Raw genomic sequence first — 69,490 nt, forward strand, 5'->3', positions numbered from 1 at the left:
TCTTTGATCCTGTTCTGTTGTTTGCCAAAGAGAAAGCACAGATAATATTTGTAATTTACCAATTAAAATGGGGTGGGAATAGTTGAGCAGAGGAAGGATGGAAACATAACAGGACAAAGTAGAATTTCCAGCAGTTCAGTTGTGACAGCCATCTAACTGGTCTTTCTCCTTCAACTCTTCCCCCCCTTACACCCTATTGCCCATGCATCAGCCATACACACACACACACACACACACACACACACACATACACTGATAACTTAGATTGTGTGGTTTCTCTATTCAAAACTCTAATGGCATCCCATCATTTTCAGAGAAAAGTGACAATGTGGAGAATCTTCCATTTTCTGGCCCCTGGCTATCTCTGCAATCATATCAACTATCACTCTTACTCTCACGCCAATTCAGCCACTTCTGCCTCCTTGTTCTTCCTCAGTATGCCAAACATTTTTTTTTTTTTTGCGGTACGCGGGCCTCTCACTGTTGCGGCCTCTCCCGTTGCGGAGCACAGGCTCCGGACGCGCAGGCTCAGCGGCCACGGCTCACGGGCCCACCGCTCCGTGGCACGTGGGATCCTCCCAGACCGGGGCACTAACCCGTATCCCCTGCATCGGCAGGCGGACTCTCAACCACTGCGCCACCAGGGGAGCCCTGCCAAACGTATTTTTACCTCATCTGTGCATTTGCTTTTTCCTCTGCTGGAATGTTTTCCCCTCAGAGTCAGTCTCTTATTCCTTTACTTCATTAAGAGCTTATTCTTTTACTTCATTAAGAGCTCTGCTCAAATGTCATCTCATCAGAGAGGACTTCTCTAATCACCCTATCTAAATCGCACCCACTTACACTTGTTTATTTAAAGCACCCTGTCACATACATTTGTGCATCTTCTGCACCCTCCCCCACTAGAGTATAAGCTTGGTGAAAGCAGAGACTTTGTTTTGTTCACTGTTGTACCTCCAGCACTTAGACAATGCCTAGAACTAGAAAAAGGAAAAGAAGGTACAACGACTGTGAAGAAACAAAACAAAACAAAAAGAATATATAGTTATCTATGTAGAAAGCCCCAAAGAATACACAGACATAAGAATTAATGAGTCTTAGCAAGGTTGTTGAATATAAAAATCAGCTGAAAACAGAAAATGTAGCAACTAAAAACATACCATATAAAGTAGCATCCAAAAGTGTACAGTCCCTAAGAAATATTAACAAAAGAAAACGTTTATGGAGAAAATTATAAAACTTTATTGAAAGACATTTAGAAAGCCTAAATAAATGGAGAATTATACCATGTTCATGGATTGGAAGACTCAATATTATAATTAATCTATAAATTTAATACAAATCCAATAAAAATTCCACCTTTTGTTAGTTTGATTTGGAACTTGTCAATCTAATTCTAGAAGTTATATGGAAAAGCAGTTGGCTAAGAATATAGCCAAGATACTCCAACGAAGAAAAGTTTGGTGGTGATGTTAAAGGTGGAGGTGGTATTTGTCCTGAGATATCAAGACCTTTTTCTAAAGTTGTAGTACTCAGGATTGTATAGTATTGCCACAAGGTTAGACAAATTGACCAGTGAGTCAGAATCGAAACCATCAACAGACCTCTCCCAGCTCCCCCCCACCCCGCCCCGTGCAAAAGAAACTTGATTTATGAAAAAAGCCACTATTACAGATCAGTGGGGAAAGGATGAACTTTTCAGAAAAGTTGGGACAACCAAGTGGTTGGGACAACCACTTACCATATGGAAAAAATATTATATTGAATTACTATCTCATATTTTTGCAAAAATCAGTTCAGGGAAGACTAAAGACAAATGTGAAAAGCAAAACTATAAAACTTTTACAAGGCAGTAAAGGATATCTTTATGACTTGGAGTAGGAAATGATCCCTCCCCTCCCATGAAGCCAACTTGTATCCAGCTTTATAAGATACTTTTCAAAAATAGTTACTTCCAGCAGGACATGGGTGACAATCCGTAACATCTTACAGCTTTCAAACTCCCCTCTCCAAAAAGTCAACAAAGTCTGTTGCTGCAATGAACAGGAAAAGTTTTCAGAAAGGGTGAATATTTCACAAGAGGCATATAAGAGCTTTTCACAGGTCACCTCTGACATGGAGGAAAGGAACTAAAAACTCCAGGACTATTAATGAGATGATCCACAAACTACAAACAGGAATCCTGGCTCTTTTGAGCAATACCATCTTGATGTCATCACTAGAGATCCTGAGTATTGTTACCTGACGCAGCTGATTCTAGGGGTGCCAAGGCCGCATCATGACTCTTGGTTTCAGGAAGTCAAGGATGCGTTTTCGATGGCATCAGGAAAGGAGAAGACACGAAGTTTTGCTTCCCCACACGATAAGGCTTCTGAGCCATAGTGGCTGTCATGTGTGAATGTCGGAGAATCTCTCCTGGGAACCAAGAATAATCTTCAAATACGATAGAAAATTCTGTTTTCCCCCATTTCAATCCAGCTTCTGAAACATTCTACTAGTGGTTATTTTGCCCTTTCCACAAAAGATAACAACGAAGCGTCTTGTGTGCTAACAACATAACTTAAAAAAAAAAAATCTACGTTTTTACAAAATTTGATTTAAAAAAAATAGTATTTCAAACAGTAGAGTCACTAGAAGTACAGAGCTATCAAAAACGTATACTTCACTTGGCATCCCCGGTGCCTTCTGCTTTCTGTGACTGGACTGTGGAGGCGTCTCGGTTTTTTGCAGGGTTGTTCCCATCTTTGTTGCCTTCTGCTTTCCCCTTTCTCCCTTTGGCCAGCTTCTCTCCCTTCTTTGCAGGGGCCTTTTTTGCCCTGGGCTCTGGTTTTGGAGGGGCAGGTTTAGCAGACAACCGTGCCGATCTCCTCTGTGGCTCATCCTTCACCTTTGCTTTGTCACCTTTAGCATCTCCTTTTGCCTTTCTCTTGGGCATGGTGGCAGTAGTGCCTGGCAGATGGCTTTACCAGCCCAAGTGGTTCTTCTGTCTTCCTCACTGCTCCTAGAAAGATTTCTTTAACAAGACACAAAAAGTGTAAACCGTAAAGGAAAAGTCTGACAAATTTAACTACATTAAAATTCAAATTTGACTATATTAAAATTAGTGATTTTTATATAGCAAAAAAAAAGATGCATAAAAAGAAGATAAATTACAAGCTGGGGAAAAGATATTCATAACACATATAACTGACAAAGGATTAGAGTCCAAAATATGTAAAGAATTCCTACAGATCTATGAGAAAAGGACAAAATGAAAATTTAAAAACAATGGGCAAAAGTGTTAATACGTACTTCTTAGAAAAAGCATGAATGGTGAATAAGCAAAAAAAAAAAAAAGGTCAACTTCATTAGTAATATGGGAATGAATATAAAAATCACAGGATATAACATTTCACATCCATCAAATTGGTGAAAACTATATTGTCTGACAATATTAAGGGCTCAGCAGATGTGGAACAATTAAAACACATACACTGCTAGGGTGTGTGTTTATATGTGTGTAAATTAGTGTGTGGCATTATTTAAAGCAATTTCACTTCTAGGTGTTTACCTGGAGGAATTCTTGGGGCTGTGCACAGGAGACCCCTACAAGAATGTTTCTAGCAACCCTGTAATTTCAAAAACCTGGAAACCATTCAGTGTCCTGCAATAGAATAGATAAATACATTTTGGCAATATCTATGCAAGGGAATACTATGCAGCAGCAGAAATGAATAGATTACAGCTATATGCAAAACCATGGACGAATCTCAAGAACATAATGTTGAGCAAAAAAGAGCGAGTTACAAGATGGATCTACAGTATGGATCCATTTATAAGTGTAAAACTAAATGACTTGTTTAGGCTGCAAGTAGGTAGTCAAAAAAGCAAGAGATAAATTTAAAAATCAGGACAGTAGTCACCTCAGGGAGTTAAAAAAAGGATGGTGGTTGGACAGGGCATGGGAGTTCTCTTCCTTAAACTGGAGGCGGGTAGGGAACAACACAGGGGTAATACACCATTATTCTCTATATTTTACAGACAGTGATTTTATGTGTCTGCTCAAGAATAAAAGCCACTTTAAGAAGGTGCGCAGCCCCGAGCACAGATTCAAGGCCACACAAATGGACGTGATTTATTTCGATTTTGGGCAATTAGGACCCAGGTCCATGGCTGGCATTCAAACACTGTGGGACTTTTTTAAAGCTCTGGGACGAAACTAGCCACCCACACCTTCTGCCCCACCCCTGAAAATGTTTCCTAGGGAATTCTGTAACCCTATGCCCTGCCCTACTCCACAATGTTTTATTTTAAGAAAAAAAAATTACTATCTTTTCTCTAAATCGCTCCAGAGTTTTGTTTTGTGTTTTTGCTCGACCTCACCATCTAGATAGAATGGGCAAACATGGTCCTTGAGCAAACTTAGATTTTTTTTTTTTGAGCAAACTTAGATTTGATTTTTATGTTCTTTGGATAACAAAGGCAACCACCTGTAAATGGTGCGAAAACATCAAATTATCACTTGGTAATTTGATTATATGATAATTTCGTTATCTCTTTTTCTATTTTCTATCTACTTTCATTATCTATTCTTCCCCCATTTTTCCACTATGACTAGAATTTCTGGAAATTTTGCAGTTTTCCTTTCTTCTCATGGAACATAGGGAGATGTGAGAGTTAGTATAAAGAAGAGGGAAGAAGCCAAAGTGGGAGTGCGCCTTGAATCAGTCATTATTTCCCTTGGTACCTTGCAAGGAACTTTGGGAACAGAGATTAAAAATTGAGAGGAGAAACAGTTCTAATCTCATGTTGAACAGCAGTTCACTGAAAAGCTAATAAGGAATTAGCTGGGCCCTTCTCTTCCCTTACTGTGTTCTTGCCTTGCCTCTAAATATTCTAAATTACTGGTGGGTCCAAAAGTCCCGGTTGCCACAGAGACACCCTGCAATTCTGCTGACCCAGCCAGACCCAACCTGCTCGCTCCCAAGGACATCTTTCCCTAAACATCACATGAATTTATGCCTAGTTTACTTTCTCCCAAATGCACCACTAAAGAAATGTTTGGACAATTCTTAAAGAACAAAAGTGTTGTGTTGTTGTTGTTGTTGTTGTTGTTTTATCCAAAATCGAACACAATGAAGAAAAAAATGTGCAAAGAAAATAATTGAGAAGGATGCCAGAGATCACAAAGGTCAACTCTGGGTATGGTAATGGTGTGCCCAGAAAGGAACAGGGAGGAGAAGACAGCTGTTCTTACCATGAAGAAAGCAATATTGAGAGATTTTTTACGGCATGAAAATCATTTGGTCTAATATTGGGTGACTTGTTTTGCGCCTGTTGCCCTAGTATATTATTAATAATGCTCCCTTTTACTCTCAAAAGTGTGCCAACTTGGACAATAAATAAGGTCACCCTAAATACTCTGCATATATTCTTAAAGGTCTTTTTGTTACCAGAGAATGAGAGAGGAAACCAAAGTGAGAGCTTCTGTTCTACGACACACCTCCCTAAACAATGGACACTCCATACCATTCTCCTTCCATCTCACTCCAAAATTGTGTTTCTTAGCCCATGTCCTGTCCTGGGAATGCTCACAGTCTGTCTCCTAGGCTCAGTCTTCATGTTGGATCCCTTGCAGTCCATCCCAAGCAGGGGAACCACGATCGGCACGTGTCAAAGGCCCAAACACAGCAGGTGACAATAAAGATAAACTCAAGGAAAAGAGGCCACTAGCTGGATTCTGGATCTGAGTATATGAATATAGATTAGTTCCTTGAAACTCACATTTAGGAAGCTTATCAGGAGAACAGGTGGCTGACCTTACAAATATAGGAGACAGATGCACAAATAATGAAAAAGGGCTGGTGGGATAAAAGGTTATTTCATTTTCATGAAGGCCAAGGAGGTCGGGGAGGGAGAGGCTCTCACCACACAGTGGTGTTAATTAAAAGAAATTATTTGAGATGGAGAACAGGGAAGATTTTTAGGGCAATGAAATTATTCTGTATGCTACTGACTGTAATGGTGGATACATGACATTACGCACTGGACAAAATCCATAGAACTGTATACAAAGCATGGAACCCTAATGTAAATAATCATAAGAATTAGTTAACAATAATAATTTGTTAATAATAATGTATAAATATTGGCTCATCTATTGTAACAAAACTACCACACCAATGCAAGTAGTTAATAATGGAGAAAATGAGGTAGAGGGAGGAGAAATATATGAGAACTCTGTACTTTCTGCTCAATTTTTCTGTAAACCTGAAACTGTTCTAAAAAAATAAAGTCTACTAACTAAAAACAAATAAATACATTTTAAGAATTAAAAAAAGAAAAAATAATTTGTTAGGTAATAAAATATATAAGTCATAGGATTACAAATATTCCATCATGCATGTGAATGAAAAGAAAAATTATTAACTGGCAGATAAATCTTTTTTTTAAAGACTTTTTTTTACTTTAAAAATTTTATAGTTTTTTAAATTGAAATATAGTTGATGTGCAATATTATTTTAGTTTCAGGAGTGGCAGATAAATCTTTTAAGTAATATAACTTTTGGGAATACAGAGATTTATCAATGAGGCAAGAAATTATCAAGACAGATACTGAGGTTATTTTCCCAAGACATGGCAACAATTTTAAAAGTTGTAGGAATCTAACAATTCCCTTTTGTTAAAATAACACTTTCCAGGGCAAAATTATATTAACAGACAACAGAACAAGTTAGTGAAATTTTTGAATAACATGTCTTCATATTGTAAAGAACTGGACTGAAATTCTTGTGAAAGTCTCAGTTTAACTCTTCATTTAATGAACTTGCTGGTTTTAGGATGTGGAAAGGTATCCCTCTTAACAGCCTCAAGGGGAAAGGAAACATCCATTTCTTAAAGTCCTTTTCTTACCTATGAAGACTTGAATTTTTTTAATTTTAGAAAAAGACCTATATATTTAAATGTACTGACAGAAATAGCCTAAAAAAAAGACTAATAGAGAAATAAAAAGCAAATGATGTATTTCTTCTGCAATAAAAATATGCAAATGATTAGTAAGATGAGGAGATGCAGGTATGCTAAAATCTTCTGCAAAGTTAACTTCTGGGAATTCCCCAAATTGTTTCAATAATATACAAAACACACCAATCTCTGTTCCCAGAAATGGGCTGAATTTGTGTCCGTGCCTGCCCCACCCCCCACAAATTCATAAGTTTAAGTCCTAACCCTCAGTACCTCAGACTGTGACTGTACTGGGAGATGGGGCCTTTAAAGAGGTGATTAAGGTAAAATGAAGTCTTATGGGTAGGTCTTAATCCAATATGACTAATGTCATACTGGAGATTAGGACACAGACAACACAAAGAGAGAGAGGACCATGTAAGGATACAGCAAGAAAACCAAACCTGCCACCACCTTGATCTTGGACTTCCAGCCTCCAGGACTGTGAGAATATAAATTTCTGTTATTTATGATATTCAGTCTGTGACATTTTGTTATGGCCGTCCTAGCAAACTAATACAGAAGGAAAGAGTATAAAGATCTCAATGACCTATGACGCATCTCGGATTAGATTAATTTTGATGTTTTGCCCAGCTCTCAGAATATTTTTTCCATGTTTTTTTTTTCTCTTTCATCATGAGTCTCTCTCCAGTATCCAAGGACCAAATCCCACCTCATCCAATACACACTCCCATGCCATCCCCAGCAGAGGCACATTTTAGCAACGTCCTTTCGCTCCCTTGACCGTTACTGAACTGGGTACCAAGAAGTTTGTTCTAACTTGGGGTCTAGTCTCAATCCCACCCCAAAGCCAGAAGGCCACCCTCTTCTCTCTGCCTCTTATTTATGGCAAGATAGTGCCTTGGGGCTGGAGAGAAGACTTGGAAGAAGATTACAACACCAAGCTTAGGAAGGAGAGAATAGAGGATATAGTAAAAAAAAACAAACAAATAAAAGACCCTATTCAAGGTGCAGCGCTATACAGGAGCAAGAGGTCACACAGTGTCAGCCACTCCCCAGGGCCTATTTGTTCTCCACCTTTCAAAGGAAATATCAGACAAGGTGAGCAGCCCGGAGCTTCCATTTGAGGTTAAATGAGGGAGACTGGGGGAGGAAGGGAGGGATAGTGGGAGAAGGTGAGAAAGGGCAGAGTGTCTAAAATGGTAGGGCTGCTGCTTCATCTTGCCAGAACACACCTGGTTTAAAGAGAAGGAGAGAGCCATAAGCTTCAAACAGTCACCCATCTGCAACAGGTTGGCGTGGGGCACACTCAGCTTCCCAGCTAAAGTATTCCTGCCCCTTGGCATCATAGAAAGATGGAGAGGACAAATCCCCATCACCTCCTAGGCCCAAGACCCTTGCTCCTCGCAGGGCACCACATTAACTCACCTGTATTTCTGAGTGGTATAGAGGGAATTTTATTATTTTTAAAAAAATTTTTAACATCTTTATTGGAGTATAATTGCTTTACAATGGTGTGTTAGTTTCTGCTTTATAACAAAGTGAATCAGCTAGACATATACATATGTCTCCATATCTCCTCCCTCTTGCGTCTCCCTATAGAGGGAATTTTAAATGAAAATGTATTAGACAAATTTGCACTGAGCACCTGCCAAACTTATTGTCTTGCTAACAAGGGAAACTACAAGATGATAAAAGCATGGGTCTTTCAGAGAAGGTATGAAAATGGAGGAATAATAGGGCTGGGGAAGGGATGCCTATACAAGTTGCCTGTAAAAAAAAAAAAAAAGAAGGCAGGGAGGGAGGGAGAAAGAGTAAACAGTTTATTCTTGTCTTATGGCCATAAAAACATCACATTCCTGTCAGTCATTTGAGGGAATCTGGAGCAATGCGATCTGAGACACTAGGCCTTGGCTAGCTCTTAGAAACAGTAATAATAATAATAATAATAATAATACATCTAAGAAAAAGATCCTGAGAATATACCTGAGGCTGTTTGGTGTTATATCAAGAGTTCTTTCCCAGAAAACCATTTGATAGATCCAATTAACATGGAAGCAGGCCATGTCAGAAACAGCGGCCAGACACCAGGGCACAAATCTTGATTTTAAACAAGTGCTGCCAGTGACCTTTCTCAAGCTTCAAGGCAATACGCAAAATCCACAGTTGCCCCATTTCTTAACTTTGGGATCTTTTTTTTCTTTTTGACAGGAAGAGCAGAAGGCCAAAGCGGAGGAAGACTCGGCCCTTCGGTGTCCCCTCGGGAGGGGGCACCTCCTAAGCTGGGGAGGGGAGGCGAGAAAGAACCCAGGCCAGGGCAGCCCAGCCCACCCGCCACGACCTCTTCCAGGCCACGGCCCTGCTGGCCCAAAGCTTTCAAATCCCCTCCTCGCCTCCCTTTTTTCTGCGCTAGAGTCTCTGTGGGGACTTATCCCAGAAGGGCCTGCGATCTTCACCTCCCGGCTTCCGCTTTTCCCAGAGATTCACACTCGAAGCCCAGGAGAGCCACTGCAGCTGTTCTGGAGAGTGGAAAGCAAGGTGGAAATGTCGGGGGCCCGAGGTCACCTAATCACGACGAGGGCCAGATTGCAGGAGGGTCCCAAATCTATGGAGGGCGGCGGGACTACCCCCATTTCCCGGAGACGCACGCTAAGGCCCCCAAGGTACTCACCCGAGTCTCGCGGCCGTGTGAGGGGCGCGACTCTGCCAGCTGCGGGCCTGCCGCGCAGGTGCTCTCGGCTGGGGCAGGGCCGGCGCGGACAGTGGGCCAGCGCAGAGACGCCCGGAGCCGGGCGCTGCCGGGAACAGGAAGGCAAGGCGAGGATGCGCTTCCGGGGCTGCGGGCGTCGGGCCGCCTTGCAGAGCCGGGGACAGCCCGGTTCTCCCCCTCGCGATGCTTGTGTCCGCCTCCGGGGCCGCGGGCTCCGGACCCACCTTGAGCAGCGTCGCTTCAGCACCACAGCCTGGGGCAAGAGAGACAAGAAAAGGCGGCGTGAAGAGTTTTTAAATAAATGGAGTTTTAAAGGAAATCCACACAGGTGGGGGGGGGGGGAAAAACAACAACGCTGTTTCCGCCCGGTTTCGAACCGGGGACCTTTCGCGTGTGAGGCGAACGTGATAACCACTACACTACGGAAACTCGGTGGAAACTGCTCACCCCTGCTGATAGTTCTCCCGACAGAGCACGCCCCTCCCTCCCTCCCACTTCCTCACTTCCTCCCCCCCGCCGCCCCCCCCGGCCGCTTCGTCCCAGCAAATATGCGTGGTTAATATGCGCGTGCGTCTTGTACCACTCTTCCAAATCAGAGAGGCCAATTAGATGCGCAAACCAAGCCCCCGCAGCGTACAGATCTGAAGCGAAATTCTTAATAATTTATTCTGGAAATGACCGGATGGGGCAGAACAAAAGAGACTTCAATCCCTTCACTATTACTTCTCAGTCTGAACTTCTGGATCTTAATTTCTTCCTCATTGCTTACCAGGTTACCTCAAACCCATCCTCCAGCAGGAATGAGCTGGTGGGGCTGGGCGTGACACGGGGCCCACGCACATTTCTCAGTCTGGCTTTGGCTAGTGCCACCGCATGGCCGGACGCGGAATTTGCTCTGCAAAGGAATGATGACCCTGGCTGTGGTCAAAAGCGGGGCCTTCTCGCTCCTGAGACTTCCAGGCAAACTTCACCTTGTAATGGATTTTCTAACTCCATTAGGTTCCTCAGTGGTCGGCAGAAGAAAGAAGTAAAACGGTGATGTGTACTCCGAGCCAGCCAGGAGTCGAACCTGGAATCTTCTGATCCGTAGTCAGACGCGTTATCCATTGCGCCACTGGCCCTTCACCTAAGGAGCTCGCAGGCGGGCATGCCTTCATCAGAAACTAGGCGGCGGCAACCGGTCCACCTTGTGTGGTCTGCGCCTGGCCCTGAAAGCCCCTTCCTCCTAGCTAATTCAGACTGCAGCGCGTGGCCTCCCCAGGCGGCCAGTTCGCCTGCACGGGCCCTAGCGTCTGTGCTGCTTTCTCAGTCTGTCTGTACAGACCCTGGCATTCTCTGCCCCAGTACCATCTCTTCGTTCATGCATTCATTCATTCAACCAATATGGCACCGGAAATACAACTGTGAAGAAAACAGAGGTGATCCTTGCTCTCAAGAAGATTGCATGGACGTAGCGAAGACGATAATAAAGCACTAAATAAAATAATGGTGATAAGCACTTAGAGGAAAAAAGACCAACGGGAAAGAGAATGGAAAAGCCCAGCAGGAAAGGTTATGAACAATAAATACGGGTATCAGGGAAAAGAGCGACCTGGAACTGGGGAAATCTCCAGGGCAAAGGCATGGAGGTGGGAGCGTGCATGGGATGTTCCAGCAATGTCGAGAAGGCCAGTGCTGAGCGGAAAGGGCTAGGAGACCTCCGGGAGATGACCTCTGGCCTTGTACACCCTTGTATGGGCTTTGGCTATTACTGTGTAGGAAATTGGAAGCCGTTGTAGGGTGACAATATATCTGACATTCTTTCTTGTCTCTCCTTGGGTCGTTGAAAACATTTTATTTCCAATATTTACTTAAGCAAGACTCTATGCTAAGCACCCTCACCGCATGCTGCTCCTACCTCAGGACATACATTTCAGAATTTGACACCTTTAAAAGGAGCATTTGTTTGCTTTCTCAGGAAGCGTCTCTTATATATGCCTTTCAGCCTGTCTATATTTCTGAGAAGGAATCATTATCTCCATGCCTGGTGAGCATCGTAAATAAGTTGAGGGCTGGGGACACACAGTTTTGAGAGCATTAACCCTCTGTGGCCCGCTTTGCCTGGTAAAGCAATAAAGCTATTCATTTCTACTTCACCCCCCCAAAAAAAGAACTAAGTTGAGGGCTACTAAACAGAGTAAAACTGCCTGACATTGAGAATGTACACACTGTGTTTAGAAAATCTTTGTTTTCAGTTCATAAGGTTGCAACAGCCCTTAAGAAAATGTACATGTTCCTGTTTCTGCATAAACATTAAGGTAGATCTAGTTAGGGATTTCTCCCTAGATAGTAAATAGGGGTCTTCTGACCAGATTTGGTATTATGTACCCCTAGGAACTTTGGTGGTTATAGACTCCATCACAGAATAATACTTTTAAATATAAATTAAAAAGATAAATACATAAGATTTCAAGGGGAAAACAATTATATTGAAATATGTTATCAAACTATTAAAAATTTATATTATAATATTTATGCTCCTTTATTAATGCACCAAATGATAATATCCAGCAGGAGTTCTAATAAATACTATAATTTCAAAGCAGTAATGAGCATAAATAATATTTTAAGAAATTTGCAACAATTGTAATTTTCTGTGAAAATATTTGTGATTGCCAATAGTGATAAAGTCAAAAGGACTGAAATATACTGTGCTTTGTTGCCTACATTCATAATGGAAGAAAATACAAAATTTCAGTAAGAAGTTAGTCAAAAATAAAAATTTATTTTCCCATCCGAGCTTACAGACTATCCCCTCCCCATCAGAAGAAAAAGAGATTTCTGTTCTAAAGAGGAGTTTGGAAACATGAACAATTGCGCCTGAATTTTCAGAAATGAAGCTGTATGATTAGGCAACTCAAGCTGGCTGTTCTCTGCTCTCTGTACATCCCCTGCTCTACCAGTGCCTGCTTCACCTACACCCTACTTGCATGACTGACCTTCCCTCTTAATTGTAGAGCCAAATCAGTAAATGCCTACATACTCACCCGGGGCCCCAGCTACTGATTGTTCTAATCTTTAGATCAGAACATCTCCACCAAGATAGCTTATCAAAGGGGTGGTGAGGGGTATGCTCCTCAGCTGGTTTCCCTGGTAACCGATGAGCCAACCCGATGTCAATTCTCCATATAACTGGTAACCTCCCTCTTCCCCTGGGAGCGAAGGCTACTGCCAAATACCGAACACGGTGGGGTGTCACTCCAGGACCTGGCTTCAGATGTGTAAGTTCCCCCATCCATTAAACCACTGATGTCTCTGTAGCTGACTCTGAGCTCTTTCTTCCGGTCTTGAGGTGGGGCAAGTACAGGGCTTGCAGGCCTGTGGGGTGCAGCTCAACAGAAGCAAACTGAGGTACCTCTTGATTCTATTTTATCCTCATCACATACCCAGGATGGGAAGGCCAGATTCCAGGGCATCCCTGGAAGTCACAGGTCCCATCTTGCACCTCTAAAATGGGTTTCAACCCAGCTAGCTGGAGGCCATGCTCACATCTGCTCTCCTCATGTCTGCAAAGACCTCCCTTTGTTTTGAAGGTTTTTTTTTGTTTTTGTTTTGCCTTGAAGGTTTTGAAAGCTTCTTTTGGCTGCCTCAGATTTCTCTGCTCATGCTCTGACATGAGCTGAGGCATGCTTTCATTTTGTTTTTAGATATCTTTCTACTGGGACTTCTTTTCTGAGAGTTCCAGTTTCCAGCTTCCAGTCTTTTCTTCAGTAGTTGTTCCAGTCAGAGAAAGAGAAATAGAGTCCAGAAAAAACAGAACCAGTAGGAAAATACACATGTATTTCTAGGAGTTGGCTTACGTGATTGTGGGGCCTGGGAAGTCTGAAATCTGTAGTGTAGGCTGGCAGTCTAGAAAATCTCAGGCAGGAGCTGATGCTACAGTCTTGAGACAGAATTTCTTCTTTCTTAGGAAAACCTCCATTTTGCTCTTAAAGTCTTTAACTTGTTGGATAAGGCCCACCCACATTACTGAGGATAATCTCTTTTACTTATAGCCAACTAATTGTAGAAGTTAACCACACAAAAATACCTTCACAGCAACATCTAGATTAATGTTTAATTGAATAACTGGGCTCTATAGACTAGCCAAGTTGACTTGTAAAACCAGCCATTACTGCGGTGGACTCTCCTCCTCCTCTGGGTCACAGTGCACTATTCTTCCAGTTTCTCTCCCAAGCATTTGGAAAATAGTAGCACTGCCAGCCATTTCCACTGTCAGCAGTCTATGACACCACGATCTGCACCTTCTCCAATTTCAGTTGTGTGGAACAGAGCCATTGTGAGGGGCCTTTCCATGGTCTTTGCAGGTCACACCCAGATTTCTGGAAGTGATTGCTCTGAGTCTTAATTTTTCTCCCAAGACTTGTCTCTGGCTTGTTAAAAAACTCCTTTGACTTCCCAGAATTTCTGTGCAAATTTTGACAGCTGCCAGTCTAAGGAAAAACCCAGACCAAATATTGTTGGCTCTGTTGTCTTTCTGAATGTCTACCACAGTTTGGTCAAAGTCACGTTAGGTGTGACTCTGCTGTTTATGATTATCTTGGCTCCAAGCACATTAATAATACAATGGTTAATCTTATACTATTAAAGAAATCGGTGCTTATTTCATGGAGTGAATCAGACTGTGTGTTGAGTTCATAGACTTTCAATCGTTTTATGAAAAAGAAATCTAGCAGAGTCATGGGCTTTTTAACCTCTCCCCCAAATCATGTTTGTAGGCAGAGATTAGTGCCAATGGCTGGTTTAAAGTGAGACAGAGAAATCCTTCAATATTGATACAGTTCAGAAATACTGAAATGTTAATTTCAACATTTTCATAACGGCAACAGATTTCAAGCAAGCAGCCAATCATAATTACGGGTTTCATTTGGGAAGTTACTTTCACAGATATGGCAACAACTTGTAAACTCTTCCGAATTCCACTAAAGCCCTTTGCCTAAGGACGGATCTATTTCACAGAGAAGAGGATGAATTTGGAACAGTTACAAATACACAAGTCCCCATGAAAATATAGAAATTTTTGTGAATGCTTTCAATTTGACAGCTTGTCAAGCAGATCCTTTGGACAAGTTTTCGGACAAGAAAGCGTCTCTCTTCCTCTAGCTGCAGAGGAGAGGAGACTGCTCCTTTATCTCTTTCCAAACAAGGTTTTAATGATGAAGTCTTGAATTTTTTAAAGATGCAACTTAGTTAAGCAAGAAGCAGGCGGTGGAACCCAATTTTACGGAAACAAATGGGGTAAGGAAGAGCTGGAATTTTAATTAAAATCCGTGAAATAAAGAACACATAGCTTGCTTCCTGCAGGGACCAGTTCTTGATGTTGGAAGTGTTCTGGTCTAACTGTGGCCAATTTCCTCTCCTCCAGGGGCCCCAGGTCATAATTCACCCAAGGAAGCTGCAGCTGCTGAACTCTTGCCCTTCCTGGCAGTTCCGGGAAGACTCCTCTGGCGCCGCCTGAGGGTTCAGGCTCGCGCCAGAGTTTCCCTCACCCCACCCCCGCGCGGAGGGTCTCAGTTTTCCTATGGCTGCGCGGTCTTTTAGGTCTTTGGGGGCGAAGCAGAGGTTCATCTTTAGGGTCTGAGAGACCATCTTGGGGGGCTCGTGAACCTCAATAACGAAGAAACAGATGCTCAGAACAAAAGCTAAGATCATTCCTTTTCTATGTCTATTTGCAACGGCGCGGACGTGTTGGCTCCGTGGCTTAGCTGGTTAAAGCGCCTGTCTAGTAAACAGGAGATCCTGGGTTCGAATCCCAGCGGGGCCTTTTGTGGTTTTCCTGCCTTGGAAAAGGGTATGGGGGATTAAAATGTAATCAATCTTAAGGGTAAATTTTCCCTACGGAGTTTCACGGAACTGTGTTATATGAGTCTGAGGGTGGGGACAGTTTTATCGTTTACAAAAAAGAAAAAGAAGAGACAAAGATGAATTTGTTTTTCTTTCAGAAGAATTTCTATCTTTCTTGACGTTCTTGCATTTTTATGTAGTGTTTTTTCAACAAGCAAAAAGGGAAACAGGGAAAGCAGAAGGCAAAGTCGCCAGATTTAAACTATAAGCAACATCATAATCTCTGGTCATTCGATTATTTTTCCTGGGGAAATCCCAAATGGATGCACTTTCATAATCTACAGGCATTATTTTTTAGCAGGATCAGCCTCTGGAATGACTGATAAATACGTTGTTGAGAAGGTTGCAGCATCTCAATTCATAGCAGCCACTAAAATCCAACTATACAATGCAAGTTGTAAATAACTATTTTAAAAGGTGGTCTTGTGGTCAGAGTTTTTTGGAAAGGAAAATCAAAGAGAAAAATATTTGTCCCCGTGATTTCAGAAAAGAAGCTGTGAGGGAGAAGCATCCTTTTGATTGCATATCCACGGAGTGGATAGCCCACTAGAACACACAGACCTGAAGCTGTTAGCATGCAGGCTGACTTGAAGAAGCAGTCCAGGAAGGGCTGAGGTGCCTTCTTCCAAACTCTCTGTAAGAGAGAGGAAGGAAACATGAGAGGTGGAAGAGAAGTCTGGAGTTTTAATCATTACTGGGCCCCTTTACATAGAAACTCAAGACAAGGGAAATGAAGTTCACTGTAACTGTTACCCTCTTACTCATCTCCCAAGACCAAGCTCCCCTCCACCTGGCCCAGAAAGTCCCACCAACCTGGCTTTTACCTTCAGAGCACATTATTTTATGTAGATGGTCAAGGGTTGAAATGTGATCTCCTGTTCTGTCTGCAGAAACACAATGTCCCAACACTTTGAAGAATAGTTCAGGAAACAATTCTACTTTTATGGAGACTTTCTCCACTCACTCTGAAGCTTGATTCCCCATTTTTCTTTATAGGCATCACACAGCAATGGAGAGTACCAATGAAAATTCAATTAATAATCAAGCTGAGAAGAAAAAAAAGCGGATTTTATTTGAGCTAAACTGAGGATTATAACCAGGAAACAGATTCTCAGAAAGCTCTGAGAAATGTTCCACCTGTTCGAAGTCGAATGCACAGTCATATACATTTTCGAGACAAAGGATAGTACATCAAAAGGTACGGATGTGTTTGCTGACATTTTACATAAAGTTCACCAAGGCTATACATAGTCCATGTAAGCATGTACAAAGGGAGCAGCAAGTCACCATGACCCCCTACAAATTTGGTAAAGAACGCTATTCTTTTAAGAAGTTACATTGCTAGCATCAGCAGAAAGGGGGAAAATATGATCTTTATGGTGGAGCAGTCACTCCCATCTTTGAAGTGCTCTGTTTAACGTGTAATGCAAATGCACACTGCACATGAGGGAGGAGGTCCAAACAAACATAGAGAGAGAATATTATGTTTAATTTTTCTTGCCCTGCCTTAAAATATAAATTTTATTTCATCAAAAGACAGACCCTCTTTTTCACATTCTCCTATCTTCTGCTCAAAAAAGTCTTTTTCCCAGGCCCAGATTACACACCTCCCTCAAATGGTGAGGCCAGCTGCGTCCCAGTATAGATGTCAACACTAGACCACTCCTTCATCCTGTCACCAAACCTGCCTTAACCTTTACCCTCTACTCCATCAGGCTCTAGGAATACCTTTACAAGGATGCTTCCAGCCAAGTGGCCCTCAATAGATTGCCTGATCTGTACCAGTGAGGTAGTGTTGCTGGCTACTGAAGTTATAGAATATTCCAGGTGAGGAATCTAACCATCTCTCCCAAAAACCTAAAAATCTTCCGAAGTCTCCATGTATCAATCGTGAAAATGATTTATGTGTACAAGTGGAAATGGTTTACAATCAAATGCTTGTTTATCCACCCAGTGCCTATCATGTGGCAGGCACCATGCTAATCTCACGTGGCTCATGGGTTCCGTTCTAAAGAGGTTGGTGGGAGGATGATCAAACAGTTCAATAGCAATTACAGTAGAGTGGGATATAACGCCATTGGGAGTGGAGGGTACTGTAGGCCACGCTTTGATACTTAACTCAGACTGGGTGGAGATAGAAGGAGGTGGGGAAGACGTCATGGAAGAAGTGACACCCAAACTGAGCATGGAGGAGATGTAGGCAAGATCGAGGCAAGAGAGTGGGCTGGAGAGAGACGTGGAAGAGGTGCTCCAAGCAAAGGGAACAGTGTGTGCCTAGAGGTGAGAAAGAGGACGCTCAGTTCAGGTAAGCGGAAGCAACTAGAGAATGAGGTGTACAGATCTTGAAATTCTTCTTTGTCTGGCGATGACCATAGGCCCATAGGCATCCTCATAATTTGTGGCAGGGGTCCCCAACCCCCGGGCCACGGACCAGTACCGGTCGTGGCCTGTTAGGAACTGGGCTGCACAGCAAGAGGTGAGTGGCGGGCGAACAAGTAAAGCTTCATCTGTATTTACAGCCGCTCCCCATCGCTCACATTACTGCCTGAGCTCCGCCTCCTGTCAGATCAGCAGCGGCATTAGATTCTCATAGGAGCGCGAACCCTACTGTGAACTGCACAAGTGAGGGATCTAGGTTGGGCACTCCTTACGAGAATCTAACGCCTGTTGGTCTGAGGAGGAGCTGAGGCGGTGATGCCAGCGCTGGGGAACGGCTGCAAATACAGATCATCATTAGCAGAGAGGTCTGACTGCACAGACATCATAATAAGTCAATTGCTTGCAGACTCATATCAAAACCCTATCAGTGAGTGACAAGTGAAAACAAGCTCAGGGCTCCCACTGATTCTGCATTATGGTGAGTTGTATCATTATTTCATTATATATTACAATGTAATAATAATAGAAATAAAGTGCATAATAATGGTAATGCACTCGAATCATCCCGAAAACATCTCGCGCCCCCCTCCTTGGAAAAACTGTCTTCCACGAAACCAGTCCCTGGTGCCAAAAAGGTTGGGAATTGCTGATTTATGGCATCAAGAAAACCACAGCTGGACTTGGTTTGACAGTTGATAAGTCTCAAGTGTTTCATGTTTTCTTTTGAAAAGACCATACATTACCAAAGCAGTATGGATGGAACTTGAATTTACAAGTTGTGGATTAAGTGGGACCTCTAGCTGGGCTGCTGAGATTCTCCTATGGAGATGTACAGCTAAAAGGGTCTTTATTTCCCATTTCCTCCTGGGTAGCAACACTCATCTACTTGCTCCATACCTGTTTTTGCTGCCGACATGTCTATTCCTCGGGGTAGGAGCTGCACCTGTCCTGTTCACAGGCGTTGGCAAACAGTGGGTGCTCAATTACAACAACAAAAAGATTTGTTAGGCATTTATGCCTGGGATTTATCAGGCCTTTATTATTTGCCAAGCACTTTGTATATACCAAATCATGCAATCTCACAGCATACATATGGGGTAAGTTTCAGTTATTTCCTCCATTTTAAAGAGGAAGTCACCAAGGCAAGGGATACAAAGTCATTTGCCTGGAAGGTCATACAGCTCGTAAGTGGCAGAGCCCAGGTAGCCTGAATAGCGTTGGACCCACCTAGTGACCCTCCAGGCACTTCTGAGTGCTTCTCCTATTACCCTAGGAGTTGTGCCTATTTGCTGTTTCCTCCTTTCTCATGTTTCCAGGGCCCACGTGGGGACCCTAAATGGGCAGAAATGGACAATATGTGGTCACCTAGGCAATAAAGGGAAACTTCATTTGTTTGTTCTTTTCTAGCCTTGCTAATGACCATCTTTCTAAGACATACCAATTCACTTTTCTTTCAGTGTATGTATGAACCTTTCTGTGAGTTCTGAGGAATTTAGAGGAGAGAAGGCAGAACAATTCTAAATATCAATAATCATAAGAGATTCACCCTATTTTCTGCCTTTGTAACCTGTTATTAGATTAGATTTCTTTTTCAAAAAAGGAACGGAGAGGAGAAAATTCCAGTCACCTGAGGTTTTTGATTTTGGGGGGCTTTGCAATAAATTATGTAAAAATAATATTCACTATCCAAGTTCTGAGTTCAGAATAGAAACACTGTAGGTTAATATTTGTAACTGTAGTATTAATGCTCAAAATAAGCGGGCTGGACGTCAGGAAAACTGAATTTGAGGGATGTTTCTGGAGATGTCACTAAACATGAATTTGTGTGTGTCTAAATCTCCCTTCCTGGGTCCTGGGTCCTGGGTGCTGTTCTGAACTGCAAAATTTGTAAACTGTCAGACCCTCATGACCTGCAAGTCAATCCTGCAGAAAATCTTACACAGCTTCATAATGTAATACATAGGAAGATGTTCATTGATAGCACCCTTATTTGTGGTGGGAGGGCGTTGGACCTAATCTGGGAGTCATCCCTGGGTGAGGACACACACTGCAGACCTCTGTGCAATAATTAAAAATAATAGTTCTAGATGGGGTCTAGAGGTACGCACAGCAACACAGATTGAAAAACTGGCACACACACACACACAAAACTGTGGCATGAAAGGGACAAAGTAAAAATAGAATGAGATATATGACACAGTGTCATTTATGTAAATTAAAAACGCATGTACCGAAACCAAAAATACATGTTCTACAAAAACATATAGCAAGAAAGAAAAGGATGATCTTTCCAGTGATTTCTTATGGGGGTGGGAGACGAAAAATGAAATTGAAAGGCAATTAAAAAGGAATCCATAAATAAATAAAACAAATGAAGGGCCCTGTGGACATCAGTGATAAATAATTGAGGAGTAACATTCATTCGACTCCTTGAATGTGAAGGAGAGAGAGAGGGACAGACAACTAGAGACAGTGAAAGGAGATGAGATTACAATGACTAGATCTTAAATTGTGTTCTGGGTACAGAGTGCTTTTATTCTTTTTTTAAAATATTTTAATTTTTTTATTTCGGATAATTTATTTAAAAAAAAAAGGATGAATCCACGAGGTGAACATGGAAGAATGTGATACACATACAATCGTTGAATAGTTTGAAAAGCGAACTGTCAGGAGTGGGATTCGAACCCACGCCTCCAGGGGAGACTGCGACCTGAACGCAGCGCCTTAGACCGCTCGGCCATCCTGACTCGCTGTTCGCGCTCGGATTTCATTTCCGTGTCTACCTCAACTCTAGTCAACTTTTTTTTTTTTTTTCCCCTGAGGATGTGGAAATTCTTCGGTTAAAAAGCGAAACCACAAGTTTGCGAACGGACCCGGACGCCGACCCTGGGTGGAAGCGCAGGATAAGTGCCGGGTTGCCGGGGCCGCCGGGGGGCGTCTTCTGCATGAAAGCGGATTCGATTCCAGGCTGCCGCGGGCGTGGCGGCGCGGGCCTGGGTACCCAAGAGTAAGGGAACTTTTTCTCCATTCTCGACAGAATTCTTGTTCAAATAATGGCACCCACGTTGCTGAAGTTGCCTTACTTAAATTGACACCTGCTCCCAGGAGGTTTTAGGCTATTTATTCAGTTTGGTGCTCGCCGAGGCCCAGCCCTCTCGGGCGCTCGCTCATTCCTCCCTCCTGTCCTTTCTGTTGTAAATCTCCCCGCTGGGGTTACCCTGGGGACCGGTGTAAGGGTGTCCGGGTGTCTTGCTTCTTGTTCCGAGTTATCTAGCTGTACACTGAGGATTTGTGGACTTTTCTGTATGGATGTTATACTGTTCTCAAAAGGAGGCCTCAAACTGAGACCAGTTCTGCCTTTCACTTTCTACAAGTGTATCGCTTTATCTTCCATTAATTCTTATGGCTTTCCTAAATCTCTGTTTATGTCCAGCAAAGCTACCAGATCTGTACCACAAAGAGTTTCTAATTGGTATGGAACACTCCTCAAAGAGAATTTAGTTTAGGTCTTTGGAACTAAACATGGAGATATAGTTTTTTGGTTTTTTTTTTTTTTAAGGAGAGGATAAACCCAAATTTTGACATTGGTTATATTTGAGTGATGAGATTTTGATCATTTTTATTTTTTAAATGAACTTCCATATGTATTCAAGGAAAAAGGCTATTTCCATTTTAAATTTTAAAATGAGAGTAAATGTGCATGTGGTTGGGAGTGGACTCAGAGGTTTTGAGAAGGAATTTTGAGGAGACCTGAGTGGGTCTGGAGGCAGAAGGGACAGATAGATAAATTGGGATATGCAGAGAGATGGCGCGGAACAGTTGTTGTTGATAAGGGATGATAGAAGTTGTACAGTTATTTTTCTCTTAATTTGAATGTCTGAGCTCAACTATCTCACTGAATCTCTGTTAAAGAGAGGCAGGCCCTTTCAAACATGTGATGACCAGAGTTGGCATTTGGTGTGTGAAATGAAGTCTATCACTATCATTTCAGTAGCATTTGCGTTTTGGGGCTGATCTTTAGCTGTGGGGTGAGAGGTTTTTGTTTCTGGTTAAAAAAGAAAATCAGGCCTTGGAAATACTACAATTATTTGCAGTGGTGGAAGAGACGCCTTTTTGGTGCTTCTAAAATCACAGTATCACCGATTCTGCTTCAGGTGATTAAGACGGGCTTTGGCAAAGCATCAGCAAGGCCACCTTTCTTCTCTTTTGGAAGGTTTGAAAATAAAGCCAGAACGACCAAGACTGTTCATTTCTTCCAGGCACTGGTAGCTGGTGCCAGCTGGAAAGAAAGCCTCAGGGCTCATCAGATAAGTGCCTCATGTGAAGAGGCTAAACCTGGGAGGGGGGTGGACACAGATGTTTCCTAAGAATCTACTACCAGCTCAGTACTGTGTTTGGTAACCATTTTCCTTGAAGATCATGAGGAAATAGGAAGGGGAGAGAAGTCGCAGAAGTAATTAAAACCTATGACGAGTTCTCTTTCTACTGTCAGAGAGGGGTTCCTGTGGCAGTCCCATCTATTCGGAGTGAGATTTTACATATACGTTTCAGGATACACATTGTACATTAAACTAGCAAAACAACTGCTTGAGGTTCTCAAGTATTTTTAAAGAACTTCGGACTTTGTTTCTTGAACTTGTTTCTTTGTTTTTTGAACTTTTTTACTTTCTAAAAGTACAATTTGAACACAAATGAATACTTTTTTTTCTTTCCGGTGTGTGGGCCTCTCACTGTTATTAGCCTTTCCCGTTGCGGAGCACAGGCTCGTATGCGCAGGCTCAGCGGCCATGGCTCACAAGCCCAGCCGCTCGGCGGGATGTGGGATCTTCCCGGACCGGGGCACGAACCCGTGTCCCCTGCATAGGTTGGCGGACTCTCAACCAGTGCACCACCAGGGAAGCCCGTAAACTGCTTGATTTGCATTAAGGTCAGACCCTCTGTGAGGGGGACTATTCCTGATCCTTGCTTGGGGCAAATAGGGAAAAGTGGGCATCTCACTGAACTATCAGGGCCTTCAGAGTAGGAATCCAAAGGGCCTTTCCTCTGGAACGGTGGTTTAAAGATCACCCAAGTTTGTTTGTTTTTCCAATTATGAGGCACCACCACTAAAATTTCGCAAACATTTCCTCCAGAGGCTAAGGGCGGGTAGCCATTGGCACTGTGGCCTTATTGTAAATAGCTGGACAGTCCTGGGACAATAGCCCCTTCCCTGGTGAGCCCACGGCCATCAGGTCTGGGGATGGGTCTTGGATAAACAGAACCACACTGCTTTGGCTCACTGCATTCCCACGCAGGTTTCTTTCCTCTGTTTTTGTTTCAGTTCCACTTGTTGGGATAAAGAAAGGAAGGTGCAGATGCTGTTTTCAGCAATCAGACAGACTTATTTATTAGGTTAAGACCACGGGCGACATCTATCCTGGAAACTGGAAAACCCAGTGGAAATGGAAGGTTGGAGCCTGGGTAAATGTGCAGTCTATTGGGAAGACAAGACACACATAAATAGGAAAATGCAAATACAGACAACTGCGATCAATCCAGCTGTGCTGACACAATGATGCAGCCTTCAGGGAACCCTGAGGAGAAGCAGCGTGTAGGAAAGCTGGGTGGGGAGAGAGCGATTGGTGGTGCAGTGTGGAAGTGGGTGGTGGTCGAAGCTAATTAAAGGTATGGTGGAGGGTCTAAACCAAATGTTGGGTTGAGGCTGAGACAATGGCTGATAAAGTGGTGATCTTACTGAACGATGATGCCTGGAAATGCCTCTGAAATGGAGAGATTCTAGATCAAAAAGAAGAAGAGAACCTGAGACTTGTGGAGTCAACAAAGTGAGTTTGAGATGAGCCCCAGGCAAGGGAGAAACACGGGTGCAGAGAGGGGAACAGGGCCGAGGCATGGCTGTGAACACAACCTTTGAATTTTATCTAAAATTCTCCCCTCTATCAAACGTTCTGTCTGATCGCTTAGCCCTGCTCATTTCATCTCTTCTTTACTCTCCTTGCCAATTGCTCAGATCCACCCCAGGGGATATGACTTAAAAAATTTGACATATAGGCCCTAAAACTCTAGGGGCAGGCCAGATGTCCATCAATGGCCTGGGTTCACCTCACTTTCTTCTATCATGACTTCCCCCGCAAGTTCCTTTATGGGATTTCGGCCTCGGATCTTCCCTTCCCAGGATCCTTTGGGTTTTCTGCTTGCCTAAAACCTGTTCCTGTACATATTCCTATTCTGGACACCAAGATGTTTCTGTCACAACCCTCGGCCAGCCTAAGCCCATCTTGATCCCTGAGCTTCAAGTGCCTTCCTATAGGCTTTGGCCTCAAGGGCCAGGAGAACGCGAGGAGCAGTTGGAGTCCCCTCTCCGCCCCCTGAATATTGAAACAGAAACGGAAACAGATTAGGAAGGTCCTACACCCCACACTCTATCAGCAGCAACACAACCTTCTCAAGATTAATTAATCCCTACCCAACAGGAAGAAACAGGGGCTGGGTACAGCTGGCAGATGAAGCCCCAGGGGGTGATAGAGAAGGGGGTAAGAGCGAAGGGAAGCGGTTGAGCTGGGGTATTCCTTAAGGTACCCGTTGGCTGGGCTGGGGAGGGATCAGTTTAGAATGGAGGGTGTCTGTATCCCCAGAGGCAGAGTCCTGCCCTGTGGGCGAGAGTGGGATGTCCTTAGAAAGGTCCTTGGGATCAGCAACTACTGTGACTCCCTCAAGCCCATTAGTGATTGGGCAGATGGTCAGGGGCTTTTTACCACAGGACCACAGGCAGAAGAAGGGCCGGAGGGGGCCTGAGAAAGAGGCATTAGAGAAAGTATAGATATGGGATCCATCGGTCATGTTGTAGAAGCAGATGTCTCCTGACTCACAGTCCAGGAAGATCCCAACTCGGCGGGGGGGTCCCGCCAATGGGAGAGGGGTCCGCAGGGGGGTGAGAGCCCAGTACCCGTTTCCATACAACTCCACAGCCCAGAACCCATTCTCGGGAGTCATGGGGTCAAATCCTTTCTTCATCACGTTCTCCCTACACACCCCGATTGCCCAGTCAGTCCTGTCTCCCACCTCCACCTCCCAGTAATGTCTCCCCGAGGTGAAGGCCTCACGACCCAACACACAAGGCCAGGAGTCAAATCTCTCTGGCTTCTCAGGCAGTTTCTGACGTGAATCTTCCAGTCGGACAGATTTTGAATCCTCATACAGAAAGAGGTGGGGGTGGGCGGTATCTGGATCCAGAGTCACATCAACTAGAGACAGAGAGAAAGTGAGTCTGAATATCAGTGAATGTTAACGGTTGAAAGAACGATCCTTTCTTCTCCAAAGAAGTGGGACACTGCTCTAGCAGTTGACAGGTCTCCTCCGGAAGAGAGCTGCCTGGCCTGCTCAGCTGTCTCTAGTCCCCTCTTCCATCCACAGCCACAGGGTGATGTATGAACTGACTGTCCCCAGTGCCCCATGGGACCCTGTCAGAGGGGACTTGTCTTCTAGCCATCTTCCAAGGACCCTCTGTGTGCCTCAAGGAAAACGTTGAGGCCATTTGCCATCGTCTGTCCCCTCTATATCCCCATCACTAAAATATGTTAGTGGTTTTTATTTCCAAGTACTGTAGGACTTTGAATCCCTGAAAGGTAGCTCCTCGGAGCCCTTGAGATATTTAGAGTCACTGACCTGCATGCAATGTAGCCTTTTTCCATTCTGCAAGGGGGGAGGGGGGAAAGAGTGTTATTGACATGTTTTATAATAAGAGAGAGAAAACCTTGTGGATGAAATAATTAGAAGAAGATAGAACTTACTGAGCTCTTCCAGGAGTTTCTCTGGAAAACAAACAGAAATACCTTAGTGACCTTCTAGAGTGGGCATGAGGGAGGGGACAAAACAGGTGTAAGAAACACACAAAGGAGTAACTGTTTACTTCGTGACTACCTGATTGTTGAAGCATTATCAATAAATGAAGAACAGGGATTATGTTTTGTTTTCTAAGAAATATGCAGGAAGTTCCTACTGGCTTGGGATCAGATCTTTAGTTGTTACTGGGAAACCAAGTTAAAAGTAAGGATAGAGTCTGAAGGTGAGTAGTGAATAAACATCAGGTCTATTCTCTCAGAACTGGTTTTGACTCGTCTTGTACCCCAAACCTCTGTTATTCTTCATATTGGGTGCCACTGACTTCAGGAGCCTTATAATCCCCTCTGACTTTCAGAATTCTAGAATCAATTATCTTCCCATTGGCAGTCATCCTAAAGGACTTGGATCCAACCCCACTTGGAAACATTCCCAAAAAGAAGACTGGGATTCTATGACTTACCTTTAGAGCTGAATTCATGCCTCTTCTGTCTGGATCTTTCCTTGTATAGTCTCCAAGTGAAAAATATGGACCCAGTTGTGAGAAGTCCTAGGACCATCAAGACCACAGCCACAGCCACCATCCAGGGAGTCAGCCTTGGGAAGAAGGGAGCTAAAACAAAATCCCCAAGAAGGACATTTGTTGAGAAGCTCAGAGCAAGTCCAGCTCCTCTCCTGACTCCAAAAGGGGGTGGAAGAGAGGATGACCTGGACCTCTCACATTCCTCCCATGGCAAAATAGTCCCTCCAATGCCACTCTGAGCTTTTCAGATAAATTTTGATCTTAGGTAACAGAGAGCAGAGAAAGAGAAGAATGAAGATGAACAAGAGTCATTTGGGGACAGGACCTGTGAGATAAAGAATATAATGGACCAATTCCTGTTTTCATGGAAATTTCTCCTTAGCTATCAATGCAGGATGGGAGCCAAGGGGTTGAGGGAAGTAAATAAGGAAGGGGAAATGTCACATCTGAGTGCAACAGAATGGGACTCAATGACCAAAGAATAAGGAAAAGTTCCTGCCTGAACCAGAGATAGTGTGTAAGGAATAGTGAGAAGATTTGCTTCCCTGAGGACCCTGGAAACTTAGACAGAGCTCTAGCATGGAATGGGGAGGAAGGCAAGGCAAGGGTGGAAACAGGAGAACTAATTTAGTTAGATCCAGAAGACCCCCCCCAGAGACAAAGCTTCTCTACCAAGATATATCTCCCAAGATAGAAAATCTGGAATTTGTATGAGATCTAGGTAAAATTTATGCCTTCAGAATCCCTACTCTTCTAGTGAGGCTGGTGGGGCTTGGTGGGCAAGAGTTTAGGTGGGGGAAAGCTTAAGGTGAGGAAAATAGACAAGTCTGCCATGAGGTTACAGCTGGGCAGGTGTCCCATGTGATGTGGCCCTGAAGCTGTGTCAAAAAGGAACCCAGCACTGGTTTCACTGACCTGGTATAGAAATCTCTACTTCCTTCTCTTGGCCGAGAAGGAGGTTCCGGATACAGCAGGACACATTCTTCATGGAGGTGTCCCTGATGATCACTGAAGCTGCCACGGTGAACAGACCTTCTTCATCAGGGTTCCTGGACTCTGACACGGATGGAAACTCCTCTCCCTCGGGAGTTCGCCACTGTACCCGGGGCTCTGGGTACCATCCCACTGAGGTACACTCCAGCCAGATCTCTCCACTCTCTTGAACTTCCATGTGGATGTTAGGATCAGAGCCCAGAGCTATGGAGAAAGGAGACAACTTACTCCTTTAGCGGACATCCTTCTGGGAGGCTTATAACCACAGGACTACGTAGTTTGAGAAAGAGAAACCCAAGGGAACTGGGCATGAGGGGGACTCATCTCCATAGTTTATTACACAAGGAAACAGAGGTATCAATAAAAGAAGACATCTTATCAGAGAGGGGTGCTGTGTTGGGATTTAGTGTTGGAATTGTGGGCAGGAGATGGTGGACAGACAAGGGGTCCGGTCAGCGGGAACAGCAAGCCCAGTGGCTTAGGGGTGGGTTAGTGAGTCTAGGCTGGGAGCTCCAGAGATGGGAGAGAGCTCTGTGGTTGGAAGTATCATGAGAAGGCTTTGGGTAGGAAAAGGGCTAGGATTGAGAATGTAAGGATAAACAGAGAAGGAGTATCCTTGAGGAGAAGGGGGATTGGAGGTTCTTTGCACTGAGATTGTAGTTGACAATTTAAGTTTCACTTACCTGTGATACTGATTCAGGAATTTTCTTGAATGATTTCAACCTCATCTACCCCCACCCCCCAATTAAATTGACGTAAATCAACAGGAAGCTGTTTTTCCTTTCTGTTCAGCCTAATTATTTTCTTACAATTCCACAAAGTACAGAAAAACAGCTAGCTTCAGAGAAGAGTTCTTAAACACATATCCACAACTATTGGTTTAAATCCATATACCAAGTTGTGCGTGTACGTGAAAATGTGTATTCTTTTCATGAAAAGGGCCACCACCCTCAGCAGATTCTCAAAGGTGTCTATCACTCAGAAAAGGTAACAATGACAGTTTATGCTATCAAATCTCTAGGGCTTTATAACCAACCTTTAAGATACTTCCCTAAAACGGAAATATGAGTTATATATGATGCTGCCACGTGGGGCACTCTGTTATGAGGCAGGGACCCAGATTTCACCCAGGTATTTTTCAAACTTTATATTTATTTGACTACATACATGAAAAGCAATATAGTTGTATATTATACATTGTAGGGCAGTCGAGGCACAGTAATAATATCTTACAAGTACATAATGCTTTTAGAATTGACCAAGCAGTTTCTCATATATTGTCTCATTTCATTTCATTTCTGCAAAACCTTGCTTGAGAGGTGGTGCTTTCCCAGTTTTACAGTAGGAAATATAGCTCAGAAAGAGATCTGTTTGATGCCAAGTGGGAAAGTCAGACCTCAATGTATACTTTCCTCCTGAGTGTTTACCATTTTCCTTGTTGTTTTACTCTGAAATTTGGCTTGAAAGGAAAAAGGAAACAAAAACAAAAACTTTTGTAGGTAGATCAAGACCCTTAACAAGCAGCCATGCTCCATGATTTTAGGAAATTGTTCTTTGGGTACTAATCCATAAAGCGGCGTCAAAGTATGCATTGGGGTTGCTCACCACAGCCTTAATGCAATGGTGAAAAATAGACACAACTGAAATGGTTAATTCTGGGCTTTGATCAAGCAAATTATGGTCTATTAATAGAAGAGAATGTTATACAGTCATTGCATCTTACACTTATTTAATTAATAACATGGGGAAATGCTTATGCTATAATTGAGAGAGAAAGGCAGGACATCATTGAAATAAAGCTCCGCCCAGAAAGGTAATTCCGCTGCTCCCTTTCCACTCTCAACTCAAACCCCCTTCCTACTCATCTCCTACCCTAGGCCTGCCAACCTCTTCCAGACTAAAAGGGATTTGGGGAATGAATGTGATGGCTTCCAAAGTAACAGATCCATAGGAAAATATATCCCTCATGGAGTCACCGGAGAAAGTCAAAACCGGTCTACTCACCAGCCACCTTCAGAGGCACGGTGGCCTCTTCGTAGTTTTCGTCCTGCCTGAAAAAGCATCGGTACTCCCCATCATCAGAGGCCTTGACGTCCTGTATCCTCACAGCGACGCGCCCCTCCGCGATGCGGTCCTCCACCAGCGTCACTCTCCCCCGGTACTCGGCCATCTGCTCTCCGGGCTGCTCTCGCCCTTCCCGGCGCACGAACACCGCGGGAGAGACCTTCTCTCGGAACCACCGCAACTCCATGCGCTCGGCGCTCACGTTGGGGGAGAGGTGACAGGGCAACTCGGCATCTTCACCCACCACCGCCAGGATGGGCCCCGGGGGTCCAATCACGTCAAAGGGAGCTGCCAAAAAACCAGGAGGGTCAGACAGAATGTGGAGGTGGGAGATGAGGACTGATACAGACCAGGATCCCGCCGAAGGGCGGAGACTCTCCCACCATTTCTCTTATTCCTACGACAGCCCAAGGGAGTCCATCTCGACCCTTATGGAAGTCGCTAAGGAGAACCAAATGGGATTGTTTACAATTACTGAGAAATTTCAACCTTGTAGGCCAGAGAGAGAGAGAGAGAGAGAGAGAGAGAGAGAGGGAGACAGGGGAGACCTACCAGAATCCAGCTCGGGCACCTGGAGGAGAATGAAGACGAGCAGACACCCAGGGAGACAGGAGTTTGGGAAGACTGCCATCTCCAGCCTTTGTGGGCAGCAAGATGCTGGTGGACTGGAGTTTGTCAGGAGCTTCAACCTAGGAGACAGATGAACGGATAGGAGATAGCTATGGGTTGTTGAGACACTGTTCTCCCAGCGTCCTCCCAGCACTTCTTTCCAACTTGGAAAGAGTCATTTGCACCTGAAGCTTCCTCCTTACCTCCCCCCACAGGGCAGACTTTCAGTCCAGGCGGCCCTCAGCACGCTCTCACCGACCACCCCAAGTCTGGTCAATCTTGTCTGTATAAAACAACAAAATGGGCCCTGAATCCCCAAGAGAGACTTAGGTTAAGGGAATTGTGAGGCATAGTACCCATTAATGGGTTTCATATAAATAGAAGAACCTTGGAACCACTGCCCTAAAAAAACCTCTTCTTTCAAATACAATAATTTGGCATTTGCTTTTAGCAATGATAGTAAAGATACAGTGATGGAGGTAGAGATGGAGACCAGGGGAATAAGTTGGAGGAGAAAGGAAGAAAGATTGGGAGCAGATAGAACAAGAAAGGGGAGCTGAAGAGAGCTAAAGGGCTTGAAGAGTAGAGGGCCTAGGACTAGGGAGGAAGGAGCCAGGGGGAGAGAAAATGCCTCCTGGTTGCTGGCTCTCTCAAGGGGTGAGAGTAATCCCAGATACTGACCTCTGATGTTGGAGGAAAAGGCACCAACAAGCTTCTGCTACCAAATGAGAAAGTTGGTTGTGGCCCCAGGGGCAAAAGTTAAAGGAGGAGGAAGGGGGAAGTGCTCTCAGGAAAGCCTGCCCCCAGGTCCCTGATGTATTTACTTTGGGGGGAAAAAAAAAGTTTTCTAGAGAGGAAAAGGTCTGTGGATTTGTGGTCTTCAGCTGAGAAATCAGGATATGCATTGATGACCTGGGCTAAACAGAAGGGGACAGGGCAAAAAAGAAAGAGTATTCAAGAAAACACTAAAAGAAAATGTAAAGCCTTGGGCCGTTAATTCACCTCTCCAAGCTTCAGTTCTTTTATCTCTAAAATGGGAGTATTGTTAATAATACCTTCTTTGGAGTGGTGTTGCAAGGATTACATGAGATTAAGCATGTTAAGTGCTTAGCATATAATAGGGATTTAGAAGAGAGAAAGTTGTTATTCTATTATTATTTATGTGAGTTGAAAATTAAAGATAGGCTAGGAATACATTTGTGTGTTTCAGTTTTCAGGGCCCCAAAGTTGTCTCTCTGCCAAAGCTACTTCCCTAAAAGCAATTCATGAGGCCTGCAATTTCTTGTTTTGGGTTAAACCCCTTATCGTTATGGAAAATTTAAAAATATGTATATTTTTGAAAGTAGAAATCACTCATAATGTCAGCAAATAATGACAGCCTCTGGCAGAATTGTTGATACTTTTGTAAATATAATTTGAAACATTGTTAATAGCTACATAATATCATATTGAAGGTTCCTATAATTCCCAAGATTGTGGGACATCTTGAGTTTTTTGCCTACTATAAATAGTGTGCTTTATACACAAGTCTTTGTCCACATCTTTGATAGTTTCCTGATAAACTTTCTGATGAATTCCCAGAAATATTGTCATCAGGTCAAACGGTATGAACATATTGTCAAAGTTTCTTCCTGAAATGTCAAGCCTATCACACCATCAACCAAGATGTCCTTCTCACCTAATTCCTGCCAGCATTGAGGGCTATTATTCCTCATCATCACTAATGGAATGGATGATGTTGACCAAATTATTACTTCACAATGCGTTTATATAATGAGGCTGGTCATTTTTCATGTTTATATATTTTAATATATTCCGGAAGCGAATTTTTCGAGCTAATTGCCTTTTTTTTTCTAGATAGATTCTGGAGATTTTTTTTTTTCTTTTTTAATCAAAATGTATGAACTTTTTAGAAATTAAAGACATCAACCCTGTATTATATGTGTGGCAAAAACCCTTCACCACCCGTTTGTTCTTTGCCTTTTAATTGGGACTATGATTAAGACCAACAAAAAATAATTCCTCCAGTGGACCCACCTGAGTGCTAGGAGAATGAATTTTCTCAAAGACAAATCTGATCTTGTCACTTTTTGCTTAAAAATCCCTACATGTCTCCTTAGTGACCCCAACACCCAGTTCAGGCACCTTAATCTGGTCAAGAAAATGCTGTAAGATCTAGTGGCCTCCCTCTTTCCTTCCTCTCAGCCTCTTCTCACCAGAGCCTCTCAGTCTGTCCAACTCACATGAGAAACACTTTTGAAGTCTTTGGTCTTATCTATAATGTTTAAAGTAAATTAAACATTTTGCTGCATTACACATGAAATTTAAAAAAAATATGACTCTGGCTAGACTTTGCCCCCTCCAAGTGAAATCAGCTCTCCAGGAAGATGGGCCAGGTTTGTCCTGTGACATGGACAACTTCCTGGTCCCTCTTTGCTGGCACAAATCTGACCTGAATCCTACCGTGTGATGCAGATATATTTATTTTTGTCTTTTGTTTCCAAGTCTTTCTTCCCCTCCTAAACTGAGCTCTTTGAGGTCTCTGACCTCTTATCAGCACACAGACCGAAGTAGAATTTGCAGCTTCAATCACACGCACCAGTCCTTGGTTTCCTAGTTTGAAATGTGCCTGCCTCATTCTCAGCTCCCATCTGTGCTTAACTTTCAAAAATATCACCGATAATGAGTTTCCTCTCCTCAACCCATTCTGATTAGACTTCTATCCCTCGCTCTACATTGTCAAAATATCTTAGAGGAAAATTTGGGGCAGGAGGAAGAGCTTTTACTTGCACCCAAGAGAGCTAGACTGAAAGAAAGGAGCTGGGGAAATAGAGAGCAAATGGTATTCAAGGTATTATGTGGCAGCCAAGGTTCTGATGGATAATATCTGAGTCATTTTGACAGAAACTAGCAGTTTTGGACAATCAGTGGCAGGATCTCTGAATTGTCCAGGCTCAATCAGGGAACAGACATTCTAGATGCCCCCGGTTTTCATGGCTCGCATTGTTTTTTAGGTGCCTTTGTGATGTGGGGCTACTATGAGCAAGTTCCTGTTATTCTGGGGTCCTAGAAACATAAACTGTTTCCTCTTAGACATGAAACCATTTGGGCTGAGGAGTGTGATGTGCTCCTCCGATGACAAGATGTCAGGGCTTCTCCCCCTACACTCCCCTTTTCACCACACATGATTCAAATTTCCTAATATTATAAATTAGTCAGATCCAATGATTATTCTCTTCCTCGTTTTACTTGACATCCAACAGCATTTGACTGAGGCAACCACTTACTCCTTTTCTTTAAGAAGTAGTTTTTATTCTGTCCAAGTAATTCATGCAAAGCATTTTTATTTTTTTTGCGGTACGCGGGCCTCACTGTTGTGACCTCTCCCGCTGTGGAGCACAGGCTCCGGACGCACAGGCTCAGCGGCCATGGCCCACGGGCCACGGGCCACGGGCCCAGCCGCTCCGCGGCATGTGGGATCTTCCCGGACCGGGGCACGAACCCATGTCCCCTGCATCGGCAGGCAGACTCTCAACCACTGCGCCACCAGGGAAACCCTCTTGCTAGTCCTTGATGAATCCATTTTTAGATATTACTTTTCGATGCTCTATCATGAGCAGTGATGATTTCGTTTTTGTGGTGGCTGAGTTTATGTGTCAACTTGACTGGGCTAAGGACTACCCAGGTAACTGGGAAAAGGTCATTTCTGGGTGTGTTTGTGAGGCTGTTTCCAGAAGAGAGAAGCATTTGAATCCGTAAGTGAAGAGACCGTCCTCACCAATGCAGGTGGGAATCATCCAATCCTTTGAGGGCCTGAATAGAATAAAAAGATGCAGGGAGGGCGAATTTGCTCTGTGCTTGAGCTGGGACTTCCAGCTCCTGCCCTCAGACATTAGCACTTCTTGTTCTCTGGCATTTGGACTCTGACCTGGACTTACATCATCGGCTCCCCTGGTTCACAGTTCTTCGAGTTTGGACTGGAACTACACCACCAGTTTTCCTGGGGCCTCCAGGTTACAGAGGGCAGATTGTGGGATTTCTTTGCCTCTATAATCACGTGCGCCTATCCCTCATAATAAATCTCTTTCTATATATCTGTATACCGTATAGCCTATTGGTCCTGTCTCTCTGGAGAACTCTGACTAATACCATTCTTTTATATCACCAATAGAAATATATAATTTTTGTTCAGTGTTTCCAATACCATGGTTTTGTGGCTATATTTTTATGGAGCTGAGGATCACATATGATTACATTTACTTTCCTGAACATCTTTTTTGTGTTTGAGGGGGATGGGGGAGGGAGGGAGTTAAATGATTCACCTTATTTCCTTTGTTTAGTTTTCTGTGTTCCCATCACAGATTTTTCCCAGCCCTTAACAGTCTCTAAGTACAGTCTCCGTAGTCAAACATCTCAGGTAATTTATTAGTGCTATTACAATCCCTCCCTAGCCCCATTCCCATCCCTCCCAGAGCAGCACTTCTCTAACTTAAATGAGCATATGCTTCACTGGAGGGTCTTATTAAAAATACGTTCTGATTTAGGTCTGGACTGCTACCAGGATTCTCCCTGCTGGCTGCTGCCGGTCCACAGGAGCTTTTTCCTCTTCCTTATTCAGAATCCGCAGCTGAAGAGGCAGCTGCTGGCTCTACACGAATTGCGGAGATGACCCTGGGGGATGGTTCTGGCTGAGTCTCGGGCTTATTTCTTTTGCACGTGGCTAAACCGAGCTAAGACAAAGGGCTGGGTGAGAATGGGCACATCCTGTGACTTGTAGTGAGCTTTGTGGTCAGCTGCTGTGTCTCAGGGCACACACTATCGGCATACTGGTAATAACTAGATGTGACCTCATGATATGTTGACATTATAATACTGACATAACCCCCCTATTTACCAAGCCTGTATTAAATTTATGTGCATCGTGTAGCGATCGCTTTGTAATGTATAGAGATATTGAATCACTGTGTTGTGCAGCATGGACTAACATAGTGCTGTAGGTCAATTATACTTCAAAACAAACAAACACACAAACTCATAGAAAAAGAGATCAGATTTGTGGTTATCAGAAGTGGAGGGTGGGGAGAGGGGGAATTGGATGAAGGCGGTCAAAATGTACAAACTTCCAGTTATAAGATAAATAAGTACTAGGGATGTAATGTACAACATGATAAATATAATTAACACTTGTATAATATATATGAAAGTTGTTAAGAGAATAAATCCTGAGTTCTCCACACAAGGAAAAAATTTTTCTTTTCTTTTGTATCTATATACGATGGTGGGTGTTCACTAAACTTATCGTGGTAATCATCTTACGATATACATAAGTGAAATCATTATGCTGTACACCTTAAACGTATACAGTGCTGTATGTGAATTATGTCTTAATAAAACTGGAAGAAAAGAAATTATGCGCATTGTAGCCCAACAGAGTGTTCCCTGGGAGCAAGAGGCTGAGGTCTGGTTGAGTGGTGACATCTTGAGTCATATTCCGGGAAACGCTTTTGAAATGGAGAGTTCCTAGAACAAAGAAGAGGGTCAGGAAAGGAACGTATGGGAGTCAATAAAATGAGTTTGGATTGTGCAAGGGAAAAATTAGAAGATTTAGGGAAGGGAGCAGTTGTATGGACCACTCTGAGTTCTTCTTAGAATCTACCCCATTGCCCCCTCTCTTCCCATTACCTGGTGGGGCAAATTCCTCCAAAGCAGGGCTCTATCCACCCTCTGGAGGACAGGCTATAGAAAACATGAAAATACAGAGTTTAGTATTTTAGAAGCAGGCCATGAATTCATTATTGGTCTGACTTCACCTTGTTTTCCTCTTATCACAGATGTCACTCCATGTTCCCTGATCAGACCTTGTCTTAGTTTGAATTCTCCCTGAAACAGGCCCTCAGACACAGATATGGATGCAAGTAATTTATTTGGGAGGTGATCCTAGAAAACATGGTGGGGAAGGGAAGAAATGAGACAGGGAAGAGCTAATAAAGAGTGTGATAACACCCGGATTACTGTTATGGGTCCCTGGGACTCAATCTTGCTAGGGACTCTCTGAGAGATTGTGTGGAACTGGAAACTACCCAATTCAGAGTTGTCACCGAGGGATGAGAAAGCAGAAGGATTTATCCATAATCCAGCCCCTCATTGGCTGAGGATTTTCTAGGTGAACACCAGTAGGAAGGGTATGCCGGTGACCACCAAGGGGAGAGAGAGAGACAGACAGACAGAGGGGAGACTGAGAATCAGTGAATGTGAGAGATTCAGGGGGCATCTCTTTCTCTCCAAAGAAATGAGACACCGTGGTAGGAATTGTCAGGTATCCCCAGGAGACATTTTTCCGCCTGGCCCCTGGTCTCCATTCCCAGCCTTCCCCGCCCCAGCCCCACACCAACTTCTTTCCTGATTATCAACTACCGATTAGTGTGCCTGAACTTCAAGTTTCTTGGGTTAGCTAATCTTCTGGTCATATTCCAAGGGATCTGTATGTCTCCTAAGGAGAATGTTGAGGTAATTTACCACTATCTCTGTTCTCTCCACCCTCATCAGTGAAATGCTGTCAGTATTTTTCATTTTGTGTGCCCTGAGGCTTTGAATCCCTTGGAGATATGAGCTCTGAGTCCCAGAGAAATGAAGAGCCATTGACCTGCACACGATTGTACTTTTTTCTATTCTGTAGTAACAGAGAGGTTTTATAAGAGATACAAAGCCTCTTTATAGAACAATGGAGGGAACACCAGAATTTTCTAAGCTCTTTTATGAGTTTCTTTGGAAAATAAACAGAACTAAACCAGTTAAGATTTGAGTTAAAGGTGGGGGAAGGAGGATGGAATGTGAGCATGAAACACACACTGGAGTGACTGTTCCCTTCTGTGAATACTTGATTATTGAAAAATTATCAATAAATCATGAACAAAGAATACTTTTTGTTTCAATTTTTGTTCTGAGAAATCTGCAGGAAGTTCCTCTTGGCTTTAGATACTGAGAGATTTTGCTGTATCTGGAGAACTGAAAGTCTGGGGCCAAATTTGGGGTGGATGGGAGTGAACACTGGAGGCTGATAGTGGGGTTCTGCTTGCCTATGACCATGTTGAAGGCCACCAGCCAAAGCCCAACTGCAGTTGAATGAAATTGGATTTGTCGCTACTTGTTACAACAGCGTGGATTCAACACACCATGGGGGCTTGGGGGGGTGTGTCTCAGTGAGAGGGTGTGGGAGAACTTAACAGGATTTAGGTTTGTGTTGGGTGATTTGGGGGAGGTTCAAAGAATGAAGGGTTTGCTCTGGATGACTGCTGTAAGAAAGCAGCGGACTGATGTATGATTGAATATTCCAATTTTTATTAGGAAGTGGAGGAAAAGAGTGGGCTGGAATTTCCTGGTGGTCCAATGGTTATGACTCCATGCTTCCACTGCAGGGGGCGGGGTTCAATCCCTGGTCGGGGAAATAAGATCCCACAAGCCGCAGGGCACGGCCAAAAAAAAAAAAAAAGATTTAAGTGGTAAACAAACAGCAATTACTGCAGTGAGCCGAGAGAGAGAGGTGTATGGTCATTTTTGTAGCTTGCACGGTGTTCTTGTTTTTTGGTCTGTGCTCTGACATGACTGCAGAGTGGATTTGTTTTTGTCTCACTCCATCACAATCACAGAAGGGTGAAATGTTTAAGTGGAGAACGCTGGAGCCACTGCCAGGCTTGTTTCTTTCTTCCTCAGTCAGAGGCTGCCTTTTCCTTCAGATCTAAAGGTATTTGGGGCTTTATAACCTTTAGAGTCCCTTCCAACTTTGAAAAATCTAGAATCATATTTCTAAATTTCTAAACTAGGATGACTTTTGAGTGGAAGTCATCTCAGAGGGTATGGCATCCCAGCACATGTCTACAGATGGGAGGAGTCCTGTGGATGGAAATACTAAGAGAAGGCTTTGAGGAGGACATAGAAATTTGGTTACATCTTAATATGATCTTGAACAATGGTGTGAAAGATTGAATTACTGAATTGCTATCATATTAAAAAACAACCTTCTAGGGGAGAGGAGCAATATAGAGGTTGGGGTATGCTGTTAGGTATAAAATGAACTACAAGGATATATTGTACAACATGAGGGATATAGCCAATGTTTTATAATAACTATAAATGGAGTATAACCTTCAAAAGTTGTGAATCACTATATTGTACACCTGTAACTTATATAATATTGTACAGCAACTATACTTCAACAAAAAATTTTTTTAATAAAAAATAAAAAAACAACCCTCTGAGGGTCTTTGGCTGGGTGTGAAAATTAAACTGATAAAGACAGATGAACAGGAGAAAAGCATCCACATTTTATTGAATTTTTACATGTACATGAGAGCCCTCACAAGAGGATGAAGACCTGAAGAAATGACCAGAGCAGGAAGCTTTAATACATTTTAGGCAAAGAAACAATAAATTTGTGAAAAATTGACATGGCAAAGGGGCTTGGGCCAGGGGTAGTAAATGGTGAAGAAGTAGCAAGGTTTGTTTATATAGCCTTCTCTCTGGTGATAAGGATATCTCCCTTCCTCCTGGTACAGGGAGGGTACCTTTCATATGCGAGATTTATTTCCTGCTTTCAGGGAAAAAAGGCGAGAGCGGGAAGCCTTTCTCCTGCAGTTTTCTCAGACTTTTTGGAGGAGCGTGCCCAATACCAGCTTCTAGAGGCTACCCATTTCTCCAACTTCAAGTCTAGTGGCATAGCATCTTCAGATCTTTCTATCTCTATCCTCTGCTTCTGTTGTTCTGTCTCCTCTGACTCTCTCTTAGAAGGAAATCATTAGGTGTTTTTTTGTTTTGTTTTGTTTTCTTGTTTCGGGCTGCGGCACAACCAGGAATTGAACCCGCTCCCTCGGCAGTGAAAGCGCGGAGTTCTAACCACTGGACCGCCAGGGAATTACCGGAAATCATTATGTTTATTCCTTGTTTAAAATCATACAGTGGCTTCCCATTATATTTAAAAGAAAACACAAACTTCTTTCGCTGCCCCGAGTCTCCACTGACCTGGCTCTCCCTGTTTCTCTGGTCTGCCCACTCTTTCTCCTACCATCCTTTGGCTGCTCTCACCTTTTTGTTCAGGTGGTACCCCAAATCCAATCGCACCCTAGTCCTTTGCCCTTGACATTCTTTCTCAAACTGTGTAGTAAGAGGTCTGGCCTTTGTCCAGCTCCTGGGAAATAACCTAAACCCTTGGAATTTCCCGAGTGTTGTGTCATTCCTGGTGAGCTCTCTGGATTGTACCTGATCGTTTACTCTAATGAGATGACTCATGGGCAATCACCAAGCCAGAAAGTCCAATCATGTGATTAGGGGGTTGGGGCTTTGGGCTATGTGCTGTCCGCTTGACTCAGCAAGAGAGAGGGGCTGGAGATGGAGTTCAATCACTATGTGGTCAATGATTCAATCAATCAAGCCTACATAATGAAGCCTCAGTAGAAAGTGTGGCCATCGAAGCTTGAGTGTACTTCCTGGGTTGGCAATACTCCACTCATGTCACCTGTCCTAGTCACTGTTATTTTCCTCAGTGCCTAGACAGTGCTTGGCTCATGGCCAACAGCCAGCGATTGTTGCATGGATGTAAGAATAAGCTGCAGGTGTGTTGACTCATACGCACCAGAAACTGCGTGGATATAAATGTTAGCTTATTTACTGATTATTTTACATGTACCTTATCTGTGTCAGATTACTTCTGTCTCTGATACCAAAGTCCTCTAAGTTTGATTAGTAACCGTAATTGAAAGGTCTGGGATAATTATACATGTGCCTTGTGGTACAAAAGGGTTGGTTTGGGGCCAAGCATGGGGGAGGCTGGGGAGAAAATGAAATGATCCTGTGAACCAGCCTGGCAGCAATGTGCCAGGCTGTTTCACATATGATTAAGGAAAGCTCTTCATGAGTCCAGGGATATGTAAGTTTCACTTTCCCAGAAGTTGGGAAAACTTCTAATTATGGTAGGATATGCCAAGAAGACCTAACTTCCAATATCCCCACCCCATCTCCCTCCTTGGCCCAGCCTACTCTCTCCCACACGGGGATCAAAGGGTAACAAGATTAACCGTTGCCCAGTAATAACCACTGACGATAACTTCCAGCCCATTCGAGGTAAAAGATTAAAGTCTCTCTTTAATCCAACATGCCAAAATCTGAAAAACTTCCACTGGAAGGTCTTGATTCAGAATTCTTTTTTTTCCCCCGCCTCTTGGGGTTGATCTAAGTTACAGAGCCAAGAGGGCAGGTGGGATCACAGATGCCGTGGATCTCAGCCACTGAGGGTGCTGGGATCACTACGCCAGGCCTGAGCCGTGACACCCAAAGAAGGGGAAGAGTCCCTGGGGGGCGTTCCCCTTTTCTCCATACTCTACTCCACTTCACTCCCAGCCCCCAAACCCAGGAAAAAGGAAATTCTGGAAAATTAAATTACTCATGCTGCTAAGAACGAGTAACCCAGGAATTGCCTGGCGGTCCGGCGGTTAGGGCTCAGTGCTTTCACTGCCGGGGCGGAGCCTGGGTTCAGTCCCAGATCGGGGATCCAGCAAGATATGCAGAGCAGCCAAAAAAAAAAAAAAAGGTAATCCTGCTGCCTGCTGGGAAAAGGAAATAAAAATAATTCTCGGGTGACTCCAGACATCTGTTCATTTGAGCTCTGGTTTTCAGTAAGACTCTGTCTGATTCTCAGCACTTTGCTGCGAGGCTCCAGATCGTCTGCTTTCTACTTGTTTCCTGCCCGTTCCATTCTCAATCTTTGCTCTGACTGTAGGGGTTTATGTTCCTTTAACTAGTTAGTTTATTTCTGCTTTGGGGCTCGTAATGCACAAGATTCCCAATGCTCGGGAATCTTTCTTAGTCCTCAAGTCTCAGAAAAACCATCACTTCCTCCAGGAAGCCCTCCTTAACTTTGCCATCTAAAGTGGTCCCCCTCAGCCCCCACCCATTCCTCTCCATAATATCACCCTGTTTATTTCCTTCGTGACACAACAGACCGTACATTGTCGACACATTAAAGGTGATAAATTTGTTGAGAGTGAATGAATAAGCAAAGATATGAAGGAAGACAGTAAAGGATAGGAGCCGAGTTTTACACTATTTACATATTTTATACAGTGACTAGCAGAGCATTGGGTTCATGCTTAGTTTCAATAAATACTTAAAACATTTGAAATTTATGTTTATAAGGCACCTTAAGGATGAGGCATGATTTATCAAAAAAAAAAGTATGAATGAAAACTCTGTTTTCCTTGAACAAACAAACAAAAAAATTGCTTTAACTTGCTAGACCTCACTATTTCACTGTGAAATGGGGATCAGTATATTTGCTATGAGAAAGCAAGGATACTGCATAAGTGAAAGTGTTTTGTAAACTATAATAAAAGATATGCAAACCCACTCAAAGCCTTATTTTACAGAATACCAAAACACCGAAAAGCTCTAACTTGCCTAAGATTAATATAGGCAGTTATTAGTAGTACTTGTTTCCTGACTCGCAGTCTGGTGCTTTTAGTTAAAACTGTTCAAATATTATTATAACAACAATACTAAAAATAAAAACAACACATGCACATACACATTAATAAGCCAGTCTTCCACCTCAACAAATCACTTACTTCAATGTTCCTGATTTTTTCCAGAATGTCTCCATTTGAAACTGCAGTAAAACAATTTTGAACTTTTGAAATACCTTTTAAAGTTTTCAGCCAAGTTTTACAATTGGATGGCTGAATTATGTAAAGTCCAAAATACTGCCATTTATGTCATCATTTTAGATGACTGACTCAATTCCAGGATCCTCTATCCTGGTTCTCAAAAGATGTTTTGCAGATTTCTGGGTGGTCCCTGTAATACTTGCAAACAGTGTACAAGATTAATACTATTCCATAATAATGATACTAAGATATTATTTTTCATTTTTGCTCTCACTCTCTCACTAGTGTACAGTTACATTTTTTAGAGCCTACATGACCTGTGATATCCCAGCACTGAATACAGAGGCAGATGTGAGGATCTAGCCACCTTCGAGAAGCCAGACATTAGATTTGCAAAAACGTTAAAGAATACCACACTTCTCAATAAACTTTATTTTGCATTGGAAACAACAGTTATTTTTCATGAAAAATTTTTTATGTTAACCTGTAATTGGCTTGTTGCTATTTTTAATATAAATTAATAAATAAATACATTTTAAACATTTCTCAGTTCCAATCTCTAATGCCACAAATATTGATAGATATATAACCCAGATGAGCAAAAGCTCTTTAGGGTCCTCAGTAATTTTTAAGTGTCTAAAGGCAACCTGAGGCCAAAAAGCAGAAAAGCACTGCTCTCCCCACTGAACCTGAACCTTGAGATCCACTTGGTCCAATGCTTACCTGCTCAGCTGGGACCTTAAACCTTAGGCCACTCTCAGTAACTAAGTACTGACACCTTGTTTATTGTAGGGACACCTGAGCCAGGCCACGTCCAGAAGTATCCTCATCCTTCATCCTTCCTCATATGGATCTAGGCCTGGGGAGCTTTACTGTATGCCCTGGAAATCTTGGGGGTGGGTGGGAAATGGACCATCAGCTCCTGGGACCCCTTAGCTGTAATGAGGGGCTTAACCACATCCATAGCCTCGGCCCACCTCTCAGGTCTCACTTCCTCTATCTCTGACTTCCATTTGTGGTTCCCGCTCCCCTCTTACATCCTAGTGCATCCTCGCCCCAGTCCACAGTATCTGACGTCAACTCCAGTCTCAGGCTGAATGTGTCACTCTGATGTTAAAGCAACCGGTTTTCTGCCTGTCACGTTCTCACACTTCTTGGTTGGGAGCTATGTGGCAGCACTTGTGTTCCTGAGACTGGCCCCTGCCCCATCGTTACGTGCAAATGAGTTACTAAAGCAACGGCCTAATGAGGGAGAGATGGGGCTGGGGCTTGAGGAGGTGTCCAGGGGACCTCTGGAGGAGATTTTCTTCCGTGACCAGAAGGAAGGAGGGTGGTTTTCCTCCAGGGGGTGCTGTGCTGTGGTAGTAGAGGTGGCCTGGGCTCTCTACTTGGCTCTGAGACCGGGGAATTGGTCCTGGAGGCTGCGGTGGGTCTCTGCCCTGTGAAGGACCAGGCCGCCTGCAGGCACTGTGACCCCCTGGGCCCCTGTAAACGCTGGACAGATAAAGAGGGGGCTGTCATCAGACCCCAGCCTGAAGAAGGGCCTCAGGGGCCCAGAGAAGGGCGAACGGGGACACGTGTAGATGTGCGACCTGTCCCTCATGTTATAGAAGGACACATCTCCAGCTTCATAATCCAGGAAGATGCCCACCCGGCGAAGGCGCTCTCTCAGGGGGAGAATCTTCTTCGGGGAGGACAGGACGCGGTACTTGCTCTCAAACATCTCCAGGGTCCAGAAGCCGTTCTGAGGAACCAGTAGGGCTTCCCCTTTCCTCTTAACACTGTCTCTACAAACACCCACAGCCCAAACCATCACGTTTTCGACCTCCACCTCCCAGTAATGTCTCCCTGAGGTGTAGTTCTCTAGGCCCAGGACACAAGGCTGACAGTCAAATCTCTCTGGGTTGTCAGGCAAGCTCTGCCTGGAGGGACCCCGTCTCACACTTCTCCGGTCCTCTGACAGGAAGAGCTCGGGATGAGCGGTGTCTGGGTCCAGTACCACATCAGCTGCAGAGGAAGTCTCAGGTTTAGGCCTAGGATCTCAGGAGATTGTGAGATTCCTGGTCCCCAGAGAGATCCCAGAAAGCTGGTGGGAGATTCCCCCATGTGACCGCCTTTTCCGTGAAGGCCCCTCGATCCCAGATCCCAGGCAGCTCACAGAAAATTCCTGAGGCTGCACTTCTATCTCTTAAGTGGCAGGAGCACTGCCTCAGGTCGAGGAGAACTGGGGCTCTAAGAAATATAGAAAGTTCAGCAAATGAGCTGAAATTAATGGCTCCCGCTTTCTCTCAATGTTCTTAGATCTGCCCCCTTTTCTATTCAAAATATATGATCTCTGGGACTCTCTTTAGTTAAAAAGCTTCCCACATGGTTTAAACCAGCAAAGAGGACCTATCCCCTCCCCCTCCCCCAGTTAAGCCATTAAGGCCAATTTTTCCCTACACAGATAAGGGTGATAAAGTGTCCCTACACTGGTCCTCTGTGTTCTACCAGTTTAACCAGGTGACAACTGATTTAAATGACTAATAAGCGTATCCCTCAAAGGGTAAAAAAGAAGGATAATGTCCCCCAAAGTCTACCTGCCATACTTGCCTGAGAGGTGAGTATGGCAAAAGGTAGTTTTGCCTTAATAACATTGGTGTGACATCTATAGCTATGACCTCTCTGCATACAGGAAATGCCTCAGACCCCCGACTTTCTGCAGCCCTCTCCCATCTGCAGTTACTATTACTTAGTCAGTCTACATCGAACACAAAATCACTGTGTTAAAATGATTTGCTTCTTTCTCCAAGTTGTTATGTCTGATGGTGATAATTTTGAAATTCGAAAGAGGAAAGGTCCATGTGCTGTGGGATCTAGTAAAGCCTGCATTCTTTGATGCTTGTGAGCAGAACGTGACAAGTCATAAAACTCAAAGTGCTCATTAGGACCAGGCAATTGGACCCTGTGTTCTCCCACCTGCCCAGGTCCTCTCCACTGGCAGGCTATACACAGGGTTATCAGCATTCTCTTGGAGCAGGAAGGCATTTCTGGTCCCTATTTGTACACCCCTCAGCCAGGCCTGGGAAGCTTATTGCTTTTCCCACACGTGGCTCTTCCACTGTGCAGTCTATACCATCGCCCAGGTTATAAATAGCTAAGCCAGTATTGTCTTCTTTCAAATTAAGCCAGGATCCAAAGAGCAACAGCTACTAAAAGGTAAGCTTTCGGGACATCTATTATGTATGGTAGACCTTTGGTAATCATGGATGAAATTATTCTAAAAAAGAAAGGATGGTGGGAAGTAAGCTATAGAGTTGGTTAAGAGCTGCAGGGCTTCCCTGACAGCAGAGGTAGGCTCCGGCATTGGGTGGGATACTGCTGGTGAATCGACCCCAGGCTCCTGCCCCCGCTAGCCAGCCTTGGGTCTCCTTGTTCATCTCCTCTAATGTGTCCTGTTCGCTGCCTGGTGGGGAGAAAGCTCGGGATCTGAGGGAATGTCAGAGGCGCTCACCCGCATGTAAGAGGCTTCTTCTCCATCCTGCAATGGGACAGGCAGAGAGGTGAGCTTCAGGAGATAATGCAGGGCAGAATGCAAATCATGCAGGGAGTAGTTCAGGAAATGCTCAACTTACGCAGTTCTTCATGAAGTTGCTCTGAAAAAGAAACAGAAACAAATGAATGTCCTCAAGAGAAGAACTAAGAGAAATAGAGTTTGTCTTAAGTGATGATGGCTGGTCTTCTATTTGACCACTGTCCCCCTCCCCGGCTGCCTTGGGAATTGTCAAGATACCAGAAATAACATATGATCAGGTGGCTGGATATTATCAGTACTTATTTGGGTTTGCTCTTGTCCAACAATATAGGGCTATACGTAGCCAGGTGAATGGATGCAACATTTGCAGAATGGAAGAAAGCGAGGTCTGAGGGATTCATTACTAGGACACGAAGAGTTCTAAGCCCTTGCCGCTGCCTTTATTCACGTCCTCTCTCTCTTTCGCAGGCTTTTAGCTGCCCGAGCTGTGTCCTTTTGTAAGACAGTGAACTGTGTTCCTACTCTTTTACCTTTTATTTGACGTTCTTTCTCTTTTTCCACACGTTCTGTCCCCAGTTCCTTACGTGCAATTTCTTTCTCTTCATTTTCAATCTCTATTTGCATGGACAGAAGCTTTTTTTCCATTTGGAGTTTCTTGACGATACAGATGCTTCCAGCGATGATGAGGAGCAGAGAAGGCAGGATGACAGTCAGGGCCACCATCCAGGGAGATGTGCTGGGAATAAAGGATTCTGAAAAGGGAGCCCAAAAGTCCCCTTTAGTGAGAAAAAGGAGCCCTGGGATTAGAGCCCTTCCGGGCGCAGATCTGAAGAGCACCTCCCCTGCACCCCTGGCCCCCACCAGGTCCCTGCTCCGTCAGCTTCTCTCTCAGAAACCCCAGCTAGGGAAACAGACTTTGGCTCTGCACTGGCTCGCCCCACAGTGATTGCCAGGGTTGGGGCCCCAGAAGACAAAAAAGCAGTAACATCTGGAGTCACCATGGGTAAGACCAGGGTGACTAAAAGCTAACCAGCCATACTGAATCAACACGGCCACCACATGGTATAAGCCATCATCCCTTCTTGCCTGGAATTTTGCAATGCCTTCTCCCTGCTTCTGTCCATATCCTCTGCGGTCTGTCCTCAGCACAGCAGCCTAAGTGAGATCATGTTGTTTCTCTGCTCAAAACCCTGCAGTGTTTCCTACCTCACTGAGACTAACAGCCAAAGTCCATTTGTGGCCTACACTGCCTCATATGATCCAGATCTACTGTCTCTCTGAATTCATCTCCTCCAACTCTCCCTGCCCTCAATCCATTCCAGTCATACCTGTGTCTTGGGGGGGGGTGTCCTTGAAACTGCCAGATATGCTCCTGCCTCAGCCCTTTGCATATGCTGTTCCTGCTACCTGGCTTGCTCAGTCCTCAAACATCTGCATGGCTCACTCCTCACTTCCCCAACTGCCATCTTTTCCGTGAAGCTTTCCCCGATCATCCTATTTACAATTACAACTGCCTCATGCCCCTGACACTCTCTATCCCCGCCTCACTAATTTTTTTCTACGGTACTTATCACCATCTGATATAATCCACAGTTTAATTAATTATTTCACTCCTTGTTTTAATTCATGATTTCATTTACTGCCTTCTGCTCTTCTAGAATGTGAGCCCCATGAGGGCAGGTATCTTCATGTATTTTGTTCACTGATTTACCTTCGGTTTCTAGAACAGTGTCTTGAACGTATGAGATGCTTGTTCAGTATTTAATGAATTTATGAATGTCTACAGACAGAGAATTTCTCCAGCTCTGTCCCTTGGGAAATCTCTTGGGCAGGAAGGAAGGGCTTCAGCAGATACTACCTGCCCATAGATTTATGATTGTTCTACATGTTTGAAAATTGCTGCAGGATAAGGACCATAACAGAGAAAAACAAAACAAAACAAAACTATCAGATTTACCCTCAGAGAAGAGGCTTCCTACTCCTGTGTTTTGAGGTGATTTGATTTTCCTCTTGTGACAAGGGGAGAGGCCTCAGCTCAGCTGTAGCCTCTAGTTCTTCAGGGCCCAGGACCCTTCCACTCCATGCCCCTACTCCCATCTCCATGCTGGGCTCCGGTCTGTCTGCTGAGGATCCCGCCTCCATGAGATGAGCCTCCAGAGAGTGGGGAACTAACCTGGAATGAAAATCACAGTTTCCTTCTCCTGGTTGAGCAGGGTGTTGTTGACGGAGCAGGTCATGTTCCTCACAGACTCGTCCATGATGATCACAGCCGTGGTGACCATGAAGAGGCCATCTGCGTTCGTAGTGTAAGCCTCCTCCAGCGGGGGCATGATCTCACCATAAGGGTCCCTCCACACGGCATGGGGCTCTGGGTACCACCCTACAGATGTGCATTCCAGCCGGAGGCCTCCATCCTCGTGGCCCTTCATTTCAATAACGGGCTTAGAACCCAGGCCTGGGGAGAGAGACCAGCTAAAGAGGTAATGGTGTCTTAGCCGAAGTGTCTTAGCAGATCAGCTGTTAGTGATGAGAGCCAAGGGAAGCCACGAGAGAGCAAGAGGTTGGTGTCCAGAGAAACTGATGACGCACATTCCATTCTGTGAAGGGAGAAAGGAAGGAAGGAAAGGAGGGAAGAAAACCTTGATGTTGGAGAACACCAGGTGACCAACATGTCAAAAAAATTGTGAGATCTCTAAGTGGGGAAAGGATTACATTGTACTTTTCTTTGTGTTCCACCTACGGACCCCATCACAGGAGCAAGCATTTATCTGCCTCCTAATAGATACTGGTTGATTGATTCATTCAGCTAGAGATTTTAATTTTCTCACTTACGCGTGGGTGTGTCCACTGTGACCAGAAAGAAGCAGGCTTTCACTTTCTGCCCTGAGAGGACTTCTCAGTAGCTCTGGCTTCCTGAAGTTCTAGGTCAATACAATAAGGACAGAAACCCGCCAGGCTGGCAGAATCTTAAGAAACTTTTTGAGTTCAAGGCACTGACCCTCTTCTCCTGGTTTAGGACTTCACATCGCCACAGCTATCTGATAATCATAAGCAGCTGTTGGTTTTTAGGAAAATTGACAGAGCCAGTGTGCAAAGCCAACCCTTACCCCAATTCAGAGATGTTTACCTTCCAGTCAATTGGGCTCAGTCAATTAGGTAATTTTCTTACAGTCCCTTGACAACATTCCCCTATTAGATCTGGATGCTTCCGGGATCCTTAAGATAAAAACATCACCTCCTTGGGCTTCCCTGGTGGCGCAGTGGTTGGGAGTCCGCCTGCCAGTGCAGGGGACACAGGTTCGTGCCCCGGTCCGGGAGGATCCCACGTGCCGCGGAGCGGCTGGGCCCGTGAGCCCTGGCCGCTGGGCCTGCGCATCCGGAGCCTGTGCTCCGCGGCGGGGGAGGCCACAACAGTGAGAGGCCCGCATACCGCAAAAAAAAAAAAAGAAAAAAATCACCTCCTTAATGTCAGCAGATCATCGTCAAAAGTCCTAAGAATCTAGACTCTTCCTAACTTATTCTATCTTTCAGAGAATCCTCAATAAAAGAGAATACTGGGTAGGAGAGAGCTGCAAATGCATGGTCCTGGGAGACTTCTGCCCCTTTAGCCAGGTGTCCAGCAATCATCCAGACTTCTTTTAAGGAGTTCCTTTGTTAAGCCTGTCCAACCAATTATACCAGAGACAAAATTAAAGCAGTCACTTAAGCCTTACTGCTTCTTGCTCAATTTGATCTTTTCAAGATGGAAAATAAAAAACAACTAGTGGCATATTGAAAGGCTCACACAGAAACTTTGAAGTGGGATAAGATTCAAAAGAACTTGGCCAGATGGAAAGAAATCCTACAGAATGTTCCGGAGGGGTTCGATAAGGGCAAGCAGGAGACAATAGACTTAAGGACAGAACCAGCCAGCCGATTAACCAAACTGAAAAACAGTAAGCAAACAAGCAAACAGGTGTACACCAACTCGCTTCAGAGTGGGGCAGGTCAGGGTCTTGTTTACAGGGGAAGAATGGAAAATTCCTGCCACATACAAACACATGGTGGTCAGCTCTGTAGTGCTGCTGTGAACAGAGTCAGGACACAAGCGTGGAGAAACCCTTCTTCCATGATATTCTATATTAATCAGATACAAAACTGCCCTTCTGAGTAACGAAGATGGGATCTCCTGCCAGTCACGTTTGAGGCCCACTGGGCAGGTCGCACTGTCCACAAACCTCCATTGGTCTGGTGGACTGAAATGCCATTGATTTATGTGTGTCTTAAGGGCTTTTCCGTTCTTCAAACATTTCTTTTAAAGTATAATACTCTGACACCGGAAGTGAGGTCATACCTTAAAGCCAATAAACTTGTAGAAATCCCAGTTTAAATGCCACTTCTATCCTGAAGCCTGGCCGAATTCTCACTCATTTTCTCTGCGGGACCACTAGGCTTAATATATAATTTACATGTCAGTCACTCACACGACAACTAGTATTTGAGGAAAGGGAAAGAAGGTAAACTTAATGTTTATCAAGAAATGAGATGTCCATATATGCTGTAGTTTCCTGGGCAGTCCTTGTTGATTCCACTTGTCCCTGTGCAATTATTGACAGTGCCTCCTCTCACTCTCAAAAATGTGCAGTTTGAGTGATAAACTATATGGTCCCCTATCAGAAGCCCACACGCCCTGTGTTGTGCTAGATGGGACTTCACACTGGATGCTCTCAGTAGCCCTAGACGTGCATGGCTCACTTCCTCACTTCATTCTCGTTTTGTCCGATCGCCATCTTTTCCGTGAAGCTTTTCCTGACCATTCTATTTCTAATTATCTTACCTCCTTGCCTCCTAGAACTTTCCATCTCTTCCCTGCTTTATTATTTTCTATAGTACTCATCGCCATCTGATATAAAATCCAGTTTAATTATTTCATTTATTTCTCTGAGCACCCTCCAGAATGTGAGTTCCACGAGGGTAGGGATCTTCATGTACTTTGTTCACTGATTTATCCTCAGTTTCTGAAACAGTGACTTGAACATGAGATGCTTGTTAAGTATTTGTGGAATGAATTTATGAATGTCCGCAATGAGGGGTGCGCAAGGGTAAATTTTTCCACTCTGATTTTGATATCAGCCATTCATCTTTTTCACTCCTTCATTTTACAACTACTTATTAAGTACCTGCTAGGTGCCAAGCAATTTGCTAGATGCTGGAGACATAGTTGTGAATAATTGCTGGTTTTGATTGTGATGTGGACTATTAACGCTTTAAAAGAATGTCTAGTAACAAAAACCTGAAAGAGTACTTTTTAGTGCTGTCTACAAAAATTTTCAGTTCACCTGGGCCCATGGTTAGGCTTGTACTTCCCTCTCCTGTATAGTTAGGCATAACCATGTGACTTGCTTTGGTCAATGAAATGTGAGTATAAATAACATGTAGCACCTCCCAGGCAGAAGCTTTACAAACCAGTGAGTAATTTGCCGGGCTCTCTTTCCCTCTGCTCAGGTGAACCACAAAGCTCCAGGCAGATCTGTATGAAGTAGAGCCCCACCAGACTCAGGAAGGATATATTTCATGTGTTAGAAACAGACCTTTGTTGATTTAATGTACTGAGATTTGAGGGCTGCTTGTGACCAGAGCATAACCTTGACAATCCTGACTAATGCATACTTCAAAGATGATTAAAAGCATGGACTGGTAAGAGGCTCATGGAAAAAGGTTAAAAAAAAGCAGATCTCAGGCTTAGAATAGAGATAGCTCAGGCACGATGTGATGACCACTTACAGCTTTATGGAGCAGATTCATTTAATCCTTCAATAATATTTGTTGAGCACCTGTTATGCTCCAGGGTCTGTTCTAAAGGTGTGGATATAGCAGGAGAAAAATAGAAAACAATCCCTTATGAAATCTACATTCTAGTGGAAGAGCCATAATAATCTGGATAAATACGTAAAATGCATATATGTAAGAAGGTGAGAGGTGCTGAGGAAAACAGTAGGGAAGGAGGGTAAAAAGGGTCAAGGATGGTGTTTGATCCTCACACGCATGGAAAATAACTTATGAAAAAGAAAAAAATAGATTGAAATCACATGTGAAAAACTTCTCTTTGGACTTAATGAAAAAGGTATGGAGCATCATATATGACTGGCGAGAGTGTATATTGGTACAAACACTTTGGAAAACAAATGTGTAGTACCTATTAAGGATGTATATTTCTTATTATACAGCATGTCTCTTCCTAGGAACCTGTTTAAGTTGGGGATTTTGAGAAGTGGCATGTTGTGGACTGAACTGTGCCCCCGCAAAATTCATATGTTGAAGCCCTAACCTCCAGGCCCTTAGAATGTGCATGTATTTGGAGAGAGTGCCTTTAAAGAGGTAATTAAGTTAAAATGAGGCTGTTAGGGTGGGCCCTAATCCAATCTGACTGGTGTCCTTATAAGAAGAGGAGATTAGGACACACAGGGAAAGACACCAGGAACGTGGACCCACAGAGGAAAGGCCACATGAAGACACAGAGAGAAGACCACATGAGGACCCAGTGAGAAGGTGGCCATCTGCAGGCCAGGGAGAGAGGCCTCAGAAGAAACCAAACCTGCTGACAGCTTGATCTTGGACTTCCAGCCTCCAGAACTGTGAGACAATACATTTCTGTTGTTTAAGCCACCCAGTCTGTGGTCCTTTTGTTATGGCAGCCCTAGCAAACTAACTCGGTCAGTAGAAGGCAGTGTTCTAGTTCTTGACATGAGTAGTGGTTACATGGGTTATAGCTCATAATAATTCAGTAATCTGTACATTAATGTTCTATGAGTTTTTCTGTATAATACTTCACAATAAAGATGTCTAATTCTAAAACATGTTACTAAGGAAGATGCTTAGAGATCTCTCACAAGTAGGCATAAGAATAATTTGTAGGGATTAAGCATTCGCCCCTACTCAAGGTGACAGCTGAGTTCCGTGTGTGCGTCTCAAGAGTTGATGCCCACCGTTTAGCAGAGCAAACCCACTCACTGGGTCCTTGAGCAGGGGAAAGCCACCCTCCCTGTTTAAAGGGGATTCTAGGCAAAAATCTGCTGGTCTGCAGGGGGCCTGAGGTGAGGAGAAAAACTTTCCCTAAGAGTCAGGCTGTGAAAAAGCAATGGAGCAAAATGGAAGGTCGTACCTGCCACTATCAGGTACATGATGGCCTCGTCGTAGGATCTGCCTTCTTGGAAATAACAGCGGTAGATGCCGTTATCGTGGGCTGTGACGTTGTGTATGATCAGCCCCACGCTCCCTTTGCTGATAGCTTCGCTCACAAAGATTGTTCTTCCCCTGTACTCCTCCATCTGCTCCTCCGTTCTCTCTCGATGGCCCTTGTACACGAACACTGCAGGGGAGAACTGCGTCCGGAACCACCGCACCTCCATGCCCTCAGCGTTTTTCTCAGGTGACAGGTGGCAGTGTAACTTGGTGTCTTCTCCCACCATGGCCAGAATTGGATCAGCTGGTCCCAGGACAGTAAATTGGACTGTTCAACAAAGCGGTAGAGTCAGACAAGGGCACCAGCCATCAACTCTCTAAGGTGGGAAAAGAAGTGGATATGCCAGGGCACAGACATGTTCTTTCTAAGGGGCTTCCTGGGCTCAGGATTCTGGGGGCCAAGAGATGTGGCTGGTCGATAGTAACAGACACCTAGCAGGGGTAGGAGGGGTGTCTATTGAGGATGCTAATGCTTCTTGAACAACACATTGAGAAGCATACCCTGATACCCCCCATGGACCCTGAGCTTACACAGATCTTTTTCTATTTCCCAAACCAGCACAGTGCCTGGAGTATACTATAAACTTGAGCTGTCCAATATGATAGCCACTAGCTAGTCCCAATTGGAGTGTGCTGTAAATGTACAATACACACAATTTTGAAAATTTAGAAAAAAATGTTAAGTATCTCACTGTTCATATTTTACATTAATTAAAAGTTTAAATAATAATATTTTGGTTATGTGGAGTTAAAATAGATTATGAAAGGTTGTTTTATCTGTTTCTTTTTTAAACGTAGCTACTAAGAATTTTAAGTTATATATGCAGCTCGCCTTTTGTGGCTCTCACTGGATTGCTAAATGGAGGGCGCTGGGATCCGTTCGAAGACCGTGTGCAGAACGAAAAGGTGAGCGAACACAACTGCAGCCCTTCTTTACCCTTCCTCTTTGCAGAGTGAAGTGCTGATTTTCCTTTCTGAGAAGTTGATAGGAGTTAGTGGCATGCACCCCTACCTGAGACCGCTGCAAACAAGCTGAGGAGGTGGAAGAAGAGAAGGGAGCCTGGCAGGGAGAAATGCAGAGAAGCAGCTCGCTCCATAAGCACCCACGAGAGGCAGGGACGGGAAGCCTAGAGAGACGTGGAGAATCAGCCAGGGAGACTCGGCACTACGGTTCTGACCTAGGTCAAACTTTCCTGTAACCCGTGTTGGTTATCATCAGCGCCCCAACTGCTGTCTTGGGCAGCCCCCTTCCTCTCCTGGTTCAGGTATTTACCGATAGATGGCTTCATTAAACATTCCAGGGAATAAGCCAACAATACAACGATCGGGACTACAGTTTTCCGGCCTCCTCGGCTCACTTCTCCGGCCAGAGTTGAGTTTCTTCAGACGTCACTTGATATTCTTCCAAACCCATCCTCCCTCCCGTCCCTTCCTCCTCGCCGCGAATCTGGCTCGGCACCAAGTCAAGCCAGGGGTGGAGAGCCTCCCTCCCCTCACCCCCGCCCCCGGAAGCATCCCCTAACCGGGACCCCGACTTTCCCCTTATCAGGTTCTGTTCCTCCCGCCTACCGCCCCCCACTCCCCGCCCCACCCCCGAGCGGTAGCGCGTCCCCTCCCTTTCTTACCTTCTAGAATTAACTTCTGCGTTTTCTTTTCTCCTCTGACGCTCAAATGATGATTTTCCGGTTGTCCGTCTTCCCCCTAAACCCGCCCATGGGCACAGGCACAACCAGACCAAACCTTCCCGAAAGCGGAGAAGGAACTTTTCTTCACCTCCTGTTAGTCGCGGCCAGGGGGCTGCGGTCCCTGGGACCCGGTCCACTCGGGGACCACAAAGTCACAAGATCTCCAATGAATGATTTAGAGCAGGCCGTGGGTCAGCCAGCCAATGGCATCCCTGAACCTGCTTTCTCACCAGTTACTGGGTAGAATACACAGAAACAGCTTAGGACTTAAAAACGCACAGCTGCACGGAGCCTTTAAAAAACTTTCCTTTTTCTTTCTTCAGAAGCGAGATACTTTTCATTTTTTTATTGAAAAATCCTTGAGATTCCCCGAGGATTTTGGCGTTGCTGCTAATCACCAGGAGAGGCCTGCCATGTGTAGAAGTCTGTGTGTGTGTGTGTGTGTGTGTGTGTGTGTGTGTGTGTATAGTGTTTGGGGTTGGGGGTGTGATGACGTAAGCATAAGCATATCTCACAGCTTCACATGTTTCTTAGTCTTGGGTGGGATGGAGCCCAGTTGCCCACATGATAACCAACTGATTAATGTACCCTTTATGTAATTTTTCTCTCAGTTGGCTTTTCTCTTTTTATTTATTTTCGAACTTGAGTTTTCTGGGATCAGTTCTCAAGTAGACAACGTGACTCCGAGTCCTTGACTCAGAGTCAGCTTTTGGGGAACCCAAACTAAGAGATGGATTCAGTAGAAAGTTCACCAGACATCATCAACAGTGAGAATTATCTTTTCTGCAAAAGGACACTCTGAGATGTATACCTGGGTTTAGTAAGTGAACGAAGGGCTACAGATAAAATTTCCAAAGAGTCACTCATTGAGATTCACGGGAATCTCCAATCGTGGAGGCCCTTAGTGTATACAGGACAGAGGCCTCCTCCAGAGTGAGTGAGGCTGTGACTACGTGTGCTAGCCTGAAGAGTTCACACCAGAGTCTTTACAACCTGTGATTATGACACATTACATGGCAAAAGAGACCTTAAGGTTATGGATCTTAATGTAGAGAGATTATCCTGGATTCATAGGAAGATTATCCTGGATTATCTGGTTGGACATATCTAATTACATAAATTCTTAAAAGTGGAAAAAGGCAGGAGAGTCAAAGAGATTCAGTGGAAGAAGAAACAGGGTGATTCAAAGGCTGAGAGGGATTCAATCTGCCATTACTGCTTTGAAGCTGGAGGAAGAGGACCACGAGCTGAGGAACGTGGCAGCCTCCAGAAACCGGCAATAGCCCTCAGCTGACAGCCAGCAGGAAATGACAGCCTCAGTCCTACAACTGCAAGAAACTAAATTCTGCCAACAATCTGAATGAGCAAGGAAACAGATTCTTCCCGAGAGCCTCCAGAAAGGAATGCAGCCTGCAGACACCTTGATTTTAGTCCGCTGAGACCCATGTTGGACTTCTGACCTACAAAGCTGTGAGATAGTACATTTATTTTGTTTTAGGTCACAAAATTTATGGTAATTTATTATGGCAGCAATAGAAAACTAATACAATAAGGACTTTGTGAAAATGTTGCAGTGAGGTAAATTGTGAAACTGTGGTGAGTAAACTGTAGGGGCTTAAAATCTAGAAAATGCTCAGTTGAAGAGTGAAGATTATTAACACATTTATTTAACAAATAAACTTGACAACCACACGCCCTGTGACGGGACAACCACACGCCCTGTGACGGGACACGCTGTCCCAGAACAACCACACGCCCTGTGACGGGACACGCTGTCCCAGAACGTACAGTTTCGATTGTAATACTTGGAATTAATGATGAAATGTTTTGGTTTAAAACTGTTTGTACTGTAACGGCTTTTATTGCTAACCGCTTGACTTGGCTGCTGTGAAATTGAGCTTTGCTTCCCAGCATAATGTGAACAGGAAGACACTGGGTTCCAGATGGCCGACCCAATAGTTCAAAATTAGAACGAACATCCTGTTACCCTGGGATTTAAAAACCACACCTGTACAAGACTCGGGGTCTCACCCTTCTTTTGGTGAGGCCCCGATCGGTTTGTGCTTTTGTGCTTAATAAACGCCTATCACTAATCTACTTTTGATTTGCACTGGATATTGGTGTTCTGTCTTGGTTCTGATTCCTCCCCGAGGGAAGTTCGCAGGTGTGTGCAAGACCGCAACAGCCCGGTAGAGGGGATACACTGGTGAACAAAATAGTGATGATAATGAAGAGTAACTTCTGCCCGGTACCCGTCAGCTGCAAGGAACATTCGTTAACATCAGTAACTGATCAGGCGTGGAAATATCCCTTTCCTGGAGATGGACTCTACAGTGTGATCAAAATACTGCTAAAGTTCATCTAGCTTCATTCCTCCCAAATTCTTGTTCCACAGGCAGTCTTTAGGTATTAAGTTAGGCTTTCTAGAGACCTTAAACTTAGGAGGACTGCTTCTGCTCCAGGATTACTTATCACATTGGCCGGGGTGTGGGGGTGGAGGGGTGGGGAGGTGGATGGGGGTGGGGCGGTGGTGGTACTCATGCCCTTTAGTAGTTAAGATTTTGGCCTTTAGTCCTTTTGCACTCCTGTGTGATGCAGTCACTGTGAATTCATTCTCTGGACCAACTCACCCGGCAGAGCCAATCCAGCGAAGCGCTGGACCTATGGCTCTGACTGTTGACCTTGAAGGAACCCAGTGGGGTGTGGCCTCCATAGACACCTACAGTGATCCTTGCCCTGGGGGGCCCTGGGAAGGGACACTCAGGGCTGCACATGGTCCCTTCCCCAGAGGGGCAGTCGGGCTGGAAAACAGGCCAGCGGGTAGAGGGTGGGGGACAGGGGCCAAACATCCCCCGGCAGCACAAACTGATGAATTATATAAGTCGCTTAACTCGGCCCTACCTCAGTTTCCACACTTGCGCAATGAGGCTATATCACAGGGTTGCTGTGAGGATTAAAGGAGAACATTTATTTAAAGCTTTGACACAACCCCCAGTACACTTACGTCATCCGTAAATGTTTTATATTCAAATCACAGCTGTCATTTACTAGCTGAGTGACCTTTGGGAAGTGAATTCACTTTTCTGCACCCTGGTTTCTTTCTCCATATAAAGGAGACAATAAAGCAGTATCAAACTCAACTGTCCATATGGAATAAATAATTGTATGAATACTAGTGAAGTGCTTCACACAGTGTGTGTCTTTGGTATTTTACGGTTGTGATTTGTTGCTGGTAGGGAAGAGGCCCTCGGCTTCAGGCTGGGCAGGGAGAAGCAAGGACGTTACTTCAGCCTGAGGCTCCCCATTCTCATCAGCTGAGTCCAGGGCCACGGGGGTCTCCAGAGAAAGGTCAGGCTCTAGGTCAGGAACACTGGAACGCCCCACTCCTGTCAATGCTGGGCAAATGGTCAAGGCAGTGGGCTCCAAGGTCAAAATTCTGAAAACGGGCCACAGAGGCCCAGAGAAGGAGGTGTGCGGGAAGGTGTACACATGAGATCCATCTGTGGCGTTGTAGAAGGAGACCTCACCAGTCTCGTAGTCCAGGAAAATCCCCACTTTTTGAGGAGGGTTGGCAATTGTCAGTTTGGTCCGGGGGTCAGTGAGAGCCCGATAGTCATTCCCATCAGACAGCCCCATAGTCCAGAAGCCATTCTCGGGTGTCATTTTAATCCAACGTTTTCTCTCCACGTTCTCCCTGCACACCCCGACGTGCCACTCTTTCCTGTCCCCAACCTCTACCTCCCAGTAGTGTCTCCCTGACGTGAAGCTCTTGCAGCCAAGCACACAGTAATGCCAATCAAATCTCTTGGGGTTGTCTGGCAGATTCTGTCGTTTGTCTGCTCGCTGCAAGCTCCTCTGGTCATCAGAAACAAGCAGGATGGGGTTTGCTGTGTTCGGATCCAATATCACATCCGCTGCAGAAAGTTTGGGGATGGGGTCATGGGTCAGCCATTGTTCCTAGATCTCAGAGCCTCAGCCCTCAAGGCCTGGGTCTGGTTGAAGAAGCCCAAGTCCAGAGCTGGGTGTCCCCAACCTGCCCTGAATGTGACCCCCTTAGCAATACCAAAAGAAAGCCATCAGGGGTCTTAAGTTCAGTGGGAAAGAGGAGGGTGATGAGGGTCAGGGTCTTCTTAACTGACACCTGGAGCTGGCTCTTTCCTTCTGCCTTTTTCCTGTTTCCCTCCCCGAAATGACTCTGCCCACCTGTGCTTCATAGGCACATAGGTTTAAATTTCAATCCTTGCACTACTGCTCATGAACTGAATGTCTTTTCCTTTTCTCTTTTCCCATAGACTTAAGCTATATAATATCTTTAAGCCTCAACTTTCTTAACTGAAAAATGGGGATAAAAATACTAATCTCTAGGGTAGGAAGACAACACATGTTGTGTATTTGGCTCAGGGCTGGGCATGGAGGAAGTGGCCTGATCTTATAAAAGCTGCCAGGCCTTTTCTGTGCTAAGGGCCATGTTGGGGGCTTTATGTGCTCCCAGACCCACTCTCCATCTTGCTCCACCCTCTTCTGGGCCCCGGGAATCTGTCCTCTATGGACAGTGTCACTGGGTTCTCTTGCCTCTGGTCACCTGCTGGATTTGGCCAAGGGGAGGTACTAGCTGAAGACTGGAAGGAGAAAGGAGAGGCACAGCATTTACTCTTCCCCCTTTCTTCCCTGCCAGCTTCAGATGGTGATGCTCTAACAAAAGGATGACTTTTCTCAGGCAGCCCTCTCCTTGAGCTGTAGCTTCCTCTGGGCTGCACCCTCTCCCTATCTCTTCAGGCCCAGGGGTGGTGACAGCTCCCCACTGTTGTGAGTCCTGGGGGACGGAATGTTCCTTTGTCGGCTTCCCTTTACTCTCTTTTTTGCCTTTGTAAATAGTTCCTTCTTTAAACCCTCTTCAACCACCCATTTTGAATATACCATCTCTTTTTTGCTGTTTTTTTGACCAAATACACATTCATGAGCTCATTTAGTCTTTACCTCAACTCTCACATAAATAGGAATTACAATCATCGTCTAAAATTGAGAAGAGTGAAGCTCAAAACATCAAGTGACCTGAGGACACACAGCGGCAGGAGGTGGCATACGGAGCTTGGGAAAGGACAAGATCTCTGAGCATTGCTCTCTCTCCTTGGTCATGTTGCATCCTCGCTCTCCCTGTAGTATTAGTTCGCTCTGCCTGTCCTTCCCCTCAGCTCCACCTTTGATACCTCTTCCTTCCCATAAAGGTCTACGGAAGCCCAGGAGGGCAATTCTCCCTGGTTCTCTGGGCTCTCAGTGGCAGGGCATGGGAGATGGGCACAGCCTTGAGATCGAGACCTCAAGTCATCTGCCCGGAACTCTCCCAGTCATGGGGACTTGTCCCAGAATCTCAAGACTTGGAGAAGAAAAAGGGAATATGGTCCCTCGGGTTGTTGTCCTAGGGGACATAGTGATTCACTCACCAGCTTGGAAGAGGGCCTTCTTCCACTCTGAAAGAAAGGACAATAAGGAAAGGTCATTAATTCTGATCTTTCCCTTACCCATTCTCCTCAATAAGCCTTTTCTGTGTCCCTTCAGTCTCTTCCAGTAGCCAGCTTCCTTCCTCTACAGCTCTGACAGACTAGGCATAAAAGGTCTCAAAAATGGTGGACTTCCTCATCACGCTGGGGCTGCAGGTGACATGGCCAGGCTATAGTAGGCTGCGTGCTTGTGTGCCAGCTGGGTGGGGAGTGGCTGAAAGTGCCCAGATGCTGTATCTGAAGGGCCTCTCTGAGGCTGCAGAAAAGCAGGGGTGGTATTCCCCACAGAAAATGAGCCTCTTGGTTAGATCCGAGTATTCCTACTGGGAATGCCAATGCGTCACACAGCAGGGAAAATGTTTAAATGCTTATACACATGAGCCAGGAAACTCAGAGGACATCCAGGTCACTCACCAGGATAGGCCTGAGACTTCTTCCCACCTACAAGGGAAGAAAGGCAGAGATGTCAACTGAACTCTGTCATTTCCTTTCTCCTCCTTTTGCACCCATCTCTCCTTCTTTTTGACCACCTACCCTTCCTACTTCCTCCCTCTGCCGTTCAACTCTCTCCTCCCCTCTCTTCCTTACGGGGGTGGAAGGGAGGGGGAATGAAGGCCCCTTTCTCCATTAAAAAACCAAACAAAACACTCATGATTCTCTCCTCCTTTCTCCCCAACAACCACTTCCCCCCAATCAGCCTCCCATATTTCTTTTCTTGGGAAAAAGGATCCGGAGCATTCCTTCAGCCCAGGGCAGAGTTAGTGGCTGAGGAAACTGGCTGGAAAATACTCAGGCAGAGACAGTCTTGGATGAGAATTTGGAGAAAATGTCAGAGCCACTCACGAGCCATGTACTGGATCTTTCTCCACTCTGCAATGGAAGAAGGTGATGAGTCATTAAGAGGCCCAGCGGGGGATAGGAAGATGAGCTTGGGTCCCTGGGGGCATCAGAACTTACTGAGTTCATACTTGAGTATCTCTGGAAAAGAAGCAGAAAAAAAAAAAAAAGTACTGTTATGGGGATGGAAGGAGGAGGACCTCTAGAATATAAACCTTAAAAATGCCCTAGTGCCGGGTTGGGTGCACAGGATGGGGATGCAGAGAGGTAGTCCGGCTCCCTCCTGTAGGCACAGGCCTTAGATTCCCTCTCGCGGTCAGATACCTTTTATTCTTTGTTCCTGCTCTTTTTCTGCCCGTGCTGTTTCTTTTTCCTCTTCTGCTTTCTCTTTCTCCATGAATAGAGCCTCCTTTTCTTTCCTCTGTAGCCACAGGAAGTAACCAGCCCCTGCGAGGAGCAGCAGACAGACAGGCAGCGTCCCCGCGAAGACAGCGATCCAGAGCTGGGCCCTTATGAAGAAGGGATCTGCAATGGGATCCAGTCTTAGCCTCTCACCCTCAGGACAGGGTTCATGGAGTTTATCTCCTGCCGTCAAATGATCTTCCTCTTCCTAAGTTCTCAGGGAACTTTAGGGAAGACTGCAGTAAACCCTAGTAAGGGTTTGTAGTTATAGCAATAGCAAATACCATTACTTGTCTCGAAAGGTCTGCCTCTCACATGTAAATGTGATACTTGAGCATCGCAATCAAGTTTTTTCTAATTAAAATTTACAATAGGTTATATTCACTTGTTCAAATATCAAATTAAAAAAACATAAAACATCACCCAAATCTCCTTTTCACTTCCTCTGCCCGTCTCCTTTAATTAGACTCATTTAATCAGCCTAGTATGGTGACTAAGAATGTGCACTTGGGAGCTGGGGGGGCCTGGGTTCAAATTCTGATTCCTCCACCTGACTAGCAGTGTGACCTTGGACTAATTAGTTAACCATTCATTCCAGGTGTCCTCATCTGTAAAACGGGGGTGATAATAAAATTAATAATAATAATAATAGAATAATAAAACCTAACTCATAAGGTTAAAGCATTAAATTAATGTTTATAAAGCATTATAAACACATAGTGAGTGCTATGCAAGAGTATATTAAATTTAAAAATATAAATGTATTCTTATTTTTTTCTTGTTTACTCCAAAGATAACATTCTGTATAAACTGCTCTGTGTCTTGCTTGTTCTGTTCACATTGTATCTTGCAAATCTTTCCATATTAGTACAGGCAGAATGCCTGTGTTTCCTTTCAGAGCTGGGCAATATTCCATTGCAGAAAAGTTCCCCATTAATGGATATTTGCATAGTCGCTAACTTGCTCTTATAGTTAATGCTATAAGAAATAACTTTTTACATGGGTAGTTTTCTACACATGCAAGCATATCTGTCAGATAAATTCCTAGAAGTGGGATTTTGGATCAATAAGTAGGTAGTTTAGATATATATTGCTATATTGCCCCCCATAGCAACTGTGCCAATTCATACCAAAAATATATCAAATTATGTATACCAAAAAATGTCTAAGAGTGACTGTCTCCCCACAATCCTACCATCAGAATGTTTTATCAACCAGCACTGTTTTGTTTTGTTTTATCTTGTTGCCGGTCCCACAAGTGGAAAATGTTTTAATATACATTTCTCTATTGAGTGAGGTTGGACACTTTCATATGTCATTCCTTTTCTGTGAATGAATAATTCATATCCTTTGCTTTTTTTCTACTGGTTTGTTTCATATTTTAAGGAGATTAGTGCTTTCTCTAAATTATGAGTTGTACATATTCCCCCTGCCCTCATTTTGTCATTTGTCTTTGCTTAAGGATTTGATCTTTACCACTTCTCCCCCAATTCCCATTGCCTGTCACAGTTTCTGGCACATAGGAAATGCTCAGTAAATACTTGTGACATTATAACAGGGAAAAAAAAACATCCCCGGAGCAAGAAGACACCTCTGGAACCCTGCTCAGTGGCTCGTTTTCACTGCAAACTCAGCACAGAGAATCACACGTCCTCCTTCCTTCTTTTCTTTTTTTCCTTTTTAAAATTCATTTTTATTTCATTTTATTTATTTTTATACTTTTCTCTTTTTAATATGGCTATGCTACATTTCAATTGGTTAATGTTTAAATTGTCATTTTTTAAAATTTTCTACAGATTAAATTTTACATATGCCTCTTTTAAGGTGCATTTAATGGAATTTTAAAAGTTGAAGTATGATTGACTTATAATATTATATTAGTTCCAGGTGTTCACATCTTTCTTCTTCCAATAGCCACAGCTCAATATACCTGAGGCTAAGCAGGGTACTGACCTGCAATGGAAATCTGGGCTGTCTTTTCCTGGTTGAGGAGGGGATTTCTGATGATACAGGACACCCCTTCTCCAGAGCTGCTTTTCACCGTTAGAGATGATGTGACTGCATACAGGCCCGCTCCATCTGTAGCTGGAAGTGCTGCCACAGCTGGCATGTTCTGGCCCTTGGCATCTCTCCACTGTATTTGGGGCTGGGGATACCAGCCGGTGGATGTGCACCCCAGGTGGATCCCTCCATCCTCATGGCCCTTCATTTCAATGTGAAGATCCGAACCCAGAGCTGTGGAAGGGACAAATGAGCCTCAATTCTTGGGAGCCTCCAGTATCAGTGAGGGTCTCAGCGGGAACTGTATGGCGCATCCACGTTAGATAATTAAAGTAGGGTTTCATTAAGAAGCTGTTTACAAAAGGGTGGTCATTAGTGAGGAGAAAACTATATGGGGCAGAGCAATAGCCCAGGGCCAGGAACAATAGAGCTGTTACCACCCACCCCTAAACCCAAAGGGAGGTGGAGAGGAAGCCGTTTTGAAGACCTAAAAGGAGAGAGTCACGTAGAGAGGACTTTCATAAGAGGAGCTGTGATCTTTGGGAAGAGCACGCAGCCAGCTAAAGGTGGCCCTGCAGGGAGAAAGCCAGGGGCGTAAGTACCCGGACTTCTCTCCTCCTCCCCTCCTCTATCCTCAGCTATGTTTCCCCATTGACCAAACTCAGCCAGAAGCCACAGTGCAAGAGGATGCTCTGAGAAAGAGAAATGCAACCTTTGACATTGGACATGGGTCTGGTTTTGGTGTTCTCCTGGGGAACACAAGCCATTTCATGGAACGTCAGCATCAAAGGGCCCTTTGTCACTATGACGGGTCAAGACAAAAACAAGACCAACAACAATCATGTCTGAACATAGAGAAAAACACGAGCACCGTCCAAAACACAACGAAGACCAAACATCCTCCTGTCCTGGCTGTGAGTGACGATGCTCCTTTACCAGTCCCAGCTTTAGCTTCACTCTAGTCTTCCTCCTGGGTAAGATTTAGGAAGATACCCACCCACAGAATTACACTCCCCCTCCTCCCTGGCAGCATCCAATCCAGAGCAAAGCCTACTTCCATAAACGCTGCCCCAAATCCCCTAACAGAAGCCCAAAGTCTGTACCAAGTCTCCTCTAACAGCCTCTTCCTGAGACCCCCAGTTCCCACGTGGCATGGACTCCCCCTCCTGCAACAAGGATTAAAGTCAACTGGTACAACTGCAGGGGTGTTCCTGGGAACTCGGGTTGGAGAACAGTTGCTGTACAGACGCTGTCCCTACAGGTCAGCCTCCCAGGGCTCACAGCAGGGTGTACCTGGTGGGGTGCCAGAAGCCACAGGGAATGCAGCTGAACCCAAACCACTGCGCACCATCTCTGAGGAGATGTTTTCTTATCCTTCTCATCCCCGACCTTCCACTTTCCAGCTTAGACCCTGGCCACCAGCAGGAAGGAGTTCTCTACTTGATATGATAGGGTACAGGAGGGAGTCTTCCTGGAGGAAGACCTGCATCTTTCCCAAGGGCCTCAGAGAAACAAAGTTGGAAGGCAGCGGAGGCAGTACCTGGTGATCAACCAGGAGCTCTGCGAGGTGGATTTGGAGAATGAGCTCTGTGTCTGCCCCCAGGCCCCACAGAGGAATGAGCTCAGAACAAAACCCGGAGGCTCACCTGCAACTTTCAGCTCCACCAAGGCTTTTTCGTAGAAGTTGCCATCTTGGACATAACACAGGTAGTTTCCACTGTCTGAGGCTCTGACGCTGTGAATTTGGAGAGCAGCCTTCCCTGCAGTGATGCCATCTCTTAAAATCTCAGTTCTCCCTCGATACTCTGCTGTCTGTCTGTCTTCTACTTCCTTGCCTTGTGCATACATGAAAACTACCTGCCTGAGGCTGGATCTCACCCACGTCAGTTCCATGTTCTCTGCGCTCATCTTCGGGAACAGGTGACAGGGCAGCTCAGCGTCTTCACCCACCATGGCCAGGATGGGCCCAGGGGGTCCAATCACAGCAAACTGAGCTGGTCAGCAAAAGGGGGAAACTCCATGAGAGGGAGTTGGGGCCATGATGGTAAGGGGGTGTCTCAGGCAGAAAAACCTAGAGAGGAACAGGATCCTGACAGAAGGACATTTGTCTTAATGGCATGTGTACTTTCAGTTTGTGATGGGACTTCCAGGAATGAACAGTCAAAGGTTCTGTCTGGGCGCTAACAGGTAATTGTCTGCTTCCGATACATAAAAGCAACATCGTTCCCTACCTGAGCAAGAGGTGAGCAGCTGGACCAAGATGATGCAGACAAGGAGGTGGGGCAGACGGAAGTCTAGGGACGGCGCCATTTTCATCTGTGCTGCAAATAGAGAGAGTCAAGGAGTCAGGCAGAAATACGGCCTGGAAGAAGATGGATAATTCTGCGTGGAATTCTGAGGTTTCCACGCAGAATTCTTCACCTCAACAGGGCCAACTCAGGGCGAAGCACAGGATCACTAGGGTGATGACCCAAGATCTTCCTCTGCCAAAATGTCTGCTTGGGAGTCTCTTCACCTTTGCGTTCCAATATGGAAAATCTCCCATAAAAGTATGTATGTTAAGTGTACAGACAGTAACCCTAACCCATCAGGAAATCCTTGGCTCTGCTGTCTGAACATGTTCAGAATCTTTACCCGTGCCCGCACTTCCCCAGCTACGCCAGGTCCAAGCCTCCACCATCACACTCTGATTAATACCGGACCTTCCTCTCTGAGTCCCCTGATTCTGCTTGTATCCCCTGCAGTCTCAACACAACATCCAGAACATTCCTTGAGTCACATCCTGTCACTCCTCTGCTCAGCACTTTCCAGTGGCTCCCATTTCACTCAGAGTAGATGCTGAAATCCTTCCAGTGGCTGGCATGGTCCTCCAGGACCTGCACTCCTCATTTCATCTCCCGTACTCTCCCTGTCTCTGCTCCGGCCACACTGCCCTTCCTGCCGCTCCTTGACCAGGACATGACAGAGGACCTTGACCTCAACTCTTCCCTCTACCTGGAACCCTCTTCCCTGCATATTCACAAGCTCACTCTCTTGCCTCCTTCAAATCTTTCCTTTAAAGTCAGTTCCTCTATGGGACCTTCTCTGACCACAGAATTATGGCAAACTGCTCCCACCCCCCTGAATCTGCTCTCTTTTTCCCACTGAATTTTCACCACTGAACATTTCATACATTTATCGTGTGTCTCCACCTGCTAGAATGTAAGCTCCACAAAACAATGATATTGGTCTGTTTTGTTTCCTGATGTGTAAGAAGCCTGTAGCATGGTGGTGGTTCACATGGAAACCTCAGTAAATATTTGTTGAATGAGTGAATGGATGAGGAGTTACATATTAAACCATCAATACTCACTAGCATTTTAGTTCACTTTAGATGATCAGATTAGTTGGTGGTCATCCAACTAATGGATGGAGAGGAGGGGAGGCGGAGAATTTATGAGAATAAGTGTTTTTCTCCATAATGACAGTGCTCTTTTGGTCTGGCTTAGAGAGCAGAGCTTGGCCTCTTGTGGTCCCGCTGGGCCTTGCCTATATTAATGTGTTTGTTCCTATTTTTCAATAAAGTGGTTTCAAGGAGCAAGCCTGTCCTGGACATGCAAGTGTTGCAACTTGATGTGCCTTAACGCACTCTTTTCACAATTGTTCTGGGAATTCCCTGGCGGTCCAGTGGTTAGTACTCTGCGCTTTCACTGCTAGGTTCGATCCCTGGTTGGGGAGCTAATCCCATGCGTGGCCCCCCAAAAATTGTTCTTTGGGGGAGAAACACCTGTTCTTTGGGGGAGAAACATTTCTGGAAAGGAAGTGATTCCTTTCCTTTCTTCCCTTTCCTCATGTGTTCACCAACGCTCCTCGGCAGATGGCCTGCCTCTGGGCTCACCAGCAATGGATAATTTTCCTACCTTGGTCTTTGCACTGCTAGAGAAGTGCCTTTTAGGGGCGGAGATGTATGTGCACTTGCACAGAAGGGGCAAATATGTCAACTGAGAAGCACACAGCAGCCCAACGCAGCTCAGACCTCTATGCAGTGCTGGCGTTCTTCCAGCTCAGAGGCAGGGCCCCGCAACTCCCCAGTCCCAGACCAGTGTTTCCAAATGTATCTTGGCTCAGAAAAGCACATTTACCTCCTTTTAGGCATGGTCTGTGGGATCACTGTAAACTTTTGTGTTAAGGGAAGTGTGTGGCCCTTGCCAACTAGCCAGGCTTGATTCTAACTGGAGTTCTAACTCGGCTTCCATCCCAGCCACCCCAGAGTTGGCTGCGTCCCTAAATAGTAGAGACCCTGAGAGTCGGCCTAGGTGGATTACTCCAAGACAGGACTGAGAACTGTAGAAGTAGCCCCCTCCCTTCTCCCATCATGTATTCTTTCCTTCCCTGAAAACGTCAGATGGAATGGTATGCCAACAAATGACTCAGGGTGCCCGTCTGCGAAGCAACACTGCCGTCTCCTCTAGGCCCCAACCCATGGCCATCACCAAGTTCAAATCACTCTTCCATCAGACTCTGGTCAAGATCCTGGCAGATTCCCTGGGTCACCCAGAGGCTGAACCTACCACTTCTTTTTTTTAATTTTGGCCAAGCTGCACAGTTTACAGGATCTCAGTTCCCCGACCAGGGACTGAATCCAGGCCACTGCAGTGAAAGTGCCCAAACCTAACCACTGGACCTCCAGGGAACTCCTATGAACCTACCACTTCTTAATCCCAAGGCAAGTGAATGGGAGAGTTAGGAATAAGACCAGGTCTCACCCGTGTGTTTTCATTCATTCAACAAACGTTTATTGAGCACTCACTGTGTGCCAGGCCCACTACAGGTTAGGTGTTGGAAATAAAAAGGGTGTGGGAAGTAAGTCATGGCACTATGATTCACGACCTTTGTGATCTCAATCATGTGACAAAACCTATCTGAACTTCAGTTACTCATAAAACATTGTGAAATAGGAACTTTAGAACGTACATAATTGGCTCAGCAATTTCACTTCCAGATATCTGGTCCAGCAAAGCACTTGCATGGGTGCAGAGAGACTTATGTGTAAGGATGACACTGAAGCATTATTTTTAAAAGTAAAAAAAAAAAAAAAAGATAAACAACCTAACCAGCCACTCTAACCACTAACAGGAGACTGGTTAGTTAAATAAAGGCTCATCTGTATGAGGGAATTCGATATGGCAGTTAAGAGTGATTTACAGTCACTAACTCAGATAATCAAGATATATTAAACAAAAAGAACACTGCAGAAAAATACTAATGATCCTATTAAAAAACAACAACAAAGCTATAAATTTGTATATACATTTTTATGGGATCGCCTTAAAAGAGTTCTGAAGGGCTACATGCTAAAATGAAAATCAGAGATTGAGTGAGAGACACTTGTCCTTTGCCCCCTATACTTTGAAAATTGTTTGAATGTTTTCAATTTTAAAAGTTTTCACGTTTTACTTAACAATTAAAAATTCTTACAAATAATTATTGTGACTGTAACATATTAGTTGTTCAGAAAATACCGACTCCTGTAAATCAACTGTATGTCAATAAATAAATAAATAAAAATAAAATACCAACTCTTCACACCAATCCCCCCAAAACAAACCAGCATGAGGCCCGCATTCATAGTACCTGCTGTCGTGATACGTGCACCGGGAACTGCCTTTGAGAACAAGGCCCGCAGAGGCGGGTGGGTGGGTTGAAGAGGAGCCGGGAGCAGAAATCTGTGCTGCTGGGAATTCTCTGGAGCCTGCCTGAAACCCGGACAACTCTCAGACAAAAGGCTGCCTTTCACCATATCCTCTGCTCTTCAAAACTACTCTCTAAGCTGCTAGAGAGAGGACAGTATTATTATTATATAGGTAACAATTTCAGTGCTGTCCTCAGAGTGAGGAATATATTTTCACTATTTTTTTTAGGATATTTATTGGGCTTTGTTCCTGATTATAGACAACTTCAAAATGGAGAAAAATATGAAGGAATAAAATTTAAATAATCTGTGATGGTAATCATATACTTTGTTTCATGGGAATATAACTATTTCTGGAAGTATTTTGGCCATAGATATATACTAAATGCCTGAAAATTGTCAAAATTATAATTTGACCCAGAAATTCCACTTGTAGAAATTACTCCTAAAAAAAAAAAATCAGGTATTAACACAAACATTCATGTTTAAAGCGGTTCATCATAAGTAAGATCTACAACTGCAAGATGTAGATACAATTTAAATGTCCAAATTCGATCCAGTTTTGTTACAATTAGAAATAAAAACTCTTTATTAAAAATATGATTCCTAATGACTATATGAAAATCCCTTTTATGATTGGACAGTGTGTTTGTATCCATTCTCCAACTCTTGTATATGTAGCTTGGTTCAGATTTTTGTAATTGCAAATAATTCCGTAATGCACAGCTTTACATATAAATCTTTAAGGCACATCTCTTTTTAAAATCTCTTAGAACAGATTCCCAGAGATGACTAAGAGAGATAAGAGTCCTTTGCTCCTTTCTGACCACAGTAAGCTCCTAAGAACATGCAGTTGGCGAGTTTTTTCATTCACGTTGTCTCCTTCCCTTACATTTTCCAATTCAGGTCTTTAGCCTTTGCATTGTCCTGCTGCCTCCACACCCTCATCCTCACAAGCACCAATCCCTTTCTCTGGTTGAGGGCCTCCCTGGAGGCCCACTCTCAGCTCTTCAGTCTCTCTCCCTCTAGGGCTTTTACCCATTTTCCCACACTTACCTCTTGGCTATCCCA

The 69,490-nt window shown here is 44.5% G+C and overlaps 4 protein-coding genes and 4 non-coding genes across 21 annotated transcripts in view; 1 reads left to right on the plus strand and 7 right to left on the minus strand.

Annotated features, from left to right (window-relative positions):
* Window positions 1–1,218: 1,218 nt before the first annotated feature.
* On the minus strand, window positions 1,219–10,076 carry HMGN4 (high mobility group nucleosomal binding domain 4). 3 transcript variants are annotated; one of them, XM_049693701.1, is made up of 4 exons: window positions 9,614–10,076; window positions 9,399–9,461; window positions 3,551–3,643; window positions 1,219–3,013 (listed from the first exon to the last, which is right to left on the minus strand). In XM_049693701.1, exon 4 carries the CDS (start codon window positions 2,933–2,935, stop codon window positions 2,663–2,665), a length of 273 nt encoding a protein of 90 aa, XP_049549658.1. In that variant the 5' UTR covers window positions 2,936–3,013; window positions 3,551–3,643; window positions 9,399–9,461; window positions 9,614–10,076; the 3' UTR covers window positions 1,219–2,662. The 3 variants fall into 3 exon arrangements, with proteins under 3 accessions (XP_049549658.1, XP_012389807.1, XP_004273519.1); XM_012534353.3 differs by lacking the exon at window positions 9,399–9,461; XM_004273471.4 differs by lacking the exons at window positions 3,551–3,643; window positions 9,399–9,461.
* TRNAV-CAC (transfer RNA valine (anticodon CAC)) lies at window positions 10,009–10,081 on the minus strand. The gene has a single exon. It is a non-coding gene; the product is annotated as a tRNA-Val (tRNA).
* A 619-nt stretch (window positions 10,082–10,700) lies between these two features.
* On the minus strand, window positions 10,701–10,773 carry TRNAR-ACG (transfer RNA arginine (anticodon ACG)). Its single transcript has one exon. It is a non-coding gene; the product is annotated as a tRNA-Arg (tRNA).
* A 4,608-nt stretch (window positions 10,774–15,381) lies between these two features.
* TRNAT-AGU (transfer RNA threonine (anticodon AGU)) lies at window positions 15,382–15,455 on the plus strand. Its single transcript has one exon. It is a non-coding gene; the product is annotated as a tRNA-Thr (tRNA).
* Window positions 15,456–20,578: 5,123 nt separating this feature from the next.
* On the minus strand, window positions 20,579–20,661 carry TRNAL-CAG (transfer RNA leucine (anticodon CAG)). Its single transcript has one exon. It is a non-coding gene; the product is annotated as a tRNA-Leu (tRNA).
* A 2,590-nt stretch (window positions 20,662–23,251) lies between these two features.
* Window positions 23,252–29,961, minus strand: BTN1A1 (butyrophilin subfamily 1 member A1). Its single transcript, XM_004273463.4, has 7 exons — window positions 29,883–29,961; window positions 29,271–29,618; window positions 27,189–27,470; window positions 26,214–26,363; window positions 25,702–25,722; window positions 25,577–25,603; window positions 23,252–25,155 (listed from the first exon to the last, which is right to left on the minus strand). The coding sequence occupies exons 1-7, from the start codon at window positions 29,959–29,961 to the stop codon at window positions 24,482–24,484; spliced, it is 1,581 nt and encodes a 526-aa protein (XP_004273511.1). The 3' UTR covers window positions 23,252–24,481.
* Window positions 29,962–42,714: 12,753 nt separating this feature from the next.
* LOC101278978 (butyrophilin subfamily 2 member A2) lies at window positions 42,715–54,357 on the minus strand. Of its 9 annotated transcripts, none has more exons than XM_033434709.2 (8): window positions 53,951–54,357; window positions 53,338–53,452; window positions 52,246–52,593; window positions 47,278–47,559; window positions 45,689–45,856; window positions 45,205–45,225; window positions 45,084–45,110; window positions 42,715–43,084 (listed from the first exon to the last, which is right to left on the minus strand). In XM_033434709.2, exons 2-8 carry the CDS (start codon window positions 53,420–53,422, stop codon window positions 42,975–42,977), a joined length of 1,041 nt encoding a protein of 346 aa, XP_033290600.1. In that variant the 5' UTR covers window positions 53,423–53,452; window positions 53,951–54,357; the 3' UTR covers window positions 42,715–42,974. The 9 variants fall into 9 exon arrangements, with proteins under 9 accessions (XP_033290600.1, XP_033290599.1, XP_012389805.1 ...); XM_033434708.2 differs by having other exon boundaries at window positions 45,635–45,856; XM_012534351.3 differs by having other exon boundaries at window positions 42,715–43,597; window positions 53,951–54,255.
* Window positions 54,358–56,957: 2,600 nt separating this feature from the next.
* Window positions 56,958–69,490, minus strand: part of LOC101273205 (butyrophilin subfamily 3 member A1) — a 25,009-nt gene continuing 12,476 nt past the window's right edge. For 3 of the 4 annotated variants that reach the window (XM_049693674.1, XM_049693672.1, XM_049693673.1), the window contains 10 exons: window positions 69,476–69,490; window positions 64,980–65,069; window positions 64,395–64,742; window positions 62,701–62,982; window positions 60,670–60,870; window positions 60,466–60,486; window positions 60,352–60,378; window positions 59,923–59,949; window positions 59,452–59,478; window positions 56,958–57,924 (listed from right to left, as the gene is read on the minus strand). The exon at window positions 69,476–69,490 is cut by the window's right edge. In XM_049693674.1, coding sequence (XP_049549631.1) covers window positions 57,221–57,924; window positions 59,452–59,478; window positions 59,923–59,949; window positions 60,352–60,378; window positions 60,466–60,486; window positions 60,670–60,870; window positions 62,701–62,982; window positions 64,395–64,742; window positions 64,980–65,064 — 1,722 coding nt within the window. In that variant the 5' untranslated portion in view covers window positions 65,065–65,069; window positions 69,476–69,490 and the 3' untranslated portion in view covers window positions 56,958–57,220. Of the gene's footprint in view, window positions 57,925–59,451; window positions 59,479–59,922; window positions 59,950–60,351; window positions 60,379–60,465; window positions 60,487–60,669; window positions 60,871–62,700; window positions 62,983–64,394; window positions 64,743–64,979; window positions 65,070–68,361; window positions 68,561–69,475 lie in introns of all 4 variants that reach the window. The other variant, XM_033434701.2, reaches the window with a different exon arrangement.

The sequence above is a fragment of the Orcinus orca genome, chromosome 10 (genome assembly GCF_937001465.1).
Source record: "Orcinus orca chromosome 10, mOrcOrc1.1, whole genome shotgun sequence".
NCBI classification, from domain to species: Eukaryota; Metazoa; Chordata; class Mammalia; order Artiodactyla; family Delphinidae; genus Orcinus; species Orcinus orca.

Bases quoted from the DNA above. Each gene is read 5' to 3' on its own strand.
- HMGN4 (XM_004273471.4), bottom strand. From the start codon at position 2,935: ATGCCCAAGAGAAAGGCAAAAGGAGATGCTAAAGGTGACAAAGCAAAG.
- BTN1A1 (XM_004273463.4), bottom strand. From the start codon at position 29,961: ATGGCAGTCTTCCCAAACTCCTGTCTCCCTGGGTGTCTGCTCGTCTTC. The intron at 26,364-27,188 runs GTCAGTGAAACC...ATTTTGTTTTAG, and splicing joins AGTAGAGATTTCTATACCAG to CTCCCTTCTTCCCAAGGCTG. The intron at 25,156-25,576 runs GTCAGTGACTCT...CTCTGTCTCTAG, and splicing joins AAAGGCTACATTGCATGCAG to TTGATGTGACTCTGGATCCA.
- LOC101278978 (XM_004273566.4), bottom strand. From the start codon at position 53,422: ATGGAGCGAGCTGCTTCTCTGCATTTCTCCCTGCCAGGCTCCCTTCTC. The intron at 45,857-47,277 runs GTTAGTTCCCCA...CTCCCTTTTCAG, and splicing joins AACTGTGATTTTCATTCCAG to AATCCTTTATTCCCAGCACA. The intron at 45,226-45,634 runs GTAAAAGAGTAG...TTTCTTTTTCAG, and splicing joins GAAAGAACGTCAAATAAAAG to AGCAACTTCATGAAGAACTG.